The sequence below is a fragment of the Marmota monax genome, unplaced genomic scaffold (assembly GCF_021218885.2).
Source record: "Marmota monax isolate L192 unplaced genomic scaffold, Marmota_monax_Labrador192_F-V1.1 WCK01_AAM20220418_F8-fsc00004, whole genome shotgun sequence".
Lineage (NCBI taxonomy): Eukaryota > Metazoa > Chordata > Mammalia > Rodentia > Sciuridae > Marmota > Marmota monax.
The window spans coordinates 31,396,542-31,462,295 of record NW_026692881.1 but is presented as its reverse complement, the minus strand read 5'-3'; the positions used below and the strand labels follow the sequence as shown (position 1 = coordinate 31,462,295).

The window sequence follows — 65,754 nt, the reverse complement described above, 5'->3', positions numbered from 1 at the left end:
GGGGTGTGTGTGTGGGTCTCTATGTAGGTCCCCAGGGGCAGGGCCACAGCACCAATTTGTAGAGAGCTGCCTTCCAAGCATGCCCCCGCCCAGCCGTGTGCACACATTATCTCTCAGAGGCACTGTGTTCATTGGGAGATAAAGCAGAGATGCCCTATCCGCTGATGTTACCTAGGCCTGATCTTTCCCTGGCTGTTCTTGGCACTGGGCTACCTGGAGCAGAACCTCCCCTCAGTTCCCAGGCTCAGAGTCCAAGGGAATGCCAGAACCTCCTTGGCTCTGACCTGGCCACTCTGTCCCCACAGGGTGACTGGCCACAGTGGAGTCTTCGTTTTTGAAACAATAACCCTTAGGGCTTTCCATCTCCCCACCAGCTACTCCTCTGCCTCAGAGTTCCCATGTCCAGACCTCGCGCACCCACAGACACCTCACAGATGAATCAGAATCAAGCGACCCATCAATTATGTTCACATCTAGTGCTTTTTCTAGAAAGGTCTCCTCCTCAAATTTCAGACCTACACTGGATTCAGTCCCTGTGACCCTAGAACAACTTTTAAACGGTTGACCCTGGATTGGGGGTGTGGGGGATGGAGTCAAAAGAGGCCTGTGCTTCTGTCCGTCGGGACGTTGTCATGGCAGAGCCTGAACAGGGACGCCTCTGAGCTGCCTTACCTTGTCGCTAACACCACTTTGCAGACGCTGTGTTAGAACCCATTTAAAGCATTCAAGCATATAATCAAATTTCAGTAATGAGTTATTAATTAAGCAGGGGCAACCAATTCTCTGCTAACTGCCTCATAAACAATCGACAGGAGATTTGTGAATTTTGACTTCCTGACACTATTAAACAAATCAATATTAGGTTTCAGACACAGCAATTCAGACAGTTTTCTCTGTTATTTGGCAACCATCTGCCTGGAATACTAATGAAAGAATTAAGAGCTGGAGATTTTGCATGTATTCCATCAAAAAGATCCTTATCCGTGGGGAATTGGGGCCTGATTTGCATGGAAGAAGACGTTGCTTTTGTAGGTACAATTTTTCTCAATATGTCACTGATTAGTATTTATAAAAGCACTGGGCAGTGGAACGGCCACCAAGCTTCATAACAAGCAGGCAGAGCCCTGGTGGAGATAGCTCAGAACAAAGCAAGTCATTTATTTATATATTTTTGCAGACTGGTTAATTTATAGCTAAACTAACCCATGGAAAACTTGGGTTTAAGAATACAGTCAAGCTTCTTACTCAGCTTTTATTTTTTTAAAAAAAGCTCATTAGTGCCGGCATAGAAAGAGCTCACTAAACGAGGAAGGTAGAGTTTGCAATATCTGAGCAACTTCTTAGTGGCAAAATGAGGTCACCCAAGTCACCTAGTCTTGACCTTCTCTCCTTCTTTCTCTATTTACCTTCAGAGTTCACTGAACTCCACAACATTGGTAGAAATACTTTGCAGGGACAATGACGGAGATTTACCTCTGTTTATCTAAGGAAGAAATACGTGCAGGCTGAGGCCGGGCTAACCGTCTCTCATGGGTTCCTCCCCAAACCCAGACCCAAAGTGGGAGATTTATGCCGGGGGTCACCCAGCGTGTGTAATCCATTTGCTCTGTGGCCTCCTGAGTTCTCCAGAAAGGGACCAATTAGGAGCTGACCTAAAGATTTAGGGACTGGGACTAACACAGTGACAGGGACCATTTTCCAGATTCCCAGAAGCAGAAGGACTCCTGCTTATCATGCACTTGTCTAAATTCCTTGAAGTCCAAACCCCCCACAGCTACATATATACCCTTTTTATATTGTGGGTGCATATATGTTATGTCCATGTGCATATTTTGCTTATGTATATAAGCAAAACTCTATCTTCCTCGTTTAGTTATGGGTATACATAAGCACATATAATACACGCATACAGATTTTATATATTATGTTCTTTCATATGTGGACATATATCATACAAATACATTGTATGTCTCCAAAAGTACACTCTGTTGGGAGATTTGGGATTGAGTCTCTTTTCAGATGTATTTTGATTTTGTTCCTGATTGAAAGAAATTGAGAGGTATTTTTTAAAAAATCTAAAATTTAAAATATGGGAGGGCTGATGGAATGTTAAAGCTGAAATATGGTCTTGCATTATCATGGCTCTTATCTCCAGGTGATTGGACCTCTGAGGAACATCACAGGACTCCAGGGATCTGATGCCATCTGCAAAGCTTTACATATTTGCATTTTTTGAGGCAAGGATCCTCAGCTCTAAGCAACTTTCTTAAGAGTTCAGTGACTCAAAATAAACCAAGAATAATTCCTCTGCCCCTTGTATAGATGGGAAAACAGAGGCCGAGGTGTGTGTTGGGATTCTCAAGGAGAAAGGTGGATAAGATGCTTCCTCCAGACTTCTGGCTTCCCTCTGTGGCAGGCTGGAGTTTCTGTCTACCTATCAATTAGGATGAGGCCCAACTGTTAGCAACAAGATACTAAAAAAAACAGTCATTGACCTGGGAATAAAGCATTTCTCCTCTACATAAATGGAGTCCACAGGTCATCCACTGAGAACTGATAGAGCAGCACCAAGGCCGTCCAACACTCATGTTTCGTGAGCCTTGCCATCCCCAGCACTGCCCTTCTGCCACATGATTCCAGGTGCCTGCCACAGCTCTCACCATCACACCTTCTGTTCCAGCCGGAAAAAAAAAAAAAGGAGAGAGTGGGGGTCATGCCCCTCCTTCTAAGGATATTTCACAGAAGACCCTTTAAATCTTAGGGAGCAGAACTTAATCACGTGGTGATGCCTAGCTGCAAGGGAAGCTGGGGAATGCAGTCCTTCTGGTAGGTAGAGGAAGTTGCACACTGGAGGAAAAGTAGTGGCTTCTGTCTCACAGTAATTTAAAGAAAGTATCCATTTAGAGCAAGTGTCCCCAGCACATCTTGAGGACAAAGGCAGACCATGCCTGGACGGAGTCCATCTCATTCTAGTCTGCTGTGTGGAACCTGAGCAGTGGTGGCATCTTACCTGAGGGCAGTGGCAGGTCAGAACAGGGGACAGACTGAAAAACCAGTCCCCACAGCCAACGGTGGTGGAAAGGGGTGACCATCTGGTGTGGAGACACAGCTGAGCAGAGTCAAGAACTAGAGAAGGTGGAGTGAGTGCAGTGGAAGGTGGGGCGGAGGGACTCGGAGACACCAACCAGCATCCTGACCTGGGCAGATGCACAGTCAGGGCCTCCAAGGAGCAAGCACGGGCTCGGTTCTCACCTGTCAGCCTGGGCCCTCGCCCTCAGATGCTAATGTCTCCAAGCTCACTCAGGGTGACCGACTGGCAAGGGGACATTCCCAGAGCCACACTGAAGCGACTGACTAGAAAATGGACATGGCTCAGGCCACCCTTGCCTTGAAGCTCATGGAGAAGTGTGACTTCATCAGTTAAATTATGAATCTTCCAGGCAAGAAGATTCATAATTTAACTCAGAAAGCTAAGAAGGAGCTTCACTTCACAAAAAGATTTATAATCAGTCCTCAGAGTCTCCTTGACATATGTCAAATGTGACTTGATGTTTCAAAATTTAATTCATATACAGTGGTTAAGAATCATAGCAATGGGTTCTGTTTAGTAAAATAGTAAAAGAGGGACCCATCACAAATTGGGTATTTGTTTGGTGGTAGCCCATAGCCTCACACTGTCTCTCTTAATTCTCACCACATACTAAAGAAAGCCATTCAGACATTCTGTCCTTGACTTGTCCAGGTCACCCAGGATATGGCAGACCCGAGACCTAACGCTCCAAGACTGCCTAACCCATTCTCTGTCCAGCTTGCTGTGAGACATCCCACATCATCTCTTTGCCATGTAGAATCCCATTACTCTTCTCCAAATATTATATTTTTGTTTTTGACCTAACTGATAATTAGAACAACACCATAGAGAGGGTTGGCTCTTTGGAGACATGGAAATCTTCCTTACGATTTCATAGAACTGTAATTTGGCTTTTAAATTTTAACATGTCCCTGTTAACTTGACAGTGACTATCTCCTGGTGCCTCAGTATTGTCTGTTCAAAATTACCTTAGACAGTTAAAAAGAACTTGTTAAATGAAAAGTCCAGAGAAAATTCAGAAATGTTCTCCATTCCCCATCAATCTTCTGTCCTAGCTCTGATAGTACAACATGGTGACATACTATGGGTTTAAAAAGATGCTAGTTCATAGCACTGGTCATATCCCAAGAGACACTTGAACCCTCAAGGTTTTCAGTTCCAACTTCCTGGAGGTTACTATGTCACTCTTTGAATATTATCTTTGAAAAACAGAACCTTGACAGTTTAAACAGCAAGTGAGTTATTCAAGATGATTATATAGCCAAAGAACTGGATTTGAATATTACAATAAATATTATAGTCAAGGGATCGTGGCTAGGAGAAACGTCAACCACACCAGGGGCTTTGTACTGTGAAATCCACAGTCTCTGTGTGGCCCACTCATTGGAATCTATGATACTGGGCAGAGGACTCCATAGACTCCACCACAGCAGCTCCCAGAACAAATGCCTAGACCCTCTAGTCTGCACCTCTGCCCTTGCTATGCATGGCGATCAACATCTACCATTCACTTCACTTCCAAGCTCTGCACAGCAACTCACTTGCCAGACTTCAGGTCACATGCAGATTTCTAGCCGCAAGAGAATCTGGGAAACATAGCTTTGTTTTGTTTTTAACTCTATGGCATCTGACATACAAAAAGATAGCAAGAGGAGATTGTGATGGGTAATAAATGATCTAATCTACCAAGCAGTCACAGTCTCTCTGGTCATGGTTTTCTTGCTCTAAAACTTAACCCATACACTGTAAGGCTTACAATACACCTACACAGGTCAGGTGGTGAGCTGAATGTGTTCATGGCTATAATTTAATTTAATTTCCACAAAAGTCCCCTCAGCTAGGTATTTATAACTCTATCTGCAGATGAGAAAATTGAGAAACTTTCCCAATCTCCTACAGATATTACCTTTTTTTCCCCCTAGTTTCTCCAAAGAGCTATTACAGTAAGACCATAGGCACTCTGCTGCTTACACGCTGGGTGACTTTTACAGTTTTTGACTTCCCTAAGCCTCAGCTTATTCAACGGAAAGATAGAAATAATTGCTTCTTTGTTGGTGGAGTACAAAGATAGAAAGATAGAACATATGAATATCTTCTCCCTATTTCAGTATCTACAAAATCAATACTAATTAAATACAAATATGAAGAAACTGGGAAACTAAGCCAAAAGAGGAAGTGGTACCATCTTCCCATGCCCTTCCTCTGCAATCCCTCTTCTCTGGCTAAGTGGGACACTATTTACTCGATAATCTGCCTAATGCAGGAAGGTTTCATGGCCAATTGCTCAATGTGAAAATAGGATTATGTGCCCGGGGAAAAAGAACTGCTTATGGTAGCAATGGCTTGCTTTAAAAACAGGACGGCTGTTAGCACTCGGGCTTGATTATACTGTTTTCTTGATGAATCTAGAGTGACAGCCACCTACACCGTCAAGCCCTCCCCCGCCCCCCCAGCCTTCCCTGGGCTTTCTCTGATGTGGATTCTGTCCAGGGGTGGTTGGAAGACAGCTTTCTTCTTGGGTTCATCTCTGGATTTTTGTTTGTGTACTAAATCCAGGAATTGGGGAAGTGAAAATTAAAAGAAAAAGAACCCAGATAGATTCAGTTGTTCCAGATCTTTCAAAACTTGAGGGGAAGGGGCAGGCAATTCAAAAACCCAGCTACCAGTCAAGATGTGCCCAGAGCTTGGAGTGTGGGAAACCCCAAAGCCACAGTGGTTTGGGGAAGGACAGAAAAGGACATTTTAAGAACCATTGTTGAAATGACATGTGTCAAGTGTGGAATTCCTTTTTAATTGGTTTTTAGTAAAGGACTGTGATTCTCTGACAGTGACCTTGCTTGACACTGGGCCACATGGGCTTGGTTTATATCTGGGTTACATTTTTGTTTAAAACTTGCCCAATGAAGCAGTGTTGGGGGCCTTATTTAAAGGTACACAACTCATCAGTTTGGGAGCTTCTGAGGGATGGAAGGTAGGCAAAAATATTTGCAAGGAGTCTCTGTTTTCTTGTGTTCATTGACTGCTGCACATTGATTAAATATAGAGTGTGCCTCAAACACACGTGTAGGCACAACTAATTTCTCCTTTTTCTTAAAACCTTTAAAATTTTACTTTTTTATTGACAAGTATTAATTGCACATATTTATGGGGTACAGTGTGAAATTTCAATACATGTATCCACTGTGATACTCAAACCAGGGTCATTAGCATATCCTTCTTCTTAGACATTTATCATTTATTTGTGGTAAAAACATTTAAAATTTTCTCTTCTAGCTATTTTGAAATATTTAATACAATATTGTTACACATAGTCATCCTATTATCCAATAAAATATTAGAACTTATTCTTCCTGTATAAATGTTCTAATTACATATGAACACATTACTAATTCTCGTTGCAAAATAATCAGAGCTAAAGATTACTTTGCTATCATTTCATTAAGAACAAATAAAATCATAAACATTGTCCCAAATGTGGTTCTAACACTTTCCAAGTATTATTTATGTTCCCCTGCAGACTACCCTTGAGGCAGGCGTTGTTATTATCAATATTCACAAGTAGGAAACCCGAGGCACAGAGAGGTTAAGAACTTCCCTAATGCCCCACAGCTAGTGGGTTGAAAAGCGCAGATTTAAACTCACTTGCTCATCTCCATCCATGACAACCCTAGAGGGAGACACTGTTACCACTTTGCTGGGACGCTTCCCAGATGTATTTCTTAATATTTATGTATATAGGCAAACCCATAAAAATATTTTAAAAGTTGTGCGTTATCCATAAAAAGAGAGTCAAATTGTGGTCTTTCACCATCCAACTCACCTGGAAGTTTGTTAAAATGCAAATTCCCAGGACCCTCCCCACAACCTACTCAGTCACAAACCCAGGGAGGGTTGGGCAGCAGTCTGTATTCCCTCAAGTTCCCTCAGAAGCTCCCATGTACATCAAAGGTTGAGAACCACTGCGTCACCAGTGTGCGTAAGTCAGGCCTTCCAAGAAGTGGACGTACAGGCTGAATTAGGTGTGCAAGCATCTGACAAATGGAAGTTCCATGTGAGAGCAAAGTGGGAGGGAACAGAGGAGCTGGGGAAGACCAGGAAAGGAAGGGGGCCACCATGAAGTCTGACCAAAGCATCCTCCCCGGCCACTAGGGAGTCCTTGAGCTCACAGTAGAGGAGTCTCAAGTCCCCAGGTTTGCTTCTGTGTCCTCCTCAGAACCAGTCATTGCCACCAAGTGGCGCCTGGGGGGCATGGACTCCACCCAACCAAGCCAGGGATTTCCAAGCACAACAATGAGGAGGCCCAAACAAGGCACCACCTGAGAGCATTTGATTGACTCAACAATTGTCTTGGAAATTTCCCTGTTGGTACATATCGATCTGCTAATTTATATGGCTGCACATTACTCCAGGGTGTGAACACTCCATTATTTGTGTAAACATCCTTCCACTGACAGACGTCTCACTTATTTCCAGTGTTTGTGCTATTCTGTCCAGTGATTCAGTGACTGGCTCACCTTCTATACTGGGACTATCAGAGTGAGGTGGCTAGACTCTAACACACTGTGTGTTTACTAGGTTTTAATAACCACTGCCATCTGGCTGCGTTCATTTATACTCCTGTGAACAGAGAGTAGAGAAAGGTAAATATTTCCCCACACCTTGGCCTTTATTAGATAGTAACAGACTTAAAGTTTGCCTGACAAATGAAATGATGTCTTCTTGTTGTTTAAGTTGTGTTCTCTGATTATTGGTGAGATTGATTTCTTTTCAAGCATCATTGGCCATTTGTAGTTCCTGTGAATTGCCTAGTATATATTTAGAATCAATTTACATAGATGTTGTGATGAATAACATACAGCCTGTGGCCATGTATTATTAAATTGACAGTAACTTTTTATCATTTTGTCTTTTCAAATTAAGATAGTTAACAGATATTAAAAATATTTTGAATGTTTTAATGGGCAGTAGGTCCTTGTACACAAAGAGTAAAGAAGAACCAGCAGACCCCAGGAGCTCCAGATTCAGGAGACCCCAGGACCTGATGGGGAACCCAGAAGGGGTGGGCCACAGCTTCCAAAGCAGATTTTCAGAGACCCAAAAATGTGTGCCATCATTGACAGGATGGGCCCTAGAGACCTGGCCAAGCCAAAGACAGGTGGTTAGGTCACAAAGTTGTCCTTGTGCCCACCCTCTTCCCGGGATGCACTTTTTCAGCCCCCTGCAGGGACACCTAAGCAAAGTGACAGGCCTGGGGTTCATGCTCAGCCCCACGCCCCCCCAGAAGCCTGTCACTCCTGGGCAACCCGGCCAGGCCGACGCTGGCGCTGGCCTCTTTGTCCCTTGCTGCTTGCCTTCATCTCTGATGCCAATTACCTCGAATGAAGGTGACACTGCAAAACTCAGGGGTGTGGACACACAAACCCGTCTTCAGCGGGGAAACGAGCAGCCTTAGAGCCGTGGTGGTTTCCAGGTGGGAAAAAATGCAGTGCTCCTGTCTCCTCCGGGTAAAAGAGGATTTATGAAACCCAGAGAAAATAGCTGTTGAAGCAGAGGCGTGAACTGTGCCAAGTTTGTGACACAAAGGGAGCAGCTCGCAGAAGGGAAGTGCTGATCCACACCGACAGCTCAGGGGCCACTCCCGGGGAAGGGAAGGCGGCTCCCTTGGTCAGGCACATGGGCCCCACCCACCACCACATGAGCCCCGGCGGGTCTGGGGGACACACCTGACTGCCGTGATGGATTTCCCCCACTTTGAGTTAATTACCCTAATTCCTCACATCTGCAGGGCCTCGGCCTTCACCGCACACTCATTCTCATTATCTTGGTCTCCATTTTGTGCATAGACAAAAACAAAACTCAGAAAGAGAAGGAGGTCTGCCCAGTGGCGTGGCAGGTCGCAGCCCAGATAGCACAAGAGCCCACATGGCCCACTGGCTTGCCCCATCGCCCCTGAACGTTCGTCCTGAAGATACAAACAGAACCGACCAACCAGCATGAGAACCCAGTCACTGGTTGCCACCTGGTGTTCATCTCAGTAGCTTCCCTCCATTGCACCATCCTCCTGCCCAGGCCTCCCCCAGGGACCTTTCTGGAGAGACCACACTTCCCCGAGATTCTACCTCGAGCTGCATCTAAACAGACCACCGTGCAAGCAGCTTTGGCCTCAACTGTGAGTCTCAGCCAAGCATTTGTGCCTGGGACTTTTTATTTGTTCCATACCACCCTGCCCCACCCATAGGACCAGGAAGATGTCCACTCTGATCACATTATTGTAAGATTTATCCTGAAAGAATCCCTTTGAAACTATTAACTGAGCTCTGTTTCTCCAGGGCACACCGCACGGGGCCCTGTGCTCTGCACTTGATGCACATCATCTGGCTAGGTCCTCACCCAGGCACCTGGTGTGACCACAGTGAGGACACAGCCAGCTACCCACCAAGAGCACACCTCGCTGCCACCGAAACAGCGCCGCTTCTGAGCACCTTGTCGTCCAGCCGGACTGCATTTCCCTGCTCCTTTGCAGCTCGCCTGTCCTTGTGACTACATTTAGATCAATGGGCAGAGGCACACGCTCACTCTGATCTCTGTTTTTCCCCTGCCTGTGTGAGCATGGCTTGCAATGCCCTGGAGAAAAGGCCTGTGGGAAGGCAGAGTCATAGATGGGAGGAGTCTGGGTCCTGAACAGAACCATGAACAGAACATCCCATCAACCTCGATGCTCTCCTAGGACTGAGCCATGGGAGGGAAAGAGACCTATCTTTTGAGGGTCACTGAATTTTGGAGTCTCTTGGTTTGCTTCCTTCAGCTTCATCTTTAAACAATGCAGTATTATAATGGCCATTTTATAGATAATGGGTCATAGGCTCATGAAGACCAAGGGACCTGCCCAAGTTCATCCAAAATACAGAGCAAGGAATCAAGCCGATCACTGTGGGCTTCCAAAGCCTTGGCAATGGTTCATTCACTCATGTATTCCTCTAAGCTTTAGTGACTGGGTAATAGAAGCAAGAACCCAGGGCTCTCCCTGGACTGGAGGGTCGCCGGTCTTCCTCCGCCTCCCTCCCTCCTCTGCTTCCAGAGACTGCCCTGCCCAGGAGGCAAGTGGCCCTGAGAAGCACACAAGTGAATCGCAGAGCTTCTGCTGTGCTTTGTGAAGCTGTAGCTGGGTAGCTGGCTCTGGGACACATCCCAGTCCCCGCACGGATGGATCTCAGATGACAGCCAGAAATAGGCCAAAAAGAGACCATCTTAGCATTCTAAAGGCTTTTCCCAAGCAAAGCAGGAGTTCGAGGAGGAGGAAAATGTCTTTATTCCTTGATATGCTCTAAATTGTTGGTCTCTGAGAGTTCATATTTGCCATTAAAAGAAATACATAGACAAGTTTGTATGTATTTTATGTGTTTACTTATGTTCATGTATTTGTCTGCATGTGTGGTTACATGTCTGGACTGTGAGTGCATAGACGTATGTGGTGTGTGTGTTATGCACGTGTTGTTCTGGTGTGTGTCACTGCGTGTGCTCATCTGTAGCTGCTGATCCCCTGCTGCCTACCTGGCCCCTGGGGGGAGTCGTGCCTTCCCCTCTGTTCTGGCAGCAGACCCGAGTTTTAGCGGGCCCATCACAACCCTCTCCCACCTTCCCCAATCACCCATCCACCACGCCCACACTCACACCCCACACACCTTGTCTGGTTCATCTTAATCAAATCAGGAGCCTCTGCAGGTCTTCTCAAGTCCAGATTGGCCGCTGATAGGAGCTGATGAGCCCACAGTGAGCCATTCCCTCTGAGCAGAGCATGAGCTGCCCAGGGCGGGCAGGAGATCCACTCCTGAAGGTGCAAATGAGGGAGGCTTTTAGGGCAGGAGGGGGACGGGACACCACAGCCCACAGCGAGGAACTCAACCCCTCTGGATGGTTTAGCTGGCCTTGGCCCTTTCTCTTGGAGTTCCTGGGCATGCCAGGATGGGACAGCCCCTTGCCTACACTTCCCTGCATTGCGACTCTGCCGTAATTCACCCCATCTCTCCAATAAGCGTGACCCGGTCACTAGTGACCAAGCACTGGAACAGAGAACCAGGGCTTTATGTTTTTGCCTAACCCTCACCCCCCAGGCGGTCCCTCAGCCTGCCAGGAGCTCATGGCCAAGAGTTCCAGGCAGTGACCACCATCAAGGTTCATGGAGGCCCAAAGGACAAGTGGCCAGTGGACGCTGCTGGAGAGGCCGACGTGAGGCAAACCTCGAGGCCCTACTGTGTCCTGACTGTGTGCAGGGCCCGGCTGGAACCAGAGCTGCAAGCCCCAGCATATGCACGACCTCCTTGCAGGGCAGCCACCGGCCAGGACAGCAGTCAAGGGCAGACAATCATCAGAAGGCAAGGAAGCAAGCCCTGTGCCAGGGCTGGGCTGTGAACCCAGCCACGGCCAGCGCTGGCTAGAGCTCACTGGATGGCCACTCCTCATCTGTTAGCTCATTTAGCCCTTAGAGCAGTCCAGCCAGGGGAGTGTTAGCATCCTACTTTACAAACAGGGTAACTGAGGCACAGAGCACACACAACTTGCCCCAGGTGACGCACCTGGTAAGAAGCAGGGGTTGGACCAGGCAGGTGGGGTGGCTCCTCTGTTCACGTCTCACTGCAGCACTTTGAGAGAGACTTGACAGGGACACAGAAAAAGCAGGAGTTGACTTCAGCTTGGGGCAGGTGCAGGTTTCAGAGGCTGGAGTCCTCCTCAGCTGGGGACTGGAGTAAGTTGGCGGATGAAGAGAACGGAGGGGAAAGTGAGTAGCGTTCTGGGGACCATCGATGGTATACATTAACAAAGCAGCAGTTTACAAAACTCCTTTTTACCGTGACCCCCAGGAAGAAATACGTTTTACACTGTGCCCTAGTACGCACGTGCATACATGTAATTGAAGCCTTAGTTTCCTGAATCAATAGTTACATAGGATGAACTTGAATGTGTTCTATTCTGTTCTATCTCATGTTTTAGAGGTGTCGTGTATAAAGTCCAGCAAATTGCTTTAAGCACCCCGTGGAGTTCAGAATGAGCTCTCTGGAAAGCTCTGGCCAGAGGAGTCAGCAGGGGTCGGGAGGAGAAGGCAGAGCAGCAGCAGTAGGAAGCTGAGCTGGGCTGGGCGGAGGACGACAAGATCAGGTTCCCACTGCGGTGTCTAAGGAGGCTCTTGGTCTCAAGGTCATGCAAGTGCAGGCTCAGCACCTCCTTAAGATTTCCACCTCAGACCCCTCACTACCACAGTCCGGTGGTTGAGCATCTACCCCATGCCAGGCACTGTGCCCGTCTCAATCTCTCGCCCAGGCACTTTCTCCAGTTGAAGAAAGAGAGGCTTAGAGAGACGCCCAGAAAGTGTCAGCTCTGACCATTAGCAGTCCCCAGAAGCCGTGAGTGATTGACAGTGCCAGGATGACCAGACTACAGGGACAGTGGGATGTGGTCACAGGGCAGCAAAAGTTCACACAGCAGGGTTGTCGTCCATGCCCAGGTGCACACGGGTGTGCAAGGCCCACATGGGTGTCCCACAAGCCAACCTCTTGAGACCACTGTTGGAGAGAGCACCAGGCCCAGGAAAAATGCTTTTTCACTTCTGTGTTTAGAGCGGTGTATACTAAGTGCCCAGACTCGGGGCAACTCTAAGTTTTGCAATAAGCCTCACTCAGTATCGTGGAGTCCTTTCTACTTGGAGAAACCTTTGATGCTGAATCAGAGAAAATGTAGTCTTTACAAATGTGTCTGAAATTATGATAGACCACCATCGCTCACAGACCAGAACCGCTCAAGGTGGAAAGATCACAACACACAGCATGGAAGATAAGGAGCCGCTGAATGGCTCACACATGTTGGGAGTGAAATTGGCATAATGGCTTTATGGAGTATTTAGTGAGTGTCTACTAGAGTTCAAGGTTTGTACACCTTTGGCCTAGGTATCTGCTCAGTGGAGACACAGGAAAATGCATAAGAATGTTCCAAGTAACAGCAATCAGACTAAACTGGAAACAACCGGAAGGTCCATCAGGAGAAGAATGGATAAGTCATATAATAAAATACTGCTCATCAATAAAAAGAAACTAGTGCTCACCTGACAATCGGAAGGACTCTCACAAACACACGGTTGAAGGAAAGCAATCAGGTATGGCTAAGTCTACTCTGTGTTTCCAGTTATACAAATTTCAAAAAACTGGCAAAAAATCAAACTGTGCTCTTTGAGGATAACTGCTAAAGTGACAAACAAACAAGAAAAAGGAGTGTGGAAAGTGTTCTCTAAGAATCAGATTAGTGACTCTGGTGGTGACTGGGGTGGGCTTCTTGGGTGCTGACGATACTCAGTCTCTCAACCTAAGTGGAAGTTAATGGGCGTTTACTGTACAACATCTCATTCATCTGTGAGCTTGTGTACTTTTCTATGTGTAAGCCATATTTCACAACTTATACATATCCATATATTTTTGAATGTGGATGCGTCATCTGTGAGCCATTCACGTTCCAGGAACCCTGGGAAGCTGCCAGCCTAAAGCCTCTGTCAAGTTGGTCTTGGAGTCAGGTCCTGAGTGCAAATTCTGGCTCCGCCCATTGCAAGTTGTGTCCTTGGCAAGTTACACAGCTTCTCTGAGCTTTGTTTCTTTATCTATAAAATGGGGATGAAAATATTGTACAAGAATCAAAAGCCACACATGTGAGGAGCTAGTGTTCCTAACACCTGGCACAGCTCCTGGATGTAGCTGAGTGAGCCCTGGTGGCAGGGATAATAGTGACAGGTCCTTCTTGCTGCTGAGAGGGAGGGTGCACAGCAGCAGTGCCCATCCAGTCTGCACCCTGAGGCCTCCTGTCTTAACATTGTTTATGCCAACATGTTAGAGTGCTTTCCCAGGCCACAGCTACCCGTGTCCCCTTTGTGTGTCAGAAAACACTCCCCTCGCAGCAACCCTGATGCCATTGGTGTGGACACCTTCTTGTTGAACATTTTTCAGATCTTAAAGTCCTCATTCTTGAACAAGTGCTATATAAAGAAGATAAAGCCAGTCAGATCCCATTCCAGGGAGGCATTCCGGGAAATCCCTTCCATGAAGGAGGCTGTTTATTCAATCATGTGGCCGGATTCAGCACTCCTGTTGGTAAGGCTCTGGGACTCTAAGGGGAACCATCAACTATGGCTGTGCTGGCCCAATGCAGTGTGTCCTGGGGGAGTGGGGCACAAGGACCTCGAAGTTCCACAGGGAGGAGCCATGAAGTCCAGGCCAGGATGCGCCCTAATCTCCACATTTGTCTACAGGAGCTGTGTTTGAGGGCTGTGCCCCAGAGCAGGAGGACAGGGCCCCACTCAGTAGCAGGGGACGCTTCCCACGTATCCAACCTCAGAGGGGTTTGTATGTCCATTGGTAACATAGCAACAGGTGAGCTCTGCCACTGGATGCCCTCCATGCTCAGCAGCCCCAGAGACAGGGGATTGTTACTGTAACCAGGAGAAGCCGGCCAGGGCTCAGGAAGCAGATCCCAGAACATTCTTCGAGAGATCAGGTAAAGGAAGTTCCGCCCTCGAGATGGGATTTGACAGGCCCATAAAGGCCGCCTAATACCCCATGAGGTTTTGATATCATGTCTCATTTTCTGCATGAGTGAGAAACTCTGTCAATCTGAAGAGATCTGAAGTTTTCATTTCTCAGCAGGGAAAACCTGGCCGCCCTGCCTGCCAACCAGGGAAGAAAGGAATCCTGGGCCCAGGTGAGTCAATCCTTGGGGACTCTGTCGCATTTGTGACTGGTGACCCCAATCTCAACATCCAGGCTGTCTGTTCTTGCTCCCTCTCTGGCAGGGAAGTAGAAGAAGTGAACACAGAGTTCGCATCTACAGATGTTAGGCTAACGCTAGAGTCTCCACCTCTGGACTCTCTCTGACCAGTACTCCCATTTGGCAGATGGGAACACTGAGTCACACAGCTGTTAAGTGTTGAAGCCAGGTTTCCTACCCCTCAGAAAGCCAGCAACCCTGGGCTCTGTCTCCCCAGCCCTGTCAGCACTCTGGCTCCCTCAGTGCCCTCCCAAGAAAGGGACATAACAGTATAGCCACCTCAATGCAGAAGGCCCCCTAAGGCAGGGGACTGGGGTCTGCCAGCAGGAGGGCTGGGAAGCTGCCTTGATTGCACCTGTGCAGAACAAGGACATTGAGCTGTCTTGCATCCAGAAACTTCCACCTGAGGGCCTCTCTCTGAACCCATCTGCTCCAAGGCCCTAGAGGTAGTTTTGGACTTGCAATCTTGCATTCTTACGAAATTCTTACAAAGCTTTTAACTGGGGCCCCCTTCGACTGTGTCTGGCTTTGCCAGCAGGCTCTGGAGGTGGTGCTGATGGGAACAACGTGGGAGCTGAAGGGCTCCTGAAGGGAGAGCTGGGAAGGGCTCAGCCCTCAGGGGAGGTCTGTGCAGTCTGTGGGCCTGGCATTGGGTCCTGTGTAGGGTGAAAGACCACCTCTGTGTCCCTTTTCAGTGAAGTGATCAGGGCTCGTGGGTAGAGCACCAGTTGCCTGTGGCCCCTGACCTGTGGGTTGTCCCAGGCAGGAGCTGGACATGTCTCCCAGGGCTACCATAATTGATGGCCTCACACCAAGTGGCTCAACAAAAGGAGCTTATTCCATCCCAGTGCAGAGGCCAGCAGTTGAAGACCCAGGTGTCAGCGGGTGGGTTCCTTCTGAAGCTCAGAAGGAAAATCTGCTCCAGGCTGTCTCCTGACCCCTGGGCCTCCCTCGGCTTGTGAGTGCTTCACTGCAGCCCATGCCTGTCATCATGTGGCCTTCTTGCCTGTGCCTTCCATGTCTATGTCCAAATGTCCCTCTTAGAAGGACACTAGGCATTACGCTAGGCCATCCAATTCAGAATGACCTCATCTAAACTTGATTATATTTGCCATGACCCTATTTCTGGTCTTGGGGGTCAGGACTGGAACAGACCTTTGAGAGGGACATAATTCTACCTACAAGGTGAGCCAGGACCACCTGTATCAGAGTGACCCCTGGCCTCTTGTTCTTGTCAGTTCTTGGCTGCAGCCCTACCCCAAGCCCCTGTACAGGGCGTGCCAACCCTGGAGACTCCGGTCCCCACACAGGATGGGAGAAGTGAGTCTAGCTGACTGCCCCAGGGCTTCTCTTACTTCCCAAAGTTTGAGGTTCTCAGCAAGGAATAAAGGAACACAGTTCCCCTTCACGGGGCACCCTGAAAACAACACATTTGCTCTAGAAACTCCCCCTGTTCACCCTTCCCACCCCCCACTCCTTTCCCCAGCACTCCTTAGTGCAGACACCTTCACATTCAGCAAACCTTTATTCTGGAAATCTCAAGAAAGAATTAACCAAGTAGCAACCATTCCTCCAAATTATACACTCTCCCCTTCTTCTTGACCAATGAAATCCCAAGGTCACTCAGGGTTGCAATGAGCGGCTAGAAAACTTCATTCCCATCCAATCTTGCCATTAAGGGTGATCACGTGACCCCCTGCTGGCCAATGAGACATAAGAGAAAGTTGCCAGCTGCCGCTTGGAGGAAAGTTATTGTGACAGAGAGACCACTCAGCCGGCTCATATCATTCGCCCTTTGTGGTTCCCCATCCTTCTGCCTGGAAGGCAGGAAATGACCCAAGAGGTGAGACAGACACCTTAAGACACAGGGACAGCCTGAGGATAAGGCTCCTGGGTGAAGGATGGTTGGCAGGTCCCTGTTGGAGGCTCAGGGTCTCTGGTCCAGCCCTGGCTGCCTCCCCAGACTACCTGGCCAATGAGAGAAAGAGCACCTCTCTTGCTGAGGCCACGCTTCCTGGTTCTCAGGTACTCAAAGCCAGACAACCCTGGCTGCCAGAGCCCACCCCCACCTCCACCCCCACCATCACAGATCACAAGCCGCCTTGATCCTTCTAGGCCTTTCTCTGTACAGAGGCCAACTCCTGCCGTTAAACTCCAGCTCCTTCACTTGCCAGGTAGGTCCCTAGCATAAATGACTTAACCTCTGCGTCTCATTCTTGATCTCTGAATATGAGACAATTGCAACTTCACGTGGAGTTTTTTGAAGGCTCAGTGTAGTGTATATTAATGGACACAGTGACCAGCACAGTGCCTAGAGTTTATATGTGCTTAATAAACATTGCTTATTATGAATATCAACATTACATATTCTGTTTTTTGGAATGGCATAATACCATATGCATTTTCTCTTCCCTGTTCCATATATAGAAATAATTTTAACAGTGCCTAGAAGTTCTCATGCACTTAACGAATGTTAGTTAGAATTACTAATGTCAGAGTTTCACATCCTACTTCTTTGCCTAACATAATACCATGTGCATCTTCCCTGACAATAAAAATCCTGAACAGCATTGCTTTAACACCTTCATCAATTTATATTCCCCCTGAGGAAATACAAACAAGTCCTAAGTAGATAACTAAATACTTATCTTCAAATACTAAAGAGAATTATAAAGTAAAATGTAACTGAGGGATATAGCAGTGTTCTTCAAATTATTAATAGTGATTCATTTTTGTAACATCATTTTTAATGCTTATCCAGCTGATTGGACCGGCAATCAGAAAATTTTCTACTAAAGGACCAGAGAGTAAATATTTCAATCTTGGCAGGACATGATTCTTATGACAACTACACCTATCACTGTAGACATGGCTATGTTTTAATAAAACTTTATTGACAAAAGCCAATGAGAGCTGGGTTTGGCCCAAAGTTGACCCAAGCTATACCTTCATTTTTGAACCAATCCCTCTGATTGTTAGTGTTTAATTCCCAGTTTAGGGCTTTTATAAATGTGACCACAGGAAAGACATTTTCTTAGTTGTAGATGGACACACAATATCTTTGTTTATTAATTTTTTTTATGTGGTGCTGAGGATTGAACCCAGTGCCTCACACATGCAAGGCAAGCCACTGAGCCACAACCAGGCCCAGGAAGGACATTTTCAACCATGCTTCTGATTATTTCTCATGGGTAGTTTCTCAGGAGAAGAATGGCTTGTAACGCTCTCGGTCATGTTGCTGAATTCGGTAGGTGTTAATTTATCTGTGTTGTTTGGAGCCAGGCCTTGCACTTGGGTCTGTACCTCTGCTCATTTACTGCTGTTTTCCAGATGTTTCTGAGTAGGAACTATCTCTTCTGTCAGAGTGCCACTTGCTCAAGAGTAAAGGTGTGATGTCTTTTTCTGTGACTGTAAAGCCTGGCCCTCCGTGTGGCCATGTCCCTCCCTAACACTCACAGCCCAGGTGGTATCTAACACGACTATCCCTGAGATGTAAAAGAAATACTCGCTGAGGGGCTAAACAAGTGAACTCTGCAGATGCACACGGCCCGTTACTGGGACTCGAGTGGAGAGGACTTCCACAAACTACGTAAAGAATAAACTTAGCCCTTCTCCAAACAACCCCTGGCAAGGCAGCAAAGAAGATGGTGAATTGCCCCAGACCCCTGTGTCCCTCTTTCCTGGCCCAGAGCTTGGTGCCACCCCCCACCCACTTGATCCCCAAAGGCATCCTTGGAAGGACCCCAATGGGTACCATCAGGACTCTCCACACTCCTGTTATCTTTTATTACCTGTGACAACCTTTCCAGTCCCCCACCATGGTGGCCCCTCTTACCATTAAACAAGGTTGAAAACAGCCACCACCTCTGCCAAAATCTAGCTCAAGAAAAATCGAAAATGTTCCCCTACATTTCTTTTCACCTTGAATTTTTTCATGAAACCAAATGGCAGTTTCCAAAGGTGAAAAACTGTTATTTTCCCAGACAAATTCCTGTGAAGTGAAAATTGCTAGTTTCACACAGCTCTACCACTGATGACTATTATTACCATGGGTGCAATTTGATCAGGATAAAAATGAAACCTGGGGTTCTGGTCTCAGCAGGTCTTCAGTGTTCGTAGGACCAGATTTCCCAGACCAGGGGCAGCTGGAGATCTTCCCCAGGCTCCAGTCACCATGCCACCATGCCCACTGTCACCATCCCTATGGGTGCCCATTGAGCCCAGACCCTCTACCAGACATCACCAAGCTCAAGAACAGGACTTTTATTCCCCCAAGGATAGGAACACATTCCTTGGGGCACCAGTCCTGTCCTCTATAAAGAGGAGAGACCCTCAGAGAGGAAACCTACAAGGTGGCCCACTGGTTTCAGAGTGGGATAAACAGAATCCCTAACCTGGTGGCCTGCATGGGAGGGCACCCCATGTATCTGTTGGCTAGGGCTGCCATAAAGAGCACCGCAGACCGGGAGGCTCAAACACTTCAGTTGTATCTGCTCACAGTCCAGGAGGCTGGAAGTCCAAGATCCAGGCATCCACAGGGTCGGTTTCTTCTGAGGCCTCTCTCTCTGACTTGTAGACAGCCATCTTCTCCCTGGGTCTTCATACTGTTCTACATTTGTGCCAGTGCACATCTTAATCTCTTCTTCTTCTAAGGATATCAGTCATTGGTTTAGGACCTGCTCCAATGACTTCACAACTTAATAACCTCATTAAAATCCTCATTATGAGGGACAGGGGCAAGGGCTTCAAAATATGACTGAGCAGAGCATCCCACATCCCCAACCCAGTAATCTTTCCACAGCTTTGTAAACCATCAGAATAAAAGAGCTTTGGGGCTTATCTCGCTCCATGGTAATCAAACTGTGCCCTGTGGAGCACTTGGGGGTCTTCAGTGACCTTAGGGGCTTCTGTAACTGGGAGGAAGGACACTAGTAGAAACCTGGAACCCCAACACTGCCTCAACCAAATCAGCTTGGCTTTTATCTGTCCTATACCAAAGCTCCACTGGAGTCCTTTGGTTTACCAAATGTTTGCAAATGCTGATTATTTTTCAAATAATACAACTGCAGTGCAGAGGTGGTCAGACGGCATAGCTGGGACCCAACTGAGACTTACATTGTGGCTCAGAGTCCTCCTCCCTTGGGTGGCTCCTGAGAGGACATGGGAGCCACCTGCTATGGAAAGATTTGGGGGTGCCCAAAGGTGCACGTCACATCACGTTAGAGCCAAGAGCGAAGTGGAACTCACACATCATATAGCATCATCTTGGCAGCATAGCCATGTGGATCTGGGCTTAGATGTTGGAAAGTCTGAGTCACCGCTATCCTGACGTCAGATGCTGCTTGAGAATTTTCACTTTGAACAAGAGCAAAAAAAGTGCCCCACTTAGGTGCGTTTGGGTGTCTTGCCTCGGAGCCACGCACGACACTGAGAAGTGATAAATATCTTTGATGACAAGCCGTGGATAACTGTGTTTGCATGCTTTCCTGGCTGTCTGGCTGTTGATGGCAAATATGGAGATCAGAGAGAAGAAGTGGCCTCCACTGAAAAACAGAGGAGTTTAAGCTCCTAGAGAAAAGCCCGCAGCACTTGGAGCTGGAAACAGAGCAAGAGCCTGTCTTGTAGGCAGTTCTGAAGAAAACGCCCTGGAAGAATAATACCCCAAGTTTGTGGCTTTGGAAAGCCAAGTGATTATTTTGCCTAGAGATGGTTAGAGTAGGGGGCAGCTTTGGGGGTGAGAAGAAAAAGGCACATTCCTGGCCATCCATTTGAATGGCCCTGCACACTCTCCCCCAAGGTCGTGCCTGGGCCTGAGGTCAGAGTGGAGCAAACAGGGCTGGATGGAGCTGGGGCTCTCCTGGGCTCCCGGGAAACCCAGTGAGTCAAGTGGTAATCTCACCCAGAACCAGAAAGTCCCCTTCAATTGCTTCCCTAAATTCTGCCTCTACATGCCCTGATAAGCACTGCATAAGGCATGTGGGGTCACCCAATTTTAATCCCCTGCTAATATACCCAGAGCAACTCTTCATGAACTCATTGAAAGAATTCCTCTGCCATGCCAAGGACATGGCCAGCTCCAGGTTCCTTGCTCTGGGCTCATCTCCCCCAGAGCTTCCCCCAGGAATCAGCCTGGGCATAGGCCTTTCCAAAGCATTTCCTGTCCACTCTCCACCTCCCCCTCCTCTGCCCACCTATCACCCTCTCTTCTCCCCACAGTTATTTAACTAAACACACAAGGTCACGCTTCAGTTTAGTATCAGTCTAGATGTACTGTCACCAAACTCAGAGGGTGTGTTCAGAATATTCTGGCTAAAAGTCCCAGGTGGTCTACCCCTTGTTTCACAAAGGATGGCATTTCCATGCAGACTCTCTGACCTGCCCCAGATCCTCTAAATCCAGATCTGCATTTTTTGTAAGACCCCAATAAAGCATAAGAAGCTCTGTGGATTGGAGGGTCTTGTTTGTATTGAGGCATAGTGAGAGAAGTCATGCACAGACCCCAGGGAAAAGCAGGGCACATCACCAAATAGCTGTGTGGACAAAAAATATCTAACTTCAGGCTGGGCTGGGGACAGATCTCAGTGGTAGCGCCCTTGTCCAGCATACACAAGGTACTAGTTTCCATTCCCAGAACCACAAAACAAAACAAAATCCTAATAGTCATGTACAAGGCCTTGAGCATAAGTCACAAGGGCAGACAGTCCAACAAAGCCAGGTGGTAAGCAGCAGTAGAAGGTGTTATAGGAGATGGATAAGGCTTCTCCTGGACCCTGCAAGAGGATGCGGAAGCTAGTCACAGATCACATGTCCTGAATGTCTCCCATGTGCACAGGGTGGGAGTGGGGGGCTGTGCTCAATGTTCTATGTGCTTTGAATTCTTGCATCAGCTCTATGAGTTTGGTACCTATATTACAGATGAAAAAATGGAGGCTTTGGCTACAAGCACACTGGAAAATAATTTAAGTCTTTCCATAAAGTTGAATATTCCTATTCTTTAAAATCCAGCAATTCCACTTCTATTTTTCTATCCTACAGTGGATATTCTCCAGCAGAGAAGGTGGACGAGAGAAACACAGCCTGCACAACTATGAGGACCAGTCGTAGAAGCATCGCTTCAGGTGGAAGGGAAGCAAGAAAATCTCGCAGAGGTCAACAGCAAGCAAATACAAGCAAAGCATTTGTAAATGAGAATAAAGGGGATTTTTAAAGGAGGGGACTTTGCAGGATCTGGGTCCCTTGACAGGTAAAGTGAGGTCCTGCAGTGATGGAAAGGTCTACATCTTAGGGTGGAAGTGAACACAAAGCTCTGGTCTCTTCCTAGCCTGTGGTGTATATTTTTTACATGTGCATTATATTATAATTTCTAAAAAAAATAAAGCATTGAAAGCTAAGGCTCCGAGAGGCTGGAGAGCATGGCTGAGCTGCACAGTCACTGGGGGGTTTGAACCTGGACACCTGGCTGCAGAACCCACATGAACCCCCAGGCTCTGTGCTAGGTTGGCCTCGAAAGCAGCTGGAAATACATACTGGGTATGACAAAGGGGTCTGGGCACTGACATTAACCATCCACCCCTTTATGTGAAGAGTGGGAACAGAGACCCCATGCCAAAGGCTCCAGGGTAAGGTCAGTGCTGGCTGGTTACAGGGGACTGCGGTCTGCTTCTCAACCTCCTGCTGCCTCTTTGTCCCAGGCTTGCGCACGGTTCTCTGCCTGTGTTAGCTCCAAGGGCAACCTCGGTGCTTCTACCCGAGACTAGTGAGATCGGGAAGGGAAGCCACAGCAGAAGAGAAAGGGAGGTAAACCAGTGAGATTTCAGTCCTTGGGCTCTGCATAGCCCCTAGCAGTCCCAGCAGGGAGCGGAAGCTTGGCTAGACCTGGCTTTAGAATCACACTATGGTTGCAAGGACTTCCTCTCTGAGTCTTCTGAACTCTCAACTCTGGAAAGGCTCTACAACAGACCTCTGCGTCCTCCACTCACAGGTGAGGAAAGTAGCCTCCAGAGAGGGTGAGCAAATCCCCCAGAGTCAAGGCTGCACAGTCACTTTCCTCCCTCGGCTTCTATTCCAGCAGCTGCACAAAGCAAAGGGTTGTAAGAGCTCTTCCAGCCCTGATCTAGGGGATGTGCATTCCCATCTCCCCATTTTCCTGATTGTTCTAGACCTTAATCACATCTGCACTGGGAAGCCAGCTCAAACAAACCAAAAGAGCGAAAGCGAAAGACAAGAACGCACAAGGAGAATGAAATCTCCGACAATGCCTGCTGCTCTACTTATTGTTCGGGCCAAATTATGGAGAACCTAAGAGAATCACTTGGGTTTCTTTTTTGCTGCATGGCTGATCACAAGCTGCCTCTCACCCAGGGGACATGAAAGGAGACAAAATGGACTGGGTGGGCACTGTGCAGAGACAATGGGCCCTGGCTGAATTTCCCCGCTGCCTCCCAAACTGCAATTGAAACAAAGTCAGATGTCTTTTCCCAGAAAGTGGAAGAGGAAAATATCAATCTGTTTCGGGGAAAGTTACGAATTGCCTGTGCCTGGAATACTTGATATATGGCTGTAGCCTGGTGAGCAACAAGTGATTCTTGCTGTTGCATTTGATCTCGGGATGGTAATGTGCTCTCCTGACATCATCCAAATGGGGAACGACTGAAGATGTTTTCTATAAGATGGTTGCGAACTTCAAAGGCCACTCTTAACCCCGCGCCACCCCCACCTCCCTCCCTTTCTTCTTCCTGTCCCTCCAGGCCCTCCTCTCCCTTTACCCAGCAAATTGTTTCGGGGCCAAAAGTGATTGTAGGACGATCAAGAATCAAGGAACTTGTGGCAGGTGGTACCACCTGCGTCTGGGCAGCAGCCACCCAGGCCGCATCTGCTCCCCAGTTGTGAGGGAGGGAGGGAGGGAGGGAGGGAGCGTCTGAGGAGGCCAGGCCACAGCCCAGGCGCCTGCAGAGGGGAGTCAGCGGGAACCTCATCTCCTGCCACCCTCTGGCTCTGAAAAATGGAGGAGGGCTCCCTGGGGATCCGGCAGCCACCTGCAGTCTGAGGGGGAACATCAGGCCCTGTCAGGCCGTCGAATTTCCACAGAGAAGGAAACTGAGGGTCAAGAGGGTGAGCCAGCACCTAAGGTCCCCAAATACTGAGGGGTGGGGACAGAAGCAGAGACTAAGTACCCTGACTTCCAGTCCTGAATTCTGCCCCTCTCCAACCCCTCCACTCCTGCTTGGTCAAGCCCAGTGAGACTCCTCCCACTCCCTTTCTCTACTCCCGATTGACAGGAACCAGCATTTACCTGGTACCAGGCACTGGCCCAAGCACTTTATAGGAACCAACCCACTTTAACCCAGCACTTTAACCCAACTCACTTCAACCTCAACTGGAGTGAATTGACTCCCGGTGGACATTTTTTTTTTTAATTGCCATGAGTGGGGTAAGGAGTGCTGCTGCATCCAGGAGTAGAGGCCGGGATGCTACCACACACCCAGCCTGCATAGCAGAGGCTCCCACAACAAAGGATTAACCAGCAGAAACTGGCAACTGAGCTAGGGCTGGAAAATCCTGCCTTGGCCCCATGACACATGCATTATTGTTGTTGTGATGATTCTCATTTTACAGATGTGGAAACAGAGATTAAGTGACTTGCCTAGGGTCACACAGCTTGTAAGTGGCAGAGCCAAGATGTGTATCCGGGAAGTCAGACTTCTTGGATTCCTGCTGCAGCCATGATGAAGGTTTCCTCTCTCATTATGCAGGGAATGCAGGAAGCCAAGTTCATTTAAGAAGTCCCAGAAATATAGATCAAGCCAAAGAACCCTTGGCCCCAATCCAAACTCCCTCCCTTCCCCAGGGTTAGCAGCGCGGAGCATATTCCTTTAAGGCTCTTCCTGTGTGTACATGAGTGCATGGGGCTCTGGTCTGTTCAGTGGTCGGAGAGTAAATAAATGAAGCTGTTCTAGACTTATCATTGCAGCTTCTTTCTTCTCACTTAGCTGTTGTCTTAGAAATCATTTCAAATCAGGGCATGCGGGTGGGCAGACGTCATTTTTAAGGAGCTGCCTACGTTGCATGGTTTGGATACGCTGTATTGACATTCCTCTAGTGACAGGCATTTGGGTTATTTCCAGTTTGGGACTCTCTGAAACATGACACAGTGGTCAAAAGATTTGGGACCAAGTAAGGCTGGATTATAATTCTGGGCTAGCCGTATGACCTCAGAAGAGGTTCTCAACTTCTCTGGGCCTTGGATTTTTGTCTGTCTAACAAAAATCTCACAGGACTAGTGTAAGTTCTCAATGACATGGGAGAAGGGATGCATGCAGTGACCTGCATCGGAAATGTTTAATAATGGTAAATTTGCTGTTATATTATTATGCAACATGGCAACAGATGATGATGGGGATGGTAATGGTGATGATGATGTTGATGATGATGGTGATAGTGATGATGGTGTTGCTAATGGTGATGGTGATGTTGGTGATGGTGATGATGATGGTGATGGTGATGATGGTGATTCATATTATGGTTATTTACTTAGTAAGCTGACCAAGCCAACTCTCCAGAAGTGCAATCAAAATCCACTGGGGAAAGTGGGGCAACCGCTGGAGCAGCCCGTGTCCAAAGACATGTGCAACACTTTCTCAGTTTTAACAGACACCCCTGGCAGTCCCTGTCAGGGTCCTGGAGGGCAGAGGGGCAAGGGTCCAGGTTGCTAAGGTGAGTTTAATGTAGACTGCCTTTCCCCACCTTCCCCACACTAAAATATCACTGCCCTCATTTTTCAGCCAATAAGTGCACACAGATATTTAAAAAAAATGGCAGGGGAGCTTGTGCCCATCAGGACCCTGAGCTGGACTAGATGTAGATGTGATCTTTGACAAAGCCCATCCATGGTAGCCCAGCTCAGACAGGGTAGGCCAGGGGTCCTTATGGGGAGAAGTCAAAGTCCTAAACCTGCAGGGAAGAGCAAGCACCAAAAACCTATGGCTCAGAGGCTGAGGTGGGCCTCAGGGCTGACAACTGTGAACAAGCCCCCTCCTTAGTGCCTTTTCCCCTGAGCCCTTTGGGAATGGAGCGATGCTTTTCTTACAGCCTGAGGCAGGGGCCCTGGATCAGAAGCTGGGCCAAGGAGCCTGCAGATTGAGTCTCTACGTTTTGCTCTTGCACCTGTCTTGGGTGGGAAGGGGGGAGGGAGCAGAGGACAATCGTAATGGGCTCCTGGGGTTTCCGTCCCCCTTCAGAGGTGCTGAGACGATATGACCTACCGCTCAATCCATGAGGGTGGGATCATTCCCAAAGGACCAATCACAGTAGGGCATCACCTAGGAAACAGTGATTGGTCCTGGAGCTGGCATGTGACTCAGGATGAGCCAATCAGAGATCGTCGTTTTCATTTTTTCCAAACCAGGAGGCTAGGAGTAATGGCTTTCTTTCCTAACCCCGGAAAGCTCAAGGCTCCTGTCCATGGAGCCACGGAGAATCTGACAGTCTTCTAAGTGCCCCGCAGAATCCCTCCTACCTTCTGAGTTGCCTGAGCCACTTGATTTATTTTATTTTATTTTTTACTTTGGTCTATTTTAGTTTGGTTGCTGTCATTTACAAATCAGAGTTCTGAGTAATACATCAGCCCACCCTGGTTAGGCCAGGCTGTAGCTGGGAATGGCATCAGGCGGCAGGAACAGCTTGTCAGCAACACCCAAGGCTCTGGACTAGTTGTTCTGAAAGAAGCCTTGGTGACTGTCTAAGTCCTGCTCCCCAGAGACCTTTCCACAGATGGGAGGCTTGTTCAACCCAGAGCAAGAACCAGACCCATCGGTCCTGGAGGTGGGTCCTGTGCTATGCCAGTGTGCTGGGTGGGTCCTTCCTGAGTGTCAGCGAACACTTGTGTATCTGAGAGACAATGTTAGAGAGAAAGAGCATCAAGCTCAGAGTGGGCCTGGGGAAGGGCACAAAAGCCCAAAGAGGAACTGAATCCCAGGAAGGGAAAAGGACCCCCCACCCCACCCCCACCAGAAAGATCTAAGAAAGAAGCACAGTCCTGAAGGAACAGGATGGAACTGGGCAGGAGAGGAAGCCTCACTCTGGGCTCCAGGAGGCATGCCAGCGAGAGCCAGCCAAGGGAGCCTGGGGGAGACCTATCCAAAGACGTTGTGCACCGGGCCCACCTCAGCCTCTCCCAGTACTGCAGCTGTGTCTGGTTGGCTCTGTCCCTAGCAGCTGTGTATCTGGAAGATGGGTATGTGTGTGCACGCGTGTGTGCATGCACAAGCTGGTGCAGAAGTGAATGCAAGAACACCCAGGAACTGAGGGCCACTGAGATGGGTCCTAGGATGATCTGTTCCTCTATGCGTGTGTGTGAGTGTGTGTGTGTGTGTGTGTATGAGTGTGTGAGCGTAGGAGAAGTGCATGATGTTTGGAAATATGAGCAGTACACATGGGGTGAGCAAGTCTGTGGATGAGGTTAGGGTAGGAGAGTGACAAGGGCTGGAAGCATCTGAGGCAGTGGGTGACAGTGGGAAAGCCCGTGGGAATGCCCTGTGGGAGGCGTCAGTACACACAGGCTTCCACAGATCTAAAGAGGCCGTGCAAGCAGGGTCCCGCCACAATGTGTGGGAGTAGATGGGGTGTCTGTCTGCTAGTGTGTAAGGTGAGGGGGACACAAGTGAGGGGTCGCACGGTGAGCTGCTCCCTGCAAGACCTATTTCCTGCCAGCCTTGGGGAGGCAGCAGGTAGCTCCACACTTCAGCACACTCCTCCTCAGCAGCCCAGAAGAATCCAGAAGGGCAGTGGAGGCTGCTGCACCCAGCCCCTCCCCAGCCTGGCAGGTACAGTACAAGTCCTGCCAAGAGACTGGACTCTTCACCCTGATTGCTACCACCCTCACATTTGGTCTCAGGGTTGGGAGAGACGCCCTCATGTGCTCTGTGGGGCAGGCAAGCGCGCTGAACCCGTAGTCAGCTGCCTGCTGGGGCTCCCTCCAGTCTGTGAGCTGCTCACATAGATGGTCCAGGGGGCAGCTAAAGCTTATTTCTTAAGAACCAAGAGCTGTTGGCACATACCTATTATCCTAGCTACTGGGGAGGCTGGGGCAGGAGTGCGAGGCCAGCTTTGGTAATGTAGGGAGACCCTGCTTCAAAATAAAATAAAAAGAACTGGTGATGTAACTCAGCACAGCTCTAGAGTTTTCACCCAGCTCATGTGAGTCCCAGTACTGGGAAGAAAAAAAAAAGGAACCAAGAGCTGTGGTCTCGTGGAAACACCAGGACTCTGGCATGTTTCTGACCTGCAAAGAGAGGGTGGGGTCCACTGGGGGCTGCTGATCCCCTCTCAGGGAAGCCAGAGCCACCAGGAAATCAGGACTCCGATTTCCAGGCTCAGGCTCAGGGTCTGGGTCCCCAGGCCTCTTGCTGGTGCTGGGTTTGGAACAGGCCTGGCCTTGGTCACATCTCAACTTCTAAATGTGCTGCATGTTCAACCCCACGTGCCAAACCCACTGGACAATTGGTCCCTTCTGGTTGTTCCTTTGCTTTATCCCAACCAGATTCTCTCTCTTCAGGCCTCTCCTGCCCAAACCAAAGGGCACTCATGGTCCTGCAGGTCCCCCGGCCCAGGGATTGACAGGGTCAGCGGCGGCTGCACTCCAATTTCACAGAAGGCTTCTGGGGAGACCCCCTCGTCGTCCCCCAAGCTCTGTGCGTGACCCACACCCGATCCCTCCTCCCTCCCGGATGATGAAATCGGCTTGCTCTGGACCTGTTCATGCCATAAGATAAATTGTCAAAATGTTTTGATCTAATTGGGTCTTTTTCAAGTCAGCTGAAAACCATCAAGCAGGGAGCCAGATGGAGCCGGTGATTAATGAGCGACATTTGGTTGCTTCTCCACATCCATCACGGAGCCCTGTTTGGGCAGAAGTATTCCAGTCCTCTGCCAGGAATGGGTATGCGATGCCGAAAACTGAGGCCACTGCTTCTGTCTGCTCCTTGGTCTGTGGGCTGCGAAGGGCGGCCTTTCCCTAGGAGGCTCTGGAAGCTCAGGCCGCCAAGAGGCGGCCCTGAACAGGCCCCAGGCTTGGAGACCGCCTCTTGTCCCCAAGTCCCAGCCCTTGGGAGTCACATATGAGGCTGTCACACCCAGCAAAGGGAAAGTGCAGGGAAGGGGACATGAAGAATTTCTGCCTGTCCCTCTATCAGATTGGGAGCCAGGGCGCTGAGGCCCCCCCCTGAGCATCTGCCTCCTTCTACCTGAAACCACTTGCTCTGGGTGGAGGAGTTAGAGAATTTGAGGGAAGTTCCCCAATGTACAGAGAAATGGCCTCCATGCTCTCCCAGGGCCCTGGTGCTCTCCAGTATGGCTGCCCTAGGCTGGGCCTCCCTCTGTGTGAGGTCTACCCTTTTCTGGGCTTCCGGTGGCTCATGGGTAAAATGCAGGTGGGGTCCAGCCCACTGTGTGTCCACCTGCAGTTGGATTGCCCTGGCTGCATGTTGACATCAGCCACACTGCTGTGAGGCCTGTACCCAGCACTAAACCAGAACTGGCCGCGGGCCCCAGGCATTAGTAGTTTCCCAATAGCCTCAGGTGAGTCTAATGTTTAGTCCAAGCCTGGAGCCCATGAACAAGAAGGAGTCACGTCCTCAGCCCGGCTGAGCGTCCCTGGCTGCTGAGCCTAGAATGGCCTTGATTTCCTCATCTGAAGGTGGACCCGGCCTATTCAAATTAACTGTGGCCTCTTGAGGGGATTGAAGGCAGGAGGAGTCTGGAAATAGACTGGATGGCCCCTGTAAGGAGAAGCGGGTGGCCCATCCTAGACATTCCTGCTGAGGTCGTACGTGGCTGTGTATCCTCAGCTCCTCCAACAAACATTTACTGAGCACCAAATACATGGCAGGCCTCCCAGGAGCTGATAAACTGAAATGTCCCTGCCCTGGAGAACCTTAGGGTCAAGTGGGGAAGGAGGGCATTAATCAGTAATCACCCAAGAATGTCACGAGGTGCCAGGGAGGCCAGGGGACGGCCTGGGCACCGACTGGGGACTTGGAAGGCTTTTCTGAGCAGATGGCTTTTGAGTCAAATTAGAGAACAAGGAGGCAGGCAGGTGGCAGCAGGGGGAGTCTAGGCTCGTAGGAGGCCTTCGCCCCTCTCCTGCCCTGTCCTAAGTTTGCATTCCTAGATAAAGGTGCAGGCTTCTCTACAGACAGGCGGTTAAGAGCAGGAAAGTCACCATGCAGACAATGGCCGGCCAACCTCTCTGTGTGGAAATCTTCCTAGGGTCTGTCTCCGGGCTGCCTCGGAGCTCTGTGAGGTTGACACCTACCAGGGCCCCATGGTGTCTGAGGCACAGTAGGTGCCTGTTTCTTTGTATTAGTTGGTGGGCAAAATAAACAGTCCCTTATCCCTGTGGCCATACTTACCCCAAGCCCTCAGGGAGGATGACAGGAAACCTCTGCTCATCCTCTTGCTCTGAGGAAGCCATGCACCCAGTGCTTCCCAGTTCTATGTCCTCAGCACCTCAATGAAGAGCCACCAGGAGAAGAATAAGCTACCCAGCTGATGAATTGCTACCCTTACTTTATATGCCAATTTCCTGCCCCGTCCTTCCTATAAGGACCTGACCACCAACAGCTCCATCCTCTAAGATGCCGTCATTGCTTGTGTTACTTTGGGGTACCCCTCTCCACATCTCAAAGATGACAAGATCTCTGAGTTCTGGGGCATGTGTGGTTTGCTCACCATTCAATCTGCAGCACATAGTAGGCGTTCAATAAATGATGAACCAATTCACCATGGTCATAAGAACAGATACTGTTACGACAGCGTTGAAAGTTAATTTGCACTCTGGCAAACAAGAGGATGAGGGCAAGGAGGACTTTGCTCCTGCCGGTGTCACGGATGAGGAGCCCTGACCAGCCCTGGCCTTTCTCAGCCTGGTAGGCCAGGGGCTGAGAGGTAGCAGTTTGGAGTCCCACCTCCAGTTCTGTTGGAAGCCAGGAACTCTCCAGCCTGCAGGGGCTCAGCAGACTGTTTACTCCCCAAAGCGAAACTCAGTGCTGCCTCTACTCTGAGCAGATGCCGCCTCTCTCAATGTCCCCCGCCATGTGCAGCGCAGCCCCGGCCCCCGCCGCACGTCTCCCCAGCTGAACACTTTAGGTTAAAATTTCACACTCACCCTGAAGTGGTTCCCAAGACCCAGGATTTGTTTTTCCTGATGACCCTTTACTTTGATCAGTGAGACTCAGCCAAGTGGAATTTACTGTGTAATTTACTTTAGGCAGCTGGGAAGTCAGCTCTTCTCAACAGTCTTGGGCACCTCCTTCCCTGGTCTCATTCAGGCCTGACCCTGACGGGGAGAAGCTAGACGTGGCGGCCAGAGGCGCTGCAATTCGCAGGGCTGGCCTTTGGGCCTGCCTCTGTCAGCTCGTGCCTGCGTGGCCTTGCGCAGGCCACACCCAAGCTAGATATTCTGTTTGCCCATCTGCAAAACATAACTGCGAGGACCTTCTTGTGGTTATTTTGAGGCTTACAAAACCCAATGCTTGCTGGGCATTGTGGGATAGGCCTGTAATCCCAGCAGCTTGAGAGGCTGAGGCAGGAGGATCGTAAGTTCAAAACCAGACTCAGTAACTTAGCAAGGCCCCAAGCAACTCAGTGCTGTGATTCTGTGGCCTAACCCTGGGAGAGCACAATGACTGATCCTGGACCCCCAAACAAATTTCCCTTTATGACCTTCCTTTAGTACAGTATTTTTCAACTTTGCCACCTCTGGCCCCTACCCTCTAGGTGCCAGTGGCATCTCCCCCATTTATGAGGCAAATGTCCCAGAGGTTGCCCAGGGTCCTCTAGGGAGACAGTTGTCTTCTGGTCAAGAGCTGCTGCTTTACAGGACATTGGTATTTCTGCCTTCATACACGAGAAGGGGCACATTGCACAGTTGAGGCCAAGGGTGCAGTTGGTTCCAACCTCTAATGAACTGGGTGAACCTAGACAGTCCCTAGCCTTTTTGGGTCTTAGAGTCTCATCTGTGGAACGGGTGCAAGAGATGGTCTGCCCTGTAGGATTTCTCCACCTAGTGCTGAGTCCTTTCCCAGGAAGCCCACTCTTAGGGTAGGGTAGGTGATAGGGTAGGTGGGCAAAGATGGGGCAGGAACAGCTTCCAGATCATGAATCCACCATGCCCTTGGAGGCTGGCCCCATGGAGGGCCCATCGGTGGCTAAAATTCCTATTCCTTGGAATTCCTTCGTAAAACGGTATCAACTCGCAACATGATGTTAATAATTAGAGCCACCATTGGAGGGACAGGCTGGGAGTGAGGCCCTGTGCTGAGATCTGCATATGTATCACATGACCTAGTCTTCACAGCAACCCAGCTGACTCCCTGAGTAAGTGTAGCCAGCGTCAAGGACACCCAGCCTCAGCAGGTGACATATCCTGTCCAAGCCCACAGAGTTGTGGAGCCTGGATTTAGATCCATCTCTCAAATTCCACTCTCCTCCAAGGCACCTGCCCACCAAGACTCGGGCTCTCTGGCTTTTTGAAGACCTGCTGATTAAAGACCTTGAAACTCTTTCCTGGCCCTTGACCATTGGCTCAGGTATGAGGCCCAGACATTGAAGAGAATTTTTCTGGGGTGGGTGGTAACCAAGGGCCAGGCTCATCTTACCTGCTTGCTATGTGACTTTAAGCAAGTCACATGTCCTCTCTGACCTCATTTAAAACACCACTGAAATGCATTCTTTCAGGCTTGGTGCTAAGTACTAGGAATAAAGCATGACCAAAACAGCATAAGCCTCTGCCCTTGTGTAATTTACAGTACGATGAGAGAGACAGGTAGTAAACAAATAAATAAACAAATGGAAGACCAACAGAGTGGCCAATAGACTATTTATGAAGTGTTTGGGAGATCTGAGTGTAGACAGTGACACTTTAAGCTGAGCTGAGGAAGAAGAGGAAAGGCCAGCCATGACATTCAAAGGGTGGTAGAGGGGAATGGATGAATTCCAAAATGAGAAAGTGCATTAGTCAGGACTGGCTAAGTTAAGATGCTGTAACAAGCAATCTGAATTCTCATGAGGTAAAACAATCAAAGCTTATTTATTGCTCATACTACAGGGAAGTGGAGAGAAGGGCTCTGTTGCCTATTAGCATGTTCTATAGGCATTCCATGAACATTTTTTGAGACTACCTTATCAACACAATGCTCGAGGGTTTTGCTGAAACAACAATTGCTGGCAATTAAGTGCTTCTGCTGGAAAACTGGAAAGACAAAAACTCACCATTTCTACTCAAAACTCTGGCTATAATGAATCGCGTAGCCCACTCTATAGCAGAGGCTCAAGAAATGTAACCCCCATGTGCTCAGAAGTCAGAGAGAGGCAAATGGGAGAAGTAGCTCTCCACTAGGAAGGCAAAGTAGAAGATTCATTATGGAAAACAGCATGGCGGGTCCTCAAAAAACTAAAAATAGAACTACCATATGATCCGGCTCTCCCACTACTGGGTACAGATCCAAAGAAAATGAAATGGGTGTATCAGAGAGGTACCTACACCCCTGGGTTTACTGAAGCCCTATTCATAGTAGCCAAATATGGAATCAGCCAAGGTGTCCATCAATGGATGAGGGAAGAAACATGTGAGATGTTTATGTTTATATATATATACACACACACACACACACACACAAGAGTGCAATCCTGATATTTGTGGCAAAATGGTTGGAACTGCAGGACATCATGTTAAGTGAAATAAGCCTAATAAGCATTAAAAGCCACAGCTCATGTTCTCACTCATGTGTGGAGGCTAAGATGTTGACCTCATAGAAGAAGAGAGTAGACTCGTGGTTACTGGAGGCCTGGAAGGGGAGGGGAGGGTGGACGGCGGTTGATCACAGACGCCTAAATGGGGTTAGCCCAGAGAGAGCAGGTCCAGGGTTCGGCAGCACAGTAGGGTGGCTGCCGCTCGTGACTTGTTATGGGTTTCATAAAGAATTGGAAGAGAACAAGTTCAAAGATTCCCAACACAAAGAAATGATAAATAAGGAGGTGGAAATGCTAATCACCCTGTTTGATCATTACATGTCATAGCATTTAATGAATCATGCTGTAACACCTAAAAAAACATGGTTTTTTTATATATCAGTTGAAAATAAAAGCAAAAGCAAGACAAAACAAAAATGCACCTGTCATAAAACAAAGAGGAAAAGTGCACCTGAATCCTGAGTTGGAAGGTCCTATACCCTGTCCCCCAGTATGGCATGCGCCACTCAAGGTAGGGCTCCACCCTTGCCTTGCTGGGGCCACACCCTGGGCCTGTCCTTGACTCCATCCATGTGACTCAGTGTTGGAGACCTGGAGACAGTTCAGGGCCTGTGCTGTGTGCCTGGATTCCAGCGCCTGGCGAGGCTTCAGTGAGCAGGTGTGCAAGGGAGCCTGTGACATCTTTTGGATCCACCTGGAAGCTTCCAGCATCCCTGCCTGCCCATCCATCGGTGGTCCCCTGTGAAGACAGGGCAGGATGGGCAAGCTGAACGCAGCAGCGGTGTCATCGCTAGGCACGGGTCCCTGCACCCAAGCGTCCTGGGTTCAAAATCCCAGCTTGCAGGACAGAAACGTTCAAAGTCTTGGATTCCTCATCTGTGAATGGGAATCGAACCTACTCCAAGGTTGTTAGTGGAAGAATTAAAGTGGGATCGGGAACCTCAAGTGCACGTAGGGAAAGAAGATGAAAGAGGGAGGTGAACAGCTCTGGGCCTGCAGCACAGCCCTACTCCGTTTTATCGAGTCCCTGTTCTGATGGGAGAGGGACGCTTCCTTGATTCACGTGTCTGATGATCCGAGAGAGGCCCATGACATGACTCTTGCTCCTGTGGGTGACTTCCCTGTTGCTGGAAGCCAGGTCTGTGAAGAGAGCACACCACGCCACAGCATTTCCACTTAGCCCCAGACACTCCTTTGGGGTGGTTTGTGCTGCCCTCCGGGTCAACACAAAATCTACCCAACCCCTCTGCGACCAGCCACTTCCCGCCCTTGCCCAGGACAGAGGCCGCCAGCCCCTGCCTTTGAAGCCTTCCCTGCGGGCCAAGTCCTGGTACTTGGTCCTGGTTCAGCTTCTTTCCCTCCTACAAATAGAGCTGGGACTATTTGGGAAAGATTTTGCCACAACAGTCTCTGAGTGCTAATGAGTGTGACTTTGGAGAGAATTTTCCATTAGAAGGTAAGAAAAAAAAAAGACAAATCACCTCAAAATAAAATAAGCAGCACTGGGCCCTCCTCTCCTGACCATGTCCTGTCTGCCAGGGGACAATTCTACCCGATGCCTGGGCTCAAAGTTAAAGCTGGTTTTTTTGTGTTTGTTTGTTTTTGTCTTTTTAGGCTGCAGTTGGCCTGTGTCTTGAACACCTACTATGTGCCAGGAATGCTGCGCATACAGGGGGAAAGGTTGCAGCTTCAGCCTGCTCTCTGGTAGCCTTACAATTTCAGAGGACAAGCCCAAATAAAATATAATCAAAAGAGGGTGAGAAATGCTGATCCGTGGCAAAGACAGGGAAGCCTTCCTGAGAGGAAAGAGGCAGGCAACTAGGGTGCCCTAGGGTATGGTAATGGATGGCGTCTTGTGGCCTGGGTTTGAATTCCACCTCTGCTATTTATCAGCTGTGTGACCAGGGCCAGTTATTTAACTTCTCTGTGCCTCCTTTTCCTCGTTCATCACATTAATTGAATGCATACACATATGGTCCAGGGCCTGCCACAGAGTAAATGCTCATTAAAAGTGAGCTACTAACTAGGTATTATCTGTTAAGTGGGGCCAATAACAGAGCTTCTTTTACTGCCAGGATAAAGAGGGGAAAATTCAGGTGGAGGACATAGGGCAGGAATGGGCACGTGGCGAACATGAGAGAGTTTTGCTATTTATTATCATGGCGCCTGTCCCTGTCGACAGCAGAGGTGGGGAAACGGGGAGGGGGAGCCAGGGGCAAGCAGAGCACAGCACTAATTAGCTCCCTTTCCTCTTTCCGGGTTCCAGGCCCTCCACGTGGCCCCACGCCCTTGGCTGCCAAGTGTCACCTCCAGCTCCCCAGCCACGAACCCCTGGAGGCTGGAGAAAGGAAGGGCTGATCTCCGCGACCCTCCGGGCTCTCAATCAAATACACTGCTTTTCTGCCTGGCTTCACACATTGTGAAAGCCACCGAGTGCCGCTTGCCCAGGGTCCCCACACGGGCTCCTCCTGACCCGCGATGGGTCCAGGCCCATTATTGCAGTGGGTGTGCTGCTGGAGTCCCTGGGCCCTGCGCAGTGACCAAGACCAATGGATCCTTTGGTGACTTCTGAAAGGGCATCGCTCAGCGCCCTGGGGTGACAGGGGCCCGACGGCGCTGAGGTGGAGGAAGGGACTCAGGACTGTTGGGGAGCAATCTCTGGAGTTTTGCCTTTTTGGTCCCTCAGCCACCTTCTGCAAGCGTCATTATACACTCTCACTGTTAGGTTAGAGGGAAAAAAAAGTGCTGTTAATGAAATGCATATAAAAGTAAAACACGCCATGCAAATTAGACACCTTTGGGGATTTTGAAAAACTTGTTTGAAGGACTAATTAAGAAGCTATTAAAAATAATTAATAATAATCTGCTTTCCCCAAATTCTTTTCAGTTCAGAAGCGTAAGTGACGCCATTGCGATTTCACTTCTTGCAGCCCAGAAGTTGTGGGCCCCTCATTTGCCCCGCGGTGGTTTTTTTTTTTCTGTTTTTTTTTTTCAGTAGCAAGTCCCTCAGTTACCTGGAAATATTTTCCTAAACTTCTGATGGCTCTTTCCCCAGGTGATCCTCTCCGTGCCCTTCCTCCTGGGTCGCTCGCTCGGCTCCCACAGCACATGCGGTCAGTGCCCCATCGCGGGAGTGACTCCGAGTCTCACTGGGAAAAAATTGTTGTGAGTTACAGGAAATTAAAAAATTCCTGCAATACCAGCCCACTTCTCAAAGTCGATCTGTGGTATCCCAGCATCCACTCGGCTCTGAAGTCAGGCCAGAATGATTTTTGAAGAGTAATTTCAAGACTTATAAAGGGTCACGTCGGGTATTGAAGCCATATTTGCTTCTGTGTTTTGTAAATTTCGAACTCATTACTGAACCTTTGTCTCTTACGCCCCCATGTCTGGCTCTGACTTGGCCCTCATCAATCTGAGCCTTAAAAATCTAATGAAAAATGCCGAAACACATTTTGCATGTGGAAATGTGATAAAACACCAATTGTTCCCAATTTGAGGAGGAATCGGCCTTCCCGGACGGGCAGGGAAGCCAGCCACTGCCAGGTCCCCACAGTCCCCAGGAATAAAGAGAAACCAATAGGATTCCCACTGTGCTCTGAGCCCACGGCTCCCTGTCACTGAGATCAGCCACAGACCCCATCTGCACCACACGCCTCCCAACTGTGCCTGCTCCGGGTGCTGGGCTCGGGGTGCCGAGATCCTGGTGCTGAGCTCCAGGTGCTGGGCTGGAGGACTTGCAGCGTCACCATTTCCTCCTGGAAGACAAGTATCAGAAGACTCTGAGTTCCCACAGGATGATGCTGGCACCTATGTGGTTTCCAAATCACAGCAAAGCGAAGCTGTGGCTGCCTTGAGAATTTCATGTGGTGTCTCATAGTGGACAGAGAGCCCCACCACGGGGACCCTTGAGGGCTCCAGAGAAACCTGAGGAGAACAGAGAGGCAGAAGATGATGGTCTGGTTTGCAACCAGAAAGAGGTCTGTTCTCCAACAGACAGCTCTGCTGGATCCCAGCTGTGTAGCCTTGGATAAGTCCCTTGCCTTCTCTGAGTCCTGGTCTCCTTGTGGGCAAAGCGCGGTGGTGATGCCGTTTTTCAAGCCAGTGCAGAGAGTGAGTGCAGATGGGGGCTCAGAACGGAGGCTCTCGTTTGGGCTCAGATGGTTCTGGATTCTACTGGGGAAGGGGAGGCAGAGCACTGAGGTGGTTGCTGGGGAGTCAAATCTCTGATACTCAAGAGTTTTGAGTACCACCCCCAAAACTCTGGGTGCAGGGACGATGGCAAGCTCTGTTCTTTAACACCCAGCCTGACACCTCCTAATGAAATGTAAATGAGGGTTCTAACGAGCCTGGCTTGTGCTTGGGAGAAGGTGCCAGCCGACAGAATAAACAAGCAGCATCGTGCTGAGCGGCCCCTGAGCAGGAGGCCAACGGCCTCCTCCTGTGGGGTGGCCCCAAGCAGGGTTTCAGGAGGCTGCCTCTGTGTGACAGGAGCTCAGCCAGGAGGATCAGCATCATTGCTAAAGGCCTAATGACCCAACAGGAAGTAGATCCATCCTGACCTTGGAGAATCCGGCTGGCCACTGTGGCACCCTGGTGGGAGCTGCTTGGAGAGAACCCCCCGGCCGACCTGGAAAATCACTGTTGAGGGATGCGGACCAGCTGACTGACTCTAAATGGCTGGTGGCCTTGGACCAGGTTGGCTTCTCTGCCAAAGTCCTCGTCTTGAAAATGACAAATAGCCAGGTGGGCCTTCAGTCCCCTAAGACAACCCTCTGAGATGACAGTCTGGAGATGTGCCTTGTCCCAGGCTGGCTACACAGGGACCCCCTTCTCTGCATCCTGCTTCCTGAACCTTCAGCTTCCCTATCAGGCTGCCCCGTGATAACAGGGTCCCTAGTAAGGATAATGAACTAAAATGAGATGTGGTGGCGCACACCTGTAATCCCAGCAACTTGGGAGGCTGAGGCAGGAGGATCTCGATTTCAAAGCCAGACTTAGCAACTTAGTGAGGCCCTAAGCAACTCAGTGAAACCCTGTCTCTAAGTAAAATATTTTTAAAAGGGCTGGGGATGTGGCTCAGTTGTTAGGTGTCCCTGGGTTCAATCCCTAGTACAAGAAGAAGAAGAGGAAGAGGAGGAAGAAGAGGAAGAGGAGGAAGAAGAGGAAGAAAAGGAAGAAGGAGGAGGAGGAGGAGGAGGAGAATGATGATGAAGCCCTGTGCACGGGTCAAGGTACTTACACATCTTCCTCCTGCTGCTCTGGGCCCCCAGGACAGGGAGAGTGGGAGGGCGGGTGTGGCCCCACTGCTGACTTCTGTCCCCTCCACATCTTTCCTGGACCAGAGGTCTTGCAGGTGGAAATGTACAGAAAGGGAAGGTTGGGGACCCCAGAGAACACCAGGAACCCAACGCCGCAGGCTTCTCCACGCTGTTGGGAGTGGTCAGCTAGCAGGTCAGGAAGCCCATGTATGTTTGCCATTTGTCCTCGTGACCCTCACCTGGAGTGTGGGGACAAGCCAGGTGGGAGGATGCGGTTGGTGCCCCACCCAGCACCTACAGGGCAGCTGCCCAGGGCTCTGTGCTCCTTGGAGGCCCTAGAGCTGGGGACTCTGGGGGCACCACCTGCCCTGTGGGGACCCTGAAGGAGCGCTGGGAGGATTCATAACTCTGGAGGTATGTTTAGTGCTGTGCTGATGGACCCAGGATCAGAGGGACCTCAGTGAACTTCACCCTTTTAAAAGGGGCACTGTCTGATATAGAAGTGGGGGCCTTGAATTGAGGGTGATCAGAAATTACCTAATGCAGGCACCCAGCATGACCAGCTAATTATTTTGTACCGGTGTGCGAGGGCAGGGTGGAGGCTGTCTGCTGTTTCCTCAGCACTTGGCGTAGAGGAGGTGGTCAGTAAATGTTTTTATGTTAATCAACATATAAACAAATAAGAGAGTCGGTCACTCGGGAAACCTGGCCCAGCAACCAGCCTGGGGAGAGGCATGACTGAGGGCCCTCGGCTGTGATCTCTCCCCAGGGTCCTGAGCTCCGTTTCACCAGGCCACACCCCGGGCAGGATGGAGTCTGGGTTGGGGAGGTGACCATGCCCTACCTCCACCCTACGCCACAGGGTCCAAGCTGCTCCTAGGTCACCTTGTGTTGGCTTCGGCCGCCCTGGCCTGGTGCACTCCTTCCACCTGAGGCAGATTCATAGCTTGAGCCTAGAGAGGCCAGGTCCTGGTGCAGCCGGGCACAGCAGCCAGGCCTTGCTGGGGCCTAGGAGCAGGATGTGGAGCTGACGGGCTGCTGACCACCCTGCAGCGGCTCCTGATGGGCCCCTGCAAGCCAGCTCTGCAGTCCCGAGAGCCCATGCCACCTGGACTCACCTCTCCTCACTCAGACCTCAGATGTCACCTCCTCTCCAACACCCCAGCCAGCCGGGGCCCCAATCCAACAAGCCTTCAACATGCAATCTGCAAATGTGCTCAATGTAGTCTCCTGCGCCACCTCTGAACTTCGAGGGAGGAGATGATGGGGAGGGCCCCGGGGAGCCGTTCCCGCCTAATGCATCACACGTGCTGAGAGAGGCCAGGCCTCTGACCCTTGCAGCTCAGCCCCCAGCCCCCCTGGGGCTCCGGTTCCCAGCCACCTTGGCGGAGCCAGGAAAGCAGGGGCTGTGAGGCTGGTCAGGGAGGCTGTGTTCTTCCCATCAAGGCCACCAGTATACATCAGTTGTCCCGTCTAGGATGCCCCCAACCATGTCTCACTTCTAAATCCAAGAGAGGGAGACTTTGAAAGTGCCCAGCCCCTAAATGTCATGCAAAACCCTCAGTCATTAAGTTTAAATCTAAACTAATAACAATGACCCTGAGTCCAGTCCTTCCCACTGAGTGGGGCACCTGGCAAAGCTGTGTTCAAGGCACCAGTTTGACAATGGTTTGAGGAGGCAGTAAGCTCAGGGCTGTATGTGCAAACAGGCACCTACTGTGTGTTGGGTCATGGAATCAGGGCCCTAGGGGGAAAGGTGGCCAGTGGGGACTGCAGCAGAGGAAGTAGAGAAACTAGCTGAGAAGTGGGGGAAAAAACAGGCTTGCACTGTGAGTCAGAGAGGGGGTCTCCTGCTGATGAGCTGTGTGATCTCAGGCCCATTCCTTAACCTCTCTGAGTCTGTTTCCTCATTAATGAGACAGTCATGATAGCAGCAAATGAGTCAGTGAATGTGAGCCACAAAGAGCAGTTGGGCACAGAGAAGGTGTGTGCTGACGGCTGCCCCCCCCCCACCGTGCTCAGGCACTGTCATGGTCTTGGACTGCGCCACATGCAGGTGGAATCCATCAAGGGAGAAGCAAAAGTCTCAGACCTTTGGCTCCTCCAGCCTTCAAGGCCCAAACTGTCCTCAGTGACCCTGAGAGCCCAGGAAGCCAGGAGACCCTGTGTCCAGGTCCCTGGGTCACTTTATGCCCTCCCGGGCCCAACAGGGACCCCCTGTCCCCTCCCTGAGCTCGGGCCACTCCCTGGCTCCCTGGGCAATGGCCCTGTGGCACCTCAGGTCGGGAAAGGCCTGGCAGGGGCGGGGGGTTGCCTTCCTTCTGCAGGAGGCCCCGTGGTGGGGAGCAGGGGTGGGGCCCCACTCAGGGCCTCGTGAGTCTCTGGGACACCCTCCCCCCACACTGAGAACTCACCAGCAGGGAGGACACAGCAGGGTCCTGGCCACTCTCCCAGCAACGTGGCCTGCACAGTGACCAGGTTCTGCTGGAGACGACAGGAGTACCTCAAAGACAGGGCCTGGCCTCTGTGCAGATACTGGCCGGCTGCAGGGGGCAGTGCCAGGAGAACGGGTGGGACAGCCCATGAGCCTGGCCCCGCAGGGCAGCGGGAGGGCTGACTGGGACTCGTGGTCTACCACACACCAACCTTACGCTCTTGAGCAGCTGGTCTCACCTGTTTGAGTCTCAGTTTCCTCATCTGTGAATCTCAATGCCCCGCCCGATCCCATGAGAAAACAGAAACAGGGAACTTGTTGGCGAGGTCACACGCGGCCACCGTAAGAGATCCAGCTACGCTGCAGCCTCTCTCACCTACACCCTCCTCTCCCACCGCCGTCTGTGTCCGCACACTCCCCTGGAAGTCCCATGGCCCCTTCACAAGCTGCACGCTCAGAACTGAACTTGTTATCTGTCCCCAGCCTGCTTGTCTTGGGCACTCCTAACCTGGGAACGGGCAACTCCATGTACCCAGCCCCCAGCCCCAAATCCCTGGCCTGACTGACATTCAATAAATTTAATCGAGCATTGAGCCACGGTCCTTGTCTGTAGGTAGAACATCTTACATGATTACTGCGCTTGTCATGTCCACCTTGCTGTAACACGCACTGGACCAGCCAGGGATCCACTGAGCCCATCTTCCCTGAGAGCCCTGCTGACTCCTCACAGGCCCTCTTCTGCCCTTCACACAATCAAGCACAGCAGCCCTTTCCCACCACAGGACCTTTGCACACACTGCTGTCCAGGATGTTCCCCCCTCCACTGTGCTCATGGTTGGCTCCTGCTCATCTGGTAGGCCCAGGCGTAGAGTCACCTTCCTCAGAGGGCTGTATCTGAATGCTCTCCCTGAGCTCTCCACCCCATCTTTGACCCACAGCGTCCCAGATTTCCTGCAAGTGCTTTAAAATTCCACCACTATGTTGTGCATGTGTCCCCCACTCCAGGGGAGCCCCAAGAAGGCAGTGGCAGGGCTGTTGCTCACTGCCTGGCACTTAGTGCAAAGCTCAATAAATAAATGTTAACTGAATGTTGTACAAATAAGCGAACTTAGGCTGCGCTCGGCAGAGCAGCGCAGAGGTGTGGGAACTGGCAGCCAGAGCCCCATCCCTGGCAGATGGAAGAGGGGCCCCTCCCTGTGAGCCTCAGCCAGGCCACACCTGGCCGCCTGCAGCCAGCGGTACTCCAACCAGCTCACCAGAGACAAATTGGAGGGAGTTCAGAGGAGCAGGCCAGGCAGGATTAAGTGGAAGGAGAGGGTGATTTATACAGAAAGATAAAAGGCTTGCTTCACAAGGCTGGGCTGCAGGACGATTTCAATAACAGCCTCCAAATGTTGGCAAGGTGCATGCACCACGGGAACAGGGATGGCGCTCCTGCTGGTCACCAGGACAGACACACAGCTGACTCCAGGGTCCTGGGGCCAGGTGGGATGAAAGACCAAGGCAGGGATCCTCTGGCATCGAGGGAGAACACCCCCCTCACTCCAGCAGCCCCTCTGGGAGCTCAGGCGGCCTAGGGAAGGAGGGTTCTAGAAACCAGAGTCCGATACCCACCCTGAGACCATGCGCCAAGTCTGAGAAGGAAGATGCCTCAGCAACGTTTCAGACCAGGTTCCACAAACAGCGACCCGAAGGCCGGATCTGGCCCCTAACTGCCTTTGTAAATAAAGTTTTATTAGAACACAACCATCCAGTTACACAGTATCTATGGTTGTTTCTCAGAAAACTCAGTATTTGCAACAGAGGTTGAATGACTTGTATGGAGTGCTATCTGGCCCTTTCCAGACACCGTTTGCAACCTTGGCTTTGACCATTGATTCTTGGGGATAGTGCACATCACTTAGAAAGGGAAGGAAAATGCTCAGAGGACCCCACTTTTGCCTTAAATTATTTTTATGATAATATTTCTTAAATGTACACTCAGATATTATTAGGTAATCATCTTAGATGTTCAGCTCTTACCCAACTGGAAAACCAAACCCTACTCTTGGATTCAATTCCCATGTACTATCAGAAACATTAAAATCAACAGTATTAAAATAACGCCCGGGAGACGATATTGCTCAAGAGGCATTGCTGCTCCTGGCCTGGTGACCTGCCAGGGTGCCGAGTGGTTGCGCTTAGTAAGATGTCAAGCATGCTCCGTTTCTCCTTCAGATCCTCTTCTGCTACTGCCAGCACTCGCTCACACAGAGCACAATATCGTGGGCACAGACGCTTGCTCCCCCACATCTGGGCTTTCTCATTCGCCCACGGAATTCAAGTGCACAGTTCTGAGTGGCGCACCCAGGACACAGGGAAAACTGAGGAGAATGCGGCACAACTCAGTGGTAAGGCCTTGCCTAGCACACGCAAGGCCCTGGGCTGGAATCCCAGGACTGAAACACACACACACACGCACTTAGACATTTCATGACCATACCCAGGTAGAAGGGAACCAGAAAATAGTTACACTCATATTTTGAATTATTAGTAAAATAAAATAGAATATATATATATATATCCCACAGATGGGATGGGACTTGCCAAAATCACAGCAGGAGTGAGGCTCCAGCCAGATTTGGACGTGGGAGTTGGTGAAGTGTTCTCCCTCTCAGCCCAAGCAGGACCCTGGGAGCCCTGAAGAACAGCTGGCCAGAGCTGCTGTGGGGACAGCAGAGTTTTGCACACTGGGACCCAGAATGGGCAGCCATTAGCTGCAGCCACTAACTGCAGTGTGGCTGGCTTCCTCCAGGTGGGTGGGGCAGTGCCTTCCAGACTCAGGACTAGAGCTGAGACCAGCACACTATCTGCCGGGCTGCACTGGCTCCCAAAGGCCCCCACCAGAACTTCAGGAGCGGAATCTCTAGCAGCAGGACCCGGCCGTGGGACGCCAGCAGCAGCCAAGGCCTCTGACTTGCCCCAGAGAGTGTCAGCACCCACCCGGGTTCAGAAAGGACTGGGCCATCAGAGCCCAAAGTCCTCATCACCCTGGGGAAATGCTCAGGTCAATGGATCTCGATCATGTGGTGGCCACCTGGGCAGCTGGAGGCCAGTAGACTCCCAAACACAGTTGTGATAGCAGTTCAGTCCTCTGGGGAATCCAGCTTCTAGGGAGCCAGGCCTGGAGAGAGATGAGAGGGCCTCAGGCTTTGCAGGGGTGTGGGTCTTGGACTCGAGGCTGCGGCAGCCCGGACAGGCCCCTCCGCATGAGGAGGCCCACTCTCGGGTCAGTATGAGAAGCAGAGAGCACGCCCACCATAACAGCTTTCCAGAACAGAAAAAGGAAAAAGCCATCTGCACCTGTATCTCCTGCACAGAGCACCTATGTGAGCCTGGGGACAGGTGAGCTCAGACTAATGGGTATTCAGAAAACCCAGCCCATTTTCAGTAAAGAGCCAGGTGGTGAATATTTTAGGCTTTTGTAGACTATATATGGCTTCTTCTTCCTCTCCCTCTTCCTCCTCCTCCTCCTCTCCTCCTCCTCCTCCTCCTCCTCCTCCTCCTCCTCCTCCCCTCCTTCTCTTCCTGTTCTCCTCCTCCTCCTTCTTCTCCCCCCCACTCCTTCTTTTTTTAACAACCTTAAAAATCTAAAAGCCACTCTTAGCTCCCATGATGTCCAAACCCATGCTGTGGCCTGTGTTCCACCCACAGGCCATAGCTTGCAGACCCCGTTCTAGAAAGCACTAACTGGAAACATTTCCTACAAGATCAACTTGGCCTTCCCCACGGAGCCATAAACACCTGAGGAGCGATTATGTTCCCCTTCTCACACTCACACACACATATTCACACTCGTATGGATATATACACTCATGGCTTCCATTGGCCTAAAACACATTCTCTGGAAATAACTTCTAAATTTGCAAAGCGTGCTTGTGCCCTAGAGTTAGTCCAGGGTCAGTGTGTTACGAGCAGCCCCACCGCATCCTGGGCTGAGAAGTGAGTGGCTAGTCCCATGGGCATGGCAGGCACGAGCGGAGATCAGAGGTGGGGGGAAGGACCTTGTTGTGAGCTCGTCTGAAGGTCTCCAAACTGCCCCTCAGAGCCAGAGGCCGTTGGAAAGGAGTCTGGAGGTCTCCACTTGAGGCTGCCACACCAAACCAACAAAGCTCCTCACTTTTGCTCTTGTGGACACTGAATCTCCCTCCCAGAGTTCATCTGAAAGTAGCATTCTGTGGCACAAGGAGGTGGGTGGGTGTTCAACACAGTGCCTAGACGGTCACTTCATGCCTGGCCTCTCTAAAAGTTCCAGCAAGATTGGCCCATGTGCCTGCCTGTCTGTGAAGTGGAGGAGAAGCAGCCATCTCGGATAGCACAGGTGCTCTCTTCTTGGCCACAGTCCCCACCGCTCCCTATCGCTTATACCCACCTGTTTCACTATTGGTAGTGCCCACCTGGTGCCTGGAGACATTTTAATTTGTGGCTCTGACTCAACCCTGTCTCAGCTGCAATAAAGAAGAGCAATCGTGGTTAATTTAGTGAAATTAACTATGAAATTCAACTCAACTTGCCAATTCCTTGAATCCAAAATACCAGCCTACCAATAGCTGCCGCATTCTGCAGGTCTCAGGTGACCCTTGACTAATCCTGATATTTTTTTAATGTATGGAATTATTTATATCCCACTACATTCCAAAAAGTATTTGAGGCAGCTTGTAAATATGCACACGCCACAATAAAATTTTAAAAATAGATAAGGAAATCTGAGGGAAGGGAAATCAGATGGGAACAGTATGAGACCAGAGAAGTTAGGACACGAAAATGCACGTCGGAAAGGTCTGTGTGGTTTTGAATGTGAGCAGAGATCTGGGGTTTAGGGTGGTGAATGGAAGCTGTCCCTGGAACCTCCCTCCCCAAAGAGCTGAAGAAGTTCATTTAAACCACAATAGAAAGAAAAGACAGGAGGGAAGGCAGAAGAGAACTCAGCCCCAGCCGAAATTTCAAAAACACCAGTCAAGGAAAGAAATAGGGAGGAGAGCAAAGCAAAGCTAGCCCCCTCCACCACCCACCCACCAGAAACCACTTTGGGGTCAACAAGATATAGTAGGTCTCACAAATCCCCTCAGATCCAGGGTGAAGCTGACCAAAAGGGAATCCCACAGCCTGGCCTTCATTGGCCCTGAGAGGAAAAAAAAGAACCAACTATTGATTCATAAACCAACAACACAGAAGAGTCTCAAAGGCATCATGCTGTGAATGAGTCTAGACACAACCATTCACATACACTATGATTCCATTTATAAAATATTCTGGAAAAAGCAAAATTATAGGGAGAGGAAACAGATCCATGGTTGCCAGGGGCTGGGAGAGAGACTGACTACAAAATGCATGAGAGAACTTTCTGGAATGATGGAAAATAGTGTACATCTTGATGGTGGTGACAGTGGCACCACTGTACATTTTGCCAAAATTCATAGAACCATATACCTGGAAAAGGATGACTTTAAGATAGGCCAGCCATACTCAATAAACCTGAGTGTAAAAACTAAGGTAGCCATGGGGGTGGGGATCAAACTGTCTTCAAGTGAAATGGGAAGAAGGTTAAGAAGCCAACCGGACTCCAGGAGGTCAAAATGAATGTCCAGAGAGCACGGCTGGAGCGGACCAAATGGAAGGTAAGTACCTCAGAAGGCCCAGGTGATGGGCAGTCCCCCGAAGGGAAAGAGAACCGAGAAGCGACAGGCACGAGCAGACCGTGGAAGACACGTTAGCTAAACCACAGGAGGAAATTCCTCACCACCGCTTTAGTAGAGGAAAAGTGTAATAAGTGCATGAATTCATGCTTAACAGAGCCCCAAATGAACACCCCACCCGCTGGAAAGACTGACAACGCCGAACGTCGCCAAGCATCTGGAACAACTGGGACCTTCAAGTGTTGCCTGTGGCAGTGGAAGAGAATACAACAATTTGGGGAATGTTCTGGTAGTTCTTATGAAATTAAACATACATCCACCCTATGACTCAAAAATTCCAATCCTAGGTATTATCCAAGATCAACGAAAGCACATGTTCACCAAAGAACTTGCACAAGAATGTCCCCAGCAGCTTTATTCATTATAGTGACAATCTGGAAACACCACAGGTGTCCATCAACAAGAGAATGGATGAATCTACCGTGGGCCATCGAACTCAGAAAACTACTAAGCAATAAAAAGGAACACTCACTGATAAAGGCGACCGTGGAGATGGATTTGAAAAATATTACATTGAGTGAAAGGAGACCCAAGCAAGGGGGTCCATACCCCATGGTTCCATTTGCAGGAAGTTCTAGAACAAGCACAGCCAATCTGTGGTAAGAAAAATCAGAGCAGTTGCCAGAAGCAGGTGGCAGGACTGGTGGACAAGGCCTGCTATAGTAGTGGCTTCAGGAGAGAGGCTGAGGAGGGGCAGGAGGGAGATTTCTGAGGTCATGTTCTGCAGCCTGCTAAAGGTCTGGAGCCTCCAGGATGCAGTAGGTACTTATTAAAATTCACCCAATGTATGCCTGAGAATCACACATGTCATTCATTGTTCTGTAAATTGACCTCAAAAGAAAACATGTGATAAATATCTGATAAGACAAGCAGAGTTAAAGGCTAATGCAGAAATCCAGGTAATGCCTACGTGGTGGCTTGCTGCAAATACTTTCACTTTGCTGCACGTGTGAAGATTTCTCAGAATAAGTTTTCCAGGAGAGCTCATCCAAAGGTACATTTAAGATTTGTGTACTTCACTGCACACGAATTTTACATCAAAGGGAAATTTACTGCAAACAGATAGTGAACTTTACTCGGTGTTCTGAATGCTGAAGTATTTAGAGGGATGCATATTGATATCAACACGTGCTTCTGAAACTTAGCCAAAAAATACAATGCAGAGATGGAGGGGGTGTGCATTGATTCACAGATACACCTCAAAGCAAGGGGACTGAATTTTAACTGCAGAATCTTGGTAGTGGGTACACAGATGTCCACTGTAAATTTTTTCAACTATTCTGTATCGTTGAAGCTTTTTAGAATAAGATAATACAGGGATGAGAAAAATGACAGGACAAGAGGAAAATGGAGATTACAGACCAAAGAAATAAATTATGGACCAACCCACAGTATTTAAAAATGAATAGCTTAATTAAAATCAGCAAGAATAGCCCAGATAGGGCTGAAAATAAAATTACTGACACAAAGGAAAGTCTTGGATCATCACAAAGAACAGAGATGAAAAAGACAAAGAAATCAGAACAAAGAGAATCCAACTCGAGGTAATTAGTGTCCAAGGACAGAGAAACCACAGAAGGAACGGAAAAGTCCTGAAAGGGAAAGGAAAGTAGTGAATGATCTGATCCAGCCCTGTCTGAAGAGAAAGAAGAACTGAACCACAGCACAGCATGCTCCAGAAAAAGAAAATCCATGCACAAAGTTCAACACCACGATCTGTCCCGATTAAATAATTTAATTTCAATGAAAGTTTAACAATTCCTCAAGAATCCATGCATAAAAAGTAAGTGGCCACCAGTGCAGGAGAGGGCCAGCCTTCTCAGGGGCTCTCCAAGGCACTGGTCAGCTTCAGGACAATGGAAGGAGGCCACCACATTCAGAAGGAGAGGAAGGGAGGGTCGTTTAAAGGTTGGTCAAAGGCGCCATCAAGGTGTAAATCTGCAACTCCAAGTCTTAGCCACAAACACTCATGAATACGATAAGACTGTTGGAACCCACCGAGGCACAGCTGACGTCCAGGGCTGCTTGCTTCAAGGTCTGGCTTTGAGATGTCACTAGGACGTGTGGGCAGACTTGTGAGCAGACGTGTGACAGGCTGCATCTGTCCTAGGGACTTTCTAATGACCTTGCCGGATTCTCAGCTAAAATCTGAAGTTGGGAAAAAGATGACCAGAAAGAAACTGTGACCGATCCTGGCCTGGGAGGAAAGGAAACGACTGTCCACATCTAAATCCAGAGCGAGCCTGCTGCAGGGAGGCCAGGACCTCGGGAATCGCAGGAGCAGAGCTGCGGCTGGACCTTCTGGAAAAGAAAAGCCCTGGGTCTCCACAGGGAGGACAGACTTTGGGGGTCTCAAGGTTTTCCTCAACCCTCAGATTCACATTTCTACTTGTCTGGAAAGTAACCTTATAGTTTGCTCTTCTTTTGTTGGTTTGTTGTTCTTAATTACTGAAAGGAAAAATTGAAACAGGAACAACACTGATATATTTTCTTTGCTTTCTCAAATGATTGAAATGGATCATAACAAATATCCAAATGCTCTCTGAACAGGGCGGATGTTTCTCAGAGTCATGTTCCTGGAACTGGGGATGTGATGGACAGCGGACACCAGCCCAGAGGGATTTTCTTTTCCAACTTTGAATCTCATGCCACTGGCTCAGCTGAGAGAGTCCACGAGGGCTGGAGGGCAGTACTTTTCCAGAAAACATTTATTTCACAAACTGAGATGTGTGAACTCCTAGGTTACGAGAGTGTTAATGGAGTATATTATTTTTATATAAAAACAAACTTGGGTGCATCTTGAAATCAAGAGTAAAATTTACATTAATTTTCCAATTTAGTATCAAAGGAATGTCTTCCTTTCTATGTGTCTTCAGGGGTACACGGGTATTCTCTTTGGGCATGAGGGGTACTTACATGGCCAAGGGGGAGAAGCGCAGCATCAAGAATCTCCAAGTGCTAAAGTAGTTCCACTATCAAGAGAGACTTTCCTGACCAAAGAAAACTGTCCTCTGAGAGATAGTCTGACCAATCTGCATGTCCAAAAACTGCCCAAGGAATTTGTAAAACGCACACACGGGCACACACACCACCCTCCCTGATCCGAGAAGAGCAACCCGCCACCGGAGGATGCCATTTCAGCACCCTCCCTTCGCCCAGGGCTTCTCCTAACCCTGACACAGACTCACCTCACCCTCAAGGTCCCTCTCCCTGAAACCCCTGCCCTGTGATGACAAGCATCTGGCCTTCTCCTTCCGCTGCAGAGCGGTAACCCGGCTCGTGCCTCATCACACTGAACACTGCTAAAGCACAGGAAAGGATTCCCACCAATCTACAAGACGTCTGCCGCCAAGGTACAGGTGTCTGAGCTTACGGAGCCCAGGTCGCTGACACTGGAGTGACGGGGGGAGGGGGGGCAGAGACACTTTGTGGGGGATCCCCTCCTCCTGGCTCTTCTTCAGTGTGTTTATTTATCCAGCAATGTTTTGTCAAGTTCTGACCCTGGGCTGGGCCTGTTTGGGCCCCTGAGGTTCAGAGTCCCTCACCTGTAGAGCTGATGTCCATCGAGGAAGATGCCACTGAACAACGACACACATATCTGTGCATGGGGAGGCCACAGTGTCAGCCCAGAGTCCATGTTCATGAGGTTTCACTGGCAAACAGAAATTGTCACTTTCCACTCAAACAGCATGAATAATGTCAGTATCTGTCACAGCCCAAAGAGTTTTGATCCATCTCTAGGGTTTGTTGTTATTGTTGATATTGGTTACTTACAAATGCAATTGAAATACAATTGCAAAGAGAAATTGAAGACTTTACCAAAGCTATGGGATTTTATGAGGTTGATACAAGTAACACTTAAAGCCCAGACCTCACCAATAATAGATGAGTCTCTGACAGTTAGATCTGTAACAACAGAAAGAGAGGGATTTGCGGGATGTTGCACTGATGGTCAAAACATGGCTGGACCATTGGGTGGTTAAGGGAAGCTCTTGGAAAATTAATAAAGCTCTAGAGAAGAAATCAACAGCTTTCTTAATGTTTGTGTTGCAAAATCAAAAAAAAAAAATATATATATATATATGAAACAAAATAAATCATACAATGTCACTATCCAATTTTGTTGTAAAAATTATATTCCTTGAAATTATTGATGCTTGGTCCATCCTTTGTCCATTCTAAACTTCAGTGTATGGTTGAAATCAGAATCTAAAATTTGGCAAGAGCAAGATAAAAATAAATTTATTTGCATAACTTTTACACTTGGTTTTCAAGATAAAGCCCAAATTGAATGTCTTTAAAGTCCCACTTCCTGTGAAATATTGGTTTCCATGTTAAGGGACTTGGTCTAACGTAGCCTTTCGAGATGTGAGTCCCCACAGGAGGCCTACTGTCATCACATGCTGTGAGTGCTACAAAGGAGAGTTCAGGGGCTGTGAGCACCCTGAGGGGCTCCGCTGGTCTAGGGAAGTGACTTCCCAGCTGTGACTCTGATGCAACGGGAGACTAGAGAAGAGGTGAAGGCGGCTGACACAGTCAGAGAATGGAAAGAGGCCAGCGTGGCGGGAGCAGGAGGGAGAAGGGCCGGAGACAAGTGTTGCAGACACAGCTGGTTTGAAGGCCAGGTTGTTGCTTCTCATCATATGACCCATGTGCAACCCTTCCAGTGTTTGAGGAGGAAGGAGGCAACTCCTGACTGAAAGGGCTCCTGGGGTGTCACATGGCAGGCTCCATCTCACTTCTTGCCATCAGGAACAGCCTCCTGGACATCTTGTTTCTTCCAGAGCCAAAACTGTTCAGAATTTCCAAAGCTGATTCAAACTTCCCAATTCTAGGAACTTGCTAAGGGACACCATTTCACTGCTGATAATAAGACAAAGATGAGGAAAGTCACGGACAGCAAGGGACCCAGCTGGTGCCTGGAGATGGGGTCTCCACTCCAAGACTTATGCTTCTAACCACCACGAAGTAACAAGGACCAGGCTTGACCTCTCTCACCTTAAACAACCAAAAGCAGGCAAGGCATGAAAAAAACAGTTTGCAGAGAGTGAACAACAGTCAACACAGGGCAGGAGTCCTGCAAAAAGGGAATTTAGGCTGGGGCACAGTGGCACCCGGCTGTAATCTGAGTCTCTCGGGAGGCTGAGGCAGGAGGATTGCAAGTTCAGAGCCAGCCTCAGCAACTAAGGGAGGCCCTAAGCAAGACCCTGTCTCTGAGTAAAATACAAAAAGGGCTGGGGATGTTTCTTAGTGGTTAAGTGCCCTTGGGTTTAATCCTGGGTACCAAAAAAAAAAAGAAGAAGGAGGAGGAAATTAAATGAAGTGGCCCCCAATTTCCTGGCTTCCTGCTAGAGAACCAGCATGAGGTGGGAAGACCCAATGGAGCCCAACAGCCTCTGAGTTGAAGAGACACACTGAGGAACTCAGGGTAGACAAGAGGGCCAGATTTGGGACTGGAGCGAAGAACTGTGAGAAGAAAACATCACAGAGCAAAGGGCTGCTCAGGAAAGTCCCCGCGGGTCTGCTCCCCAGGAATCTTCAGCTGGTTACTGAGGTTGTGAGCATGAGAGAAAACAGTCGCAGGAAGGACAGGCAGAACAAGCATCAGCATTCACACGTACATGGATCCCAGCCGGAGAGAACGACCTCACGACACAGCATGCGGCAGAGGCTCCCACCAAACAAAGTTTGGAAATAAGCTCCAAAGGACCAAATCATTTCCAAATAATTCATCTGCATCCCAGAGAAAATTCAAGAATACTTAAAGGAATACAAAATATCAAGCACTCAGTAAGGTAAGATTCATGATGTCTGGCATCCAAACAAAAATGAGTAGTCACCTGAAGAAGCAGGCAAATTGATCTTACAGGGAGGAGAAGTGTCAATCAATCCAAAAATGATACAGGTAGTACTCATGGATGAGAGTCCCAGATCCACCACCAGAAGACCTCTGCAATGATGATCACTGTAGAAAGACCCACAGAGGGAAGTGGCCTTATGAGAGCCACCAGATCAAAGCCACTAGAACCTGGAGAGGAAGGAAGAATGTGCTCATCACACTGAGCAGCCTTCATTCAAGATGGCTCTTGCTGTCTTGAGTTCACCCCAGGGTCCTAGAGCTCAGGGACAGCCTCTCAACGGAATGTCATAGTTCCGTTATGACTTTTAGACTAGTAAGCATGAAACTCATTTCAGTTATTCAGTAATTTAAAACAAGGACCCTCTTTGAGGAACAAGGAAGGCATGAGTGAGTTTGAGTAAAGTCAGTTAGAAAATCAATCTATCCAGCAGGCTTTCAAAAATATTATTCAATCAAGTGTATTATCAAGCCCTCAATCAGCATTGCTTTTTATTAGAAAGATAGCACATTCTGGGTAAGCAAGAACTTTCTTATTCAAACCTCTGCTTCTCTATCTGTTATCTATTCTGCCATCTACATCTTCTGTTTAAATCATGAGGAAAAATTAAGTTATTCGAGAGACAAGCATTCTATAACTGGAGAATATTCTCTATTGCAGTGATGATATTAATGCTGAACTGTGTTAACATGTAAATGCTTTTCTAAAGTCAAGTGTAAGAACACAACACTGCGAGCTAGCAATTTAAAAATGGAAAAATCTTTTTATATATTCAAAATGACTCATCTTGGAAATAACCTTTCCCACAACAGGAGCACTGCTAATTTTTAACATTCTCTGAATATAAAGTAAGAACCCAAATCCTCAGCTTTGACTTTACCTGGTGACTTTATTTCTTTCATTTTCTTCATTCCATTTTTGTTTAAACACAAAGCAATGCATGCTTGCTATGTCAAGAAAATCCACCCAAAGATATTGAAGGGAAACTTAATAGCCATTCTCTCCCATTGACAATGGAAATTTACCTTCAAGATGGACTAGCACATCCAAGGCTTTGATTTGGTTTGATTCAGTGCTGGCTAAAATGGGATCATATGATATTACTGTAGAGTTAGCTTTTGACATTAAATGTGTCATATACTCCTCTCCATCAACACAATGATCTATTCAATGGACATTTAGGTGGTTTTCATTTTTCTTTCTTTCTTTCTTTTCCATTACAAATAATGTTGGAGAAAAAAAAGTCCTGATCTGTATGTCCAGGGCAGGAAATCCAGAGGTCAAGGTGTCTGTAGATTTAATTCCCTCATGTAGTATTTCAGGACCAAAGGAATAAGCCTGTGTTCCTGATAACTATTGTCAGATCACTTCCCCCCCCACACAAAAAAAAATTGCAACTATACAATTCACCAGAAATAAACGGAGTACCTGGATCCTTTACTGTATGTGCTGGAGCTTTGGGAGAGATGCTTGACCGCTCCTAGCCTAAAATACATCTGTGTAAAATAATAGGTATGGGAGAGTGGTACACAGTGGGCAACTCTGTGCATGGAAACTGCTGGGAATCTTACGGTCGTATTCAGCAGCATCGTGTTTGAGTCTGTCTTTGAAATTAATTGAGTGAGGCTTCTAAATCATAAGCAGTGTTAGGTGGAGGTAAAATAACTGCACTTATTTGGGGCATCTGAAAAAAAAATAGAACTGCCAACAAAAGGGTCTTTTAATGCTACAAAAAACAGTATTGTTTGGAAGCCTTATAGGAGAACAGTTCTGTCATGAGTGATTTATATTCTTGGGCTACTATTCCATGTCTTAACTTTTCCTAGATTTTTTTTAAAACCATTCACTTTTTAGAAAAGTGTCTTGAGAATGTTTCTTCAGGAACCCCTCTGTGGCTGAGATGACCGACAGTGACCAGCACTAGCTACTTCACCTACATAAGGTGGTGTGTTTGATGTTTATTTATTTATTTAGTTTTTTTCTGGCTGAGTCCTGTTCCTATAAGTGTGACCTCAGGACATGACACAATTCGCTGGAGCCTCAAATTTCCTCAACTGTGAACTACGAATAATACTCCCTTCCCTCGTGCTGTCGTTAGGCTTGTTTTAATGGAATATTCCCCACAGAAACTATCTAGAGGGGAGGTCAGTGACACCGAGGATGACACTCTCCGTCAGAGCACCAGGGCTGTCTCTGCACCCAGGAGAGATGTTGCTAGGATGAGCCTGCCGTCAGGATGATCTCAGGTCTCTCTCACCTTCCCAGCTTTGTTTTCTGGCCTTCTGTGTCCCCAGATGCCAGTGTGGAGGACAAGGAGAGACGCCATCAGACCCACTTGCACTGTAAGCATCCTGTTGGTTTTCGACCCTGTGGGCCTGATGGAGGTCGACCCCAGAGCCCAAGAAGCTTAGATGGAGGCACTGCTTGCTGGGATGGCACCTCCTCCCAGCTCCCTCCTCACTGTGGAGAGGAGCCACCATTTCTGAATCCTGGCCTCCCTGTCCACCTATCTTCCAGTGGGTGACCTGGAAGTGGATCCCGAAGCTATAAAACGAATATCCTGAAATGGGCCATGTTAAATTATTTATTAGCATCTACTTCTCTTCCCTACCCAGTCCCCCAGTGCACCCTCAGGCCTTGTGGAGCCGAGAGACTTCGATATCCTGTGTCCCTGTTGTAGTTTCTAAGAAAACAGGAAACATGTGTTTTGTTACTACACAGCGGCCTCAGCCATTTTCAAGTGTTTTTATGGTGCCGGGGATGGTCCACCAATGTCATCCGACTGGATGTCATCTCTAACCTTGCTCATCCGGGACCCCACCTGCTCCAGAGCTGGAGGCAACACTCATGAGAAGGCTAGAACAATCTGAAAATCCATCTCTTTGCAGCTGGGTTCCATGGCTCTGTCCACAGGCCCAGCAGAATTCTGCCCTTATCTAATAATAGCATTGCCAGCTTGGAAGGAAAAGGGGGGGAGTCTCTAATGCTTCATTTTAGCAGCTGGTAATGTAAAATAGGGTGGCATTTGGAGGCCGGGGATGATGCCAGTCTCTGGGGAAAGAAAGGTGTTAACTTCTAATAGCTTTTCAGTAATAGCCAAGCATCTGCAGTCCCCCCTTTTTTAAAAAGGGGGTTTTTTAAAAATTAATAGAGCTGAATGTGCTTCACACTGAGGAGAATGCCAGATTAATACGTGCATTAAGGGCTGCTTTGGATAGGAAATAATTATGGATGATGACAGGGAGCAGGGTCTACGGGTGGCGCTCACGGGAATGCATTTTAAAAAGCAGTTTAAAGAGCCTTCAGATGTTGGTATTATCCTGCGTGACCAAATTAAGAGCAAATGAGAAAAGTTTATCTGGCATTTTGGAGTATTGAAAGGGCTTAGTGCTATAAATTATACAGTATGAGGATAGGAAATGGTGAGTAAATTCATGTTAAATATTATTGGCAGTTTAAATAGCAACTGCTTTGTAAAGCATTAAATATTTTAATTTGGAATTATAAGGACGAACCATGACATTCCCTCCACTACCAGAAAAATTTCAGATTGTTTTAGCTATTTATTTGCCAGCACAAAATATTTGCCTTGATCAGAAATTCCCCTCCTCCATGATCAATGTGTGCTATAATGTTGCATAAACATCGTTGGCCTGTGCTTAAAGAACTCCTAAGACGGACATGTCAAAATGTTCCTCTGATATCTCAATCAGCCATCAAAGGAGTGTGCTGTAGTCAAAGACAGGCCTGAGGTCTGTCAATAACCATTCCAGACTGACCCAGGCATTTCTTTCTGACTGTGCTTTGGCTGGTCAGAGATAGAGGCCAGGGTCTTTCAGGGTCAGAAGCAGGCATGGCCAAGCAAGCGCCAGGTCTATCTATGGTGAAGGGCAGTTACTCATGGCCATAGAGGAAACTTCCCCAGAGTCCCCAAACTGTTGTCCGTGAACACTCTCAACTCTGCTGGTGTGCATGTTCATCATCAGTACTTTTCAGAAAATCAGTTTGGCAACATTTATAGCTTTCAAAAGATAAACACCTAACAATCCCATTTCTAATAGTTTCTCCTATTCAGGCAAGAACACGAAAATGTATGTTCAAAGATATTGATTGCTTCAGTATTCATAAAAAGACAAATATTCAGTAACCTAACTGCCAAATACTAAAGAATAGTTTTACAAGGCATAGAGTATCTATAAAATGAAACACAATTACTTAAAAATTATATTGTGTATTCCTGCTTTCATGCAGGGTTGGAAAAATTGAAAAGAGAATCATTCCCACCATTACCAGAAGAAAATAGTCAGACAAATTACAAAATTGCTACATTTGTTGACTCTTTGGAGAAATCTGGACAGGTACATGGAAGGAGACAAAAGATGTCACTTAACCGAGGGAGACACAGCCAGACACCTAAGAGACAAAGAAGAATGAGTCAGAAGAAATATATGAAGAAATAAAAGTTGAGAATTATCCAAAATTAATGACAGATACCAAACCACATACAAAAGGGTCAGAGAAAACACAGCAAGATAAATATTAAATTAAAGAAAAACCAACTAACCACATAGACACGTGAGGTGGGGAGAGGGAGAAAAAAAATAACAATTATAGTAAACCTTCCATCAAGCCAGGAGCCAATGAAATGTTCAAGTACAGAGAGAGAGAGAGAGAGAGAGAGAGAGAGAGAGAATATAAATCTGTCAACCCAGAATTCTTTACCCAGAACAAATATTTCTTTTATTTTATTGGTTGTTCAAAACATTACAAAGCTCTTGACATATCATATTTCATACATTAGATTCAAGTGGGTTATGAACTCCCATTTTTACCCCAAATACAGATTGCAGAATCACATCGGTCACACATCCACATTTTTACATAATGCCATACTAGTAACTGTTGTATTCTGCTACCTTTCCTATCCTCTACTATCCCCCCTCCCCTCCCCTCCCATCTTCTCTCTCTACCCCATCTACTGTAATTCATTTCTCTCCTTGTTTTTTTCCCATTCCCCTCACAACCTCTTATATGTAATTTTGTATAACAATGAGGGTCTCCTTCCATTTCCAGGCAATTTCCCTTTTCTCTCCCTTTCCCTCCCACCACTCATCTCTGTTTAATGTTAATCTTTTCCTCCTGCTATTCCTCCCTGCTCTGTTCTTAGTTGCTCTCATTATATCAAAGAAGACATTTGGCATTTGTTTTTTAGGGATTGGCTAGCTTCACTTAGCATAATCTGCTCTAGCGCCATCCATTTCCCTGCAAATTCCATGATTTTGTCGTTTTTTAGTGCTACGTAATACTCCATGGTGTATAAATGCCACATTTTTTTTATCCATTCATCTATATTTGATAAAGGGGCTAAAAGCATACAATGGAGGAAGAATAGCATCTTCAACAAATGGTGCTGGGAAAACTGGAAATCCATATGCAACAAAATGAAACTGAATCCCCTTCTCTCGCCATGCACAAAAGTTAACTCAAAATGGATCAAGGAGCTTGATATCAAATCAGAGACTCTGCGTCTGATAGAAGAAAAAGTTGGCTCTGATCTACATATTGTGGGGTCGGGCTCCAAATTCCTTAATAGGACACCCATAGCACAAGAGTTAATAACAAGAATCAACAAATGGGACTTACTTAAACTAAAAAGTTTTTTCTCAGCAAGAGAAACAATAAGAGAGGTAAATAGGGAGCCTACATCATGGGAACAAATTTTTACTCCTCACACTTCAGATAGAGCCCTAATATCCAGAGTATACAAAGAACTCAAAAAACTAGACAATAAGATAACAAATAACCCAATCAACAAATGGGCCAAGGACCTGAACAGACACTTCTCAGAGGAGGACATACAATCAATCAACAAGTACATGAAAAAGTGCTCACCATCTCTAGCTGTCAGAGAAATGCAAATCAAAACCACCCTAAGATACCATCTCACTCCAGTAAGATTGGCAGCCATTCTGAAGTCAAACAACATCAAGTGCTGGCGAGGATGTGGGGAAAAGGGTACTCTTGTACATTGCTGGTGGGACTGCAAATTGGTGCGACCAATTTGGAAAGCAGTATGGAGATTCCTGGGAAAGCTGGGAATGGAACCACCATTTGACCCAGCTATTGCCCTACTTGGACTATTCCCTGAAGACCTTAAAAGAGCATACTACAGGGATACTGCCACATCGATGTTCGTAGCAGCACAATTCACAATTGCTAGACTGTGGAACCAACCCAGATGCCCTTCAATAGATGAACAAATATTTCTTAAATGAGAGAGAAATAAAAAACACTGTCAGGCAAATAAATGAATTCATTGCCAGAAGGCCAACACTAGAAGAAGCATTAAAGGAAGTTCTTCATGTCAAAGACAATATCAAATATAAACTTGAACAAGCTAAAAAAGACTTTAAAAACACTGGAGGCCAGGCACAGTGGCACATGCCTACAATCCCAGTGGCTCAGGAGGATGGCAAGTTCAAAGCCAGCCTCAGCAACAGCGAGATGCTAAGCAACTCAGTGAGACTCTGTCTCTCGATAAAATACAAAATAGGGCTGGGGATGTGGCTCAGTGGTCAAGTGTCCCCAAGTTCAATTCCCAAAACACTGGAAATGGAAAAGAGAAGACAAAATTCATCTTTTTCTTAGTATTGTCCTAAAAAGCAACTATCTAAAGTGAAAATACTAGCAACATATTGTGTTCATAACATGTAAAAGTGAAATGTATCATGAGGAGTTGTAAAGAGGAATTGAGAATGATCTGGGGAGGTCCTTAGACGGTGTGTGAAATGGTGTATTATTAGAAGGTGGATTCTGACCAATGGTGCATATTATAAACCCTACGGTGACTACTATAACAATTTAAAAGAAGTATAACCAAAATGAACTCATATTTAAAATATTCAAGTAATATAAGAGAAACCAGTAACAGAAAAAAGGGGAAAAAAAAGAATAGATGGGACAAAATGGCTAACAAGACACTAAATTTTAATCAAACATTTCAATAATCACATTAATATGAATATGACTCCTCTAAATAAATAGGTTAAAAGAGGCTGTCAGAAGAGTCTTATTTTACAAAAACAAAACAACTATATATTATTTACAAAATCCCATTTTAAATAAAAAGAGCAAAGATTAGGTTAAAAGAGTAAAGATTGGAAAAATATGTTATGCAAACACTAAACAAAACAAACTAGAATCCCTCTATTAGACTTCAGAATAAAGAATGTTATCAAAGATAAGGAATACCATATAATGATACAGGTCAATTCTTCAAGAAGATATGATCCTAATCATGGACATACTTAAAAACAGAACTTCAATACACATGAAACAAAAACCAATAGAATGGAAAGGAGAAATAGATAAACTCATAATTTTACTTGGATGCATCAATATTCTCTCAGTAGTTAGAAAATAGACATAAATTATAATGATATATAAAGCCTGGACAAAATTATCAAATAAATTGAGGTAATTGAAAATTCTGAAACATTCTAGCCCCAAAACACAAAATGTTTCAAGAGCACTTATAAATTTAAATATATATTTACCAAGATAGACCATAATCTGGGGCATTAACTTCCACAACTTCAAAAGAATACAAATCATAACAAACTATGTTATCGGATCCCAGCAGAATTAAACTTGAAGTCAGTAAGAGATATTTTCAAAATATCCAAATATTTGGAAATTAAAAAGAATATTCTAAATCATCCAAAGAGGAATGAAATCTCAATGAAAATTTTAAATTTGTATTGAACTCTAAGAAAATGAAAAAACAACATTTAAAAAAAATTGTAAGGTATAGCCAGAGCAGTGTCTAGGGATAACTTCATAGCATTAATTCCTTGTATTTGGAAGAAAGAAAGTCTCACATCAGTAAAAGTCTCTAGTTTCAGAAAGTACAGAAAGAACAAAATAAACTCAAAGCAACAAGAAAGGAAATGAGAAAGATGACAGCCAAAATTATTGATATTGAAAATAAAAATGGTAGACAAACTAAAAGTTGATTCTTTGAAAAGATCATTAAAATTGGTAAGCTTTTAAATTGACCAAGAAAAAAAGATAAAATTCAAGTTGACCAACATCAAGAATGAAAAAGGGGACATCACTACAGTTCGTAGATGTTAAGAGGATGAGAATGGAATAATAGGAGCAGCTCTATAAAGTGGGTGATTTAGACTGAATGGAACCAATTTTTTTTCCGTTTACTGGTACATTATAATTACACACAACAGTGGTATCCATTGTTACATATTCATGCATGCACAAATATAACAGTATAATTTGGTCAGTTTCATTCCATAGTACATGTCTTTGCCTTCCCCTCGCATCTCTTCCTGGTCTCCTTGTTCTATTCATCACCTTCTGATTTTCATTTTCATAAGATTTCCCCATAACTCCTGCTTTCTCTCCCTCTCCCTCTCCCTCTCCCTCTCCCTCTCCCTCTCCCCCTCCCCCTCCCCCTCCCCCTCCCTCTCCCTCTCCGTCTCTAGCTTTCACATAGAGAAAACATATCACCCTGGACTTTCTGAGTTTGGCTTACTTCATTCATCATGATGTTCTCCGCTTCCATCCATTTACAAGGAAATGACATAATTTTATTCTTTTTTTTAGGCTGAATAAAACTCCATTGTGTATATATACCACATTTTCTATCCATTCATCTGTTGATGGGCATCTAGGCTGATTCCGTAATTTGGCTATTGTGAACTGTGCTCTGTAAACACGGGTATGAATGTATGGCTATAGGATGTTGACTTTTAATTCTTTAGGATAAATACCAAGGGGTGTTATAGCTGGGTCCTATGGTGTAAATGGAACCATTTTTTGAAAGAACAAACTACCCAAACATTCTCAAGAAGAAACAGATAACCTGAATAGTCCCGTATCCATTGAAGACATTACTTTAGCCAAGGGACCAAGGTGAACATGCCAGCAATAAGACATACCAACCTCACAGAGCCCCTGGAGGTACCTCTGGAGAGTAGCATGGTATCCTTTATAAAAGTACGTGACCTCAACCTAGTCACAAGAAAACACCAGATAAAAATCAAGTGACATTCTACAACAGAGCTGGCTAGTACAATTCAAAAGTATCAAAGTCATGAAAAACAAGGAAAGATTGGAGAACGGCCACACTTTAGAGACTAAGGAAAGATGACTATAGGAGATGTGGGATCCTGGAGTGGGTCCTGAAAGAGAAAAGGAGAATTGGTTGAAAAGACTGGAGAAGTCCAAATAAAGTCTGCAGTTCAGCGAATGTTAAGTTTTTAGTTTTGATCATTCTACCACAATTATGCAAAATGTTAGCATTAAAGGAAGTTCAGCTAAGGGGACATGAGAGCTCTCTGTGTGATTTTTGCTTTTTCAAAATTATTCCCCTCAAAAGTTTAAACATTGTATAGATAGATATATATACTTATCGACATGCAATACCTTCACAATATATCAAGAGAAAAAGTCAATCGTAAAAATTACTTTTATAATATGCTTGTTTCGTTATCAAAATATGCATCCAGGCACTTCTTGACTTGCAATAGGATTTCAGTCTGAAAACCACCATAAGTCAAAAGGCAGTTAGTGCGCATAACCTAGGGAATATTGCACTGGCTTTCTCAGAAAGGGTGAGATTGTTGATGTAGCTTTTTTTTTTCTTCTTTTCTTTACTTGTATTTACTTTCCAATTTTTCTGCCAACATGTTTTACCATGTATTTTCTAATTTTTAAAAAATATTTTTTTAGTTGCAGATGGACATGATATCTTTATTTTATTTATTTATTTTTATGTGGTGCTCAGGATAGAACTCAGTGCCTTTGCATGCAATGCAAGCGCTCTACCACTGAGCCACAACCCCAGCCCTGTATTTTCTCATTTTATTATTTGATTTGTGTGTGATCCAAGAACAGAGTGGAGTTGGGGATTAGTGGAAGACCCTCCTTCAGGATTGAGCTCCAAGGCATATATATGGTGAGGGGATTGTGGGCTCCAGTCTTCTTCCACCTGTTTTATCCCAGGGAATGTCTTGGGTGTTGTTAGACCTTCTTAGGTTTCCACCTCCCAGCTAGTGTCCAGTCTCTACCAACAATGGCCTGAGTTTTTCTGTTTGCATCTCATGTGCCGTCCACCAACATTGCATCCAAGACTTCTGGGTCTTTTGCAAAGCCCAAAGGCCAAGTAGTATAGGGAGATGACTACAAAGCCCTGGATCTTCATACCGCCAAGAGGAGCAGCCAAGCAGCCAAGTACTGGTCCAGGCACCCCCTACATCAAACAGTGGGGTGCTGAACTGAACATATGGTGTGTGTGCATAGGGTTAGACCCCAAAAGAAAATGGGGCCCTTCATTCAGAACTTTTAAAATTTGCATCTCCAAGAAAGAAGTGGTGCTTGCCAGAAATTGATAGTTGTTTATTTTAAATACTCTCTTTGGGAAATCATTCTGCCTGCTCAAATTTGCCAGAAATTTAATTTGAGGCCCATTAATCTAAGATTTCACAAGACAAAGAAGATGACGGAGGCTAAGTGGGGCTTCCTGGGAGCAGAGGGGACACAGCAAGGAGGTCAACCCCACAATTCAGGCAACTGTCTTGTTACATGACTCCCAGCACAGTGGACACAGGCACAGACCCCGCAGAATTTCAAATTGAATTCTCAGAGATTTATTTTTCTTTTGAAACAATTTCTGGCAGCTTTTGATCTTCTAAACTGAAAAAAAAGAATCAAAGAAATCTGTTTCTCTAGAGTATTAATAGCAAAGGAATTTGTGGATGCTGCAAAGTAGGAGAGGAACATAATAGCATCTCAGTTTTATTCATCTTCAAAGAAAACTAAATATAGTTTTTAAAAAATAGAAGCAGGATACCCTACAGATTTTTTTGAAGGGATGGAATAAACCTCTTTGCACAAGAAAAGATGACATGAAATTTATCTTGAAGGACATTCACGGGGCTCTTGTCTGTTAAATACCTACAAGTGGGTCGTCAGGAGGGATCTGTATGTTACATCAGAAGTAAAAATACCTAATCACTCAGGGAACTCACAACATCAACCTTTTGCATCAATATCAGGCATTTCTTCCCTTCCCCTGCTGGGATAGCAATTCCACAAAGACAACAAGACTTCAGATTTCCGAAGAGCAAACATCTAGGCCAATGTGCAGCACCTTCATGTTCCCATGACCCAAATTCAGTGTTCACTGCCCCTGTCTGGCAGTGAGCCTGGGGCAGGGTGGTAGACATGTTTGTATTTAGCTGGGGTGCAAAGAGTAAGGCACATGCGTGTGCAGATACATGACAAGGAGTCTACTCATGGTTTATTTGAAAAAAACAGTTATCCAGGTATAACTGTGACTCAGATCTTTCTAGGCCCTAAGATAGAGCATGGCCTGCCAGCAAACACCTCTGTAGATGTCTCATTGTGATGCTGTGAAGGAAAGAAATGAGATAGTATGGTGGCGAGTTCCAGGAGGTAATCACTAATTTAGAGAGGTTGTGTCCAAGGAAGAGACTCTAGTCTGAGAACTAGAAGATGAGGTGCCAGCCCTTCAAAGAGCCAAGGAGAAGGCTGCTCCCAACAGGGTAACAGGAAGTGCAAAGGCCCCAAGGCCTTAGAGCAGCCCACCTGAGTACTTACCTTTCTAATAGACCTGTGGTGCCCCAGCACATAAGACCTTCTACCAGAGGGCTCCCTTGGAACATGCCTAGGACAGACCAGAGCTGCCACCCTAGATACGCCCTCAGTAAATGCCCAGTGGGAGCCGGGGTACGCACCCTGCTTCGTCACCCCTGGAGTGGCACTGTGGGAGGTGTGTCTCACATTGTCTCCCAGAGATCTCCATCAGGTGAAGCTCCAGTTGTGCACAGCAATGACCTTCTCCAGACAGACAGACAGACATGCTGTTGGTGTTCTTTCCTTTCCTGTCTGACTTCCCTACTCACTGTCATTTCTTAAATCACCCCAAATTCAATTCCCCCAATTCAAATGATTAATCTCAGAGGCTACTCTGGGGTCGGGGAGCTAGACCTAGACGGGCTGGAAAGGCTTTGGCTGGTGAGTCAAAGGAACATTGTCACTCCTGCTGGTGAGGACAAGAAGGGTCAGATCATGTAGGCTCCTGGCATAGAGAGAGGAAATTTAATTCTCTGGTTGTTTTATGGTGACGGCCTTTGGTCCCCAACACAAGGATAAACTACTTTGGGCAAGGACTGGCCTTAAATTGATTCTGTATCCCTACAAAATGCCCTCTCCCTTCTCCCCAGTACCTACCCCTACCCAAATAATCATCAAGCTCAGAGACTTAGAGACCATCCAGTCCAGAGTCAATTCCATGGGCCAGGAACTTTGGCCCATGGTTGTATCCTTGGCACCTACAACACTGCCTGGTACATAGTATGAGCCAAGAAATATCCGTTGGATAAATAACTCTTACCAATAATGAAAGCAGGAGTCAGCAAAGGCCAGTGACTTGTATCGGGTCACACCCAAGGTCAACTGGAGAACTGGGACTAGAAGCTAGTCTCTGGCTTCCAAGAGACTCAGCTACAGCCTCAGCTCTCACAGCTCAGAGCTGATCTGGTCTCCATGATCACTCATGGCGGCTGATGGGCACCCTGCACCTTTGTCCTGGGACAGTTGCTTGGCAGAAGCTCCATAAAAGGGAGTGTGCTCAGGGGCCATGAGCCAGGGTTTGGGTCCTGATTCTGACCTCAGCTAAGCTCCAGGACCTTAACCAGAGACTTAGGCTGTTTGCACTGTGGAGATAAAGAGACCAGAAAGAGGGAAGGCAGGGGCCTGAAAGGGACAGTTGACATTCACCTTCTCA

General features: G+C 47.6%; 2 long non-coding RNA genes across 3 annotated transcripts; both read right to left on the bottom strand.

Annotated features, from left to right (window-relative positions):
- Nucleotides 1–10,779: 10,779 nt before the first annotated feature.
- Nucleotides 10,780–31,137, bottom strand: LOC131424404 (uncharacterized). The gene is made up of 3 exons (XR_009227342.1): nucleotides 31,053–31,137; nucleotides 11,665–11,829; nucleotides 10,780–10,919 (listed from the first exon to the last, which is right to left on the bottom strand). It is a non-coding gene; the product is annotated as an uncharacterized LOC131424404 (long non-coding RNA).
- A 2,868-nt stretch (nucleotides 31,138–34,005) lies between these two features.
- Nucleotides 34,006–41,447, bottom strand: LOC131424397 (uncharacterized). 2 transcript variants are annotated; one of them, XR_009227330.1, is made up of 6 exons: nucleotides 41,313–41,447; nucleotides 39,743–39,827; nucleotides 38,880–39,137; nucleotides 37,276–37,395; nucleotides 36,652–36,786; nucleotides 34,006–36,355 (listed from the first exon to the last, which is right to left on the bottom strand). It is a non-coding gene; the product is annotated as an uncharacterized LOC131424397 (long non-coding RNA). The 2 variants fall into 2 exon arrangements; XR_009227329.1 differs by having other exon boundaries at nucleotides 36,652–37,395.
- Between the last annotated feature and the right edge of the window lie 24,307 nt (nucleotides 41,448–65,754).